Below are 72089 nucleotides of genomic sequence, written 5' to 3'. Positions count from 1 at the left end.
TTGCATCCGGCTTGTGCTCACAGTATGGAGCCTATTTGGGATTCTGTCTCCCTCTCTATCTGCCCTTCCCCTACTTGCTCTCTTTCTCTCCAAATAAATTTAAAAAATAAAATAAACTTTAAGGATAGTCTGAAAAAGGTGCATCCACTAAATGGATGCTGATAACCTAGTATATATAGTATCTAATGGTATGGATGTTGTCCTTCCAGAAATGTAGATTTCCTCTTTTCGGAAAATTTAGAAATCATTTGAAAGTCTTCATTGTGAATGAGAGTGCCTGATTGTCTGGGGCTTTTACCTTCGCACTTTCATTTCCTAAAGCATCATTTCCTTGCATCTTGATTTCTGCTGGCTCAAATTCCACTGGCATCAATCCATATATCAGAGACATTAAAAACTTTCACATGAATCCAACATTCACTACATACTTTTTAATTGGATCACTGCCATCCTCTACATAGACTTTGGATACTGGCTATTTGCTATTGAATTTCTTTGTAATTACATGTCCCTCTGCCACCCATCTGCAATCTAGCTTCTGTGTTGTAGTTAAATTAATCACAGAATTCTATCACCAAGACCTTCCTCAATATCATTACCATCTCCACTATCTTTTTTGGCTTAAAGACTGTTTCGGGTTGTAAGAGAAAGAAAGAAAGAAAGAAAGAAAGAAAGAAAGAAAGAAAGAAACCTTAATCTCTTTGCATCCTGTTTTTTCTTCCCAGGGAGAACAGTTGAATTAATTTTAAAACATCATTTCAGAAATAAAAAGTTGCATAGTACATCTCATTTCCAGCTCAAAACAATCAAAGCAACAGAATTTATCAACCAAATTTAAGACAGCAGAATATCTTATACTTCCTAAAGTCAGAAACTTTTTTTGTCTGAAACAGAAAATAGAGGTTTCCCATACTCTCTCCCACTTAATCTTTCAAAAATAAAAATAAAATGATTTCTTCTAAAGAGTCCTATGGAATATCTCTCTATAGCCTTTATGCATATGTGGTTATCCTTGGCAAAGAAAAACCAGAGTCTGGTAGTTAAAGCAGTAAAAGCAGATTTTGCTCAGGAACTATTGAACTAGGAGAATAGAGGGCTTGGTATAGAACTGGGCTCAAATTTGAATAAGAAAAATTGGGAATTTATAGTTAAGGATCAGGTGGGGTTCAGTGGATGGAAAAATTACTAAGAGGAAATAAGAATATCATATACAAAAATACATTCAAAATGGATGAAATACCTAAATATGAGACAGGAAACCATCAAAATCTTGCAGGAGATATCAGTCAGCAACCTCTTTGACCTTGGCCATAGCAACTTCTTACCAGATGTATCTCCAGGCAAGGAAAATAAAAGCAAAAATGAACTATTGGGACCTCATCAAGATAAACAGCTTCTGCATAATGATGGAAACAATCAACAAAACTAAGAAACTGACAGAATGGGAGAAAATATTTGAAAATGACATATCAGATAAAGGGTTAGTATCCAAAATCTATAAAGAACTTATCAAACTCAATACCCAAAAAACAAATAATCCAATAAAAAAATGGGCAGAAGACATGAATAGACACTTTTCTGAAGAAGACATCCAGATGGCTGGCTAACAGACATATGAAGAGATGCTCAACATCACTCACCATCAGGGAAATGCAAAACAAAATCACAATGAGATACCACCTCACACCTGTCACAATGGCTAAAATTAACAACGCAAAAAACAATAGATGTTGGCAAGGGTGTAGAGAAAAGAAAATTCTTTTGCACGGTTGGTGGGAATGCAAACTAGTGCAGCCACTCTGGAAAACAGTATGGAAGTTCCTCAGAAAATTAAAAATAGAATTACTCTATGACCTTGCAACTGCACTGCTAGGTATTTATCCAAAGGATATGAAAATGCTGATTCAAAGTGGCACGTGCACCCCAATGTTCATAGCAGCACTACCAACAATACCCAAATTATGGAAAGAGCCCAAATGTCCATTGACTGATGAATGGGTAAAGAAGATGTGGTATGCGCGCGCGCACACACACACACACACACACACACACAGTGGAATCCTACTTGGCGATTAAAATGCATGAAATCTTGCCATTTGCAACAACTTGAATGGAACTGGAGTGTATTTGGCTAAGTGAAATAATTCAATTATAGAAAGACAAATATATTACTTCACTCATGTGAAATTTAAGAAACCTAACAAATGAACATAGGGGAAGGAAAGGAAAAATAATAAAAACAGAGAGGGAGACAAACCATAAAAGACTCTTAACTACAGAGAACAAACTGAGGGTTGCTGGAGGAAAGGTGGGTGAGGTGATGGGCTAAATGGGTGATGGGCATTAAGGAGGGATGAGCACTGCATGTTATATGTATGTGATAAGTCACTGGTTCTACTCCTGAAACTAATACTATACTGTATGTTAACTACCTTGGATTTAAATAAGTAATTTTTTTTTAAAAAAGAAACAAATATTGGAAAACTATATATATATATATATATATATATATATATATATATATATATAAAGGTGGGGGTGGGGGATTCTAGCTAAACTGACATAACAGGATTCTTGCAGAAGGAAGCCTAGGATGCTTAGACCTCATCTGGGGTCTGCTGGGGAATGAAGAATTTGATCAGATATCAAAAGTGATCAGGTATCAGAAGGGTGGGATTCTGACTAAAATGACTTGCCAAGATTCTTGCTAAAACTGGGCTCTTAGAGGACACACCCAAGGACAGGGCCTGGTTTGGTTCAGAAGAAACTTATGAAGGAGAAGAAGAAGAAGAAGAAGAAGGAGAAGGAGAAGACAAAGAAGCAGCAGCAGCTTACTGAAGAAAGTTTGGTAAATTCAATGAATCTTTGTCATTGTCTTCCTCTTGTTCAAGAGACATTCTTCTTTCCTTTGAACAATGTAAGTCCATTTCTCATTTGATCTCCCTTTATTCATTAAGGGCCAACTGAAGCGTCTGTTGGAACCTGGTAGTAGACTATGTTTACTGGACGGTACTAGCAGTCAGTCACTAATGGAGGCAGTTTATGAAAATAAAAGAAAAACAAGGATTCATAATTGGAAACATGGTTTCTGGTCCAGAGTGCAGCCAGTGGAGGAGATTTCTAGATGCTGAGAGCAAGGATGGCAGTGGCAATCCGATGGATTTCGTGGCTTGCAGTTTGAATATCTTTGGTGATGGCATTGAGTGTTCCAGTGGACGTTCTAAGTTGCACACATAGCAGCAGGCATGAAGGCTGTTCATATGTGATCTTTTGTGGTGATTTCTTTGAAGTTTATGTCAAGTCTTCCAGCTTCAGCTTCCAGGGCTTCAGGAAAAGGGCAGTTTTCATTCTCACTGATTCCAAGACACAACAGTGAGAGAAGAATTAGAAACATTAGTTTGGAGAGCTGTAGCCAGATATCAGAGAACCTGGAAGTTGCACCATAGTTCTCCACTGAAACAAAATTTCTCTCCACAGTCATTCGCTTTTTTTTCTTATTTACAAAATAAGTCTAATCTCATTAGATTTGTCCTGACTTTTTACATAAGTGAAGTAAAAAAAGTGATGGGCACAGAAGCTTTTGTGAGCTTGCCTTGCTGTAATATTTTATGAGGAATGCCAGATTAGACTTTCTTTTTTTTTTTTTAATGTTTGTTTATTCCTGAGACAGAGAGAGACAAAGCATAAGCGGGGGAGGGGCAGAGAGAGAGGGAGACACAGAATCTGAAGCAGGCTCCAGGCTCTGAGCTGTCAGCACAGAACCCGATGCAGGGCTGACAGGCGGTGAGATCATGACCTGAGCCGAAGTCAGACGCTCAACCAACCGAGCCACCCAGGTGCCCCAGATTAGACTTTTTAAAAACCTCTCAAGGCTACAAAGCCATACCAAGGACTCTCACTTACCTAAGAAGAACATCACAAAATAGCCAATAGCTATTCACTGGAAAGCTTGAAGGACAAATTTAAGAACTAAAGCTTAAATTAGGAGAGGCCATGCCCTGCCCAGTTTTTGAGAGTGTTCAAGGCATCTACAGGAAGAGAAACGGAGGGAGGGGGCTGGAGCAGTGTAGATTCATGAACTCTCAGAACTGACCATCAGTTTCCTTCCTGAACAAGACTCTACCTTTAGATAAACCACTTGGAATAGCAATAAAAATTGATCAGGCAAGAGACAAAAGAAGAATGTGATGGTCTAAAGGCTTGGGTGGAAACACTGAGCAGTGTGTGGGTGTTTTGAACTTTACAGCATGACTGGGTGGATGAACCATAAGTGTTGGTGTCTTTAGCACTTCCCTTTTGAGCTGGTCAGATTCCCCAGAATATTCTCTTCAATCTCCTATCTGGTAGCTAACAGTCTGGCTGTGAGTTCCGGGAACTGAGAAGAGAAGGAAGGCTGGAGGTTTTAGCCCAACGTACAACATGCATCAGGTCACTGTATCTCCCACTCTCTGTGTGATACCAATGCTGTCATTTGTGCCACTTGACCCCTACTCCGAAGACCTTCAGTCTTAACTTTCTCAGGAAATAATTCCTTGTCTTCTGTCCAGTGGATTAGTTGGGGAGAGGAACCAGAGATTCACTAGTTTGTGAGCAGTTTTCCCCGGTTTCCCTCATTTTAGCTTTTCTCCCTTTACTCCTAGGCCCAGTGGCACATAGTGTTGCCTATTCCTGGCACTTTTGATAATTCTTTGCCTTTTTTTTTTAGTTTATTTATTTATTTTGATTAAGAGTGGGAGAGAGAGAGAGAGAGCGTGTGCGCATGTGCAAGTTGGTGGGCAGTAGAGAGAGAGGGAGAGAGACTCAAGCCAGCTCCTCACTGTCAGCGTGAAGCAGAATGCGGGGCTCCAACTCACAAACCATGAGATCATGACCTGGGCCAAAACCAAGAGTTGGACGCTTAACCAATTAAAGCCACCCAGGTGCCCCAAAGATTCTCTGCTTTAAATCAGGGAGCTTTTCAGATCGCTCAGATTATTGCTGCCTGAAGATTCCTCTTTCTCAGGACTGCTCAGTAAGTTACCACTGGCCCATCTGTTTCCCAGCCTGCCACACACATTGCTGTTAGCTTTGTAAATGTCACAGATTTCCAGGTCTATAAATTTCAGTTCTTTTATCCCAATTATACTGCTTAAGATCTGCATTTTCCCCTGAGACTCTCTGTTGGTCATTTGAGAATATGCTCCTAGGAGTATATCCCTGAGCTACTCATGGGATTAATTGCTACAAAAGGGTTATAGGTATGCCATGAGATACAGATCACTTAAGTCCTTAGGATGGCCAGGTAGGACCTGGAATGGTCTCCAGAGACCCAGCCCTGAGTTCTACAGATAATAGCCCCAACAGAAGAAACCTGAAAAGTATGCCCAAGGTCCATGCAAGCAGTGAACATCCAGCAATTACAGCTTTACAATCAGGAAGGAAATCCTTTACCATGTGGACATCTCATCGGCAGCCACTGTGGATGTGGGGTCAGTTGAACAGCTGCATGTTGAGTGCCCTAGGTGCCCAAAGAGCATGGTATGCAGGCCACGGTTAGGGGTTGGATCTAAAACGAAAACTGTTCTTACATCCATCAGAAGGTTCTGTTCATTTTGCAATCCAAGTGCATTTTTAGACGCATCCAAATGCATTTTTAGACCTGTGGCCGGGTCACAGCAATGTATATGTATTCTGCAAATGGGAGATTCACCATTATATTGAAAGTCTTGATTGGAAAAGTTTGAATGGATTTAAAATCTATTACAGTTATCCCAAGAATTTTTATCATTATATTATTAATAAAATAAAGAATATCTGCAAGATCATTTAAATACAATTTCAATAGTTGCAAATTTTCAAATCATTTTAAAATGTACTTAAGTGATTGTATTTTCATGTATCTACGTGAACAAAGATTTTCTTTGGTGGAGACTATGAAGAATTTGAAAAGATCACAAAAAAGTCTGATGAGAAGTTCTTTGTAACCCTTTCAAGCATAAGCCCTAATTTGTTTTTAAAAGATCTAAGCTCAAGTTTCTTCTTAAAAGTTTTCAACAATATTATTTTCAAGTTGCACATACATTCAATGTCTAAATATCCCCCAAACATGGTACTTTATTTCCTTTCATATAAAAACTGTATTGAATTTTCACCAAGCTCCATAGGGAAGCCCTTGGCTACCCTCAGTTTATCTATGTGTTTGCCTGGACCCCTGGAAACAGATTCTGAGACAGAGAACTCCAGGCAGATTTACCAGGAAATGCCTTCAGGAGATGTACCTGTATGGAAGTATGGCTGGTGGCAAAACTTCACAGAGAGAGCAGCGGACACACGTGGCAGTGACAAAGGAGGTCTCAGCTTACTCCAGTTGGAACTCTAGAGCAGTGATGACGCTGTAGAGTTGTCTCAAATTGATGTAAGGGGCTGGGCCTATAACTCCCCCACCATATCAGCCATTCATTACACCTGCTGGGTGGGTGTGTAATCTCATGTGAGACACAATATAACCACTGGGAAACTCATGTCTCCATCAGCTTGCAGATGGGTAAGTCAGCCCAGGACCAGGCACCAAAGAATTCACTGCACAGAGAGCTCAGGGAAGCACTGCTGAGTTATCATAGAAACTGACTTTACTTCTTAATTTCCTTAGGCTTCTACTGAGAAACATTCATTTGGACTATGGTTGACCCTTGGACAACATTGGAGGTTAGGGGTGCTGAGCCCCCAAGTTCATGTAATTGAAACTCTGCATATAATTTTGAATCCTCAAAAACTTAATTACTCATAGCCTACTGTTGGCCAGAAGCCTTACTGTTAACACAAACAGTTTGTTAACACATATTTTCTATGTTTTATGTATTATATGTTCTGCTTTTTTAAAGTAAGCTTGAGAAAAGAAAAATTTATTAAGAAAATCATAAGAGTAGATTATTTACAATACTGTACTTTATATATTTATATATAGATAAAAATTCTTATATAAGTAGACCTGGCGGTCCAAACCCATGTTGTTCAAGGGTCAACTTTATATTGGGCCTACTTTTTATGAACTACTCTACCTCTTGAGTTTTCATCAACACTGTAGATGATAGCTGTATATATTTTTCATAGCACTTACTATGATCTAATATTATAAATTAATTTATATGTTGTCACATCTTTGTTACTACCATTATAACATAAAAATGTGAGATGTTGACAGCTTCATTCACTACTATATTGCCAGCACCTAGCATACTGACATATAGCAAGCACTCAATAAATAGTCACTAAATGAGTGATAAACCAAATGAATGAGTAAATGTAATACCTCTTTTTTCTGATTATTCTTTTTTTAAGAGTTTTATACATTTATATTATTATTATTATTATTATTATTGAGAAAGTTCAAGAGTGAATGTGAACTGGAGAGAGGCGCAGAGGGAGAGAGAAAGAGAGAGTGGGAGAGAAAGATAGATCTTAAGCAGGCTCCACACTCAGCGCAGAGCCTGATGCAAGGGCTCAATCCCACCACCCTGGAATCATGACCTGAGCCAAAATCAAGGGTTGGACTCTCAACTCACTGATCCACCCAGATGGCCCATATTCTTTTTTCTAATTTACATACTGTTTCTCAGTTTCTCATTCTGGTATAAAATGTATTTGAATGGCAATGCCACAAAGCCAATCCTAGTAACTCCCTTGGACATCAAAAGAATTCAGATTCTTGAAAGATTACCTGATGATTTGTTCTGTCAAAAAATGTACTTTTTACATTTTAAGGAATATAATTTCCTTAATTTCAACCTATCCTTGCCTCAAATTTTAAAAGTGCTGCTTTTTTGTATTATAATTCATATTTAAGAATAGAATTCTTAGTTCTACAGAAAATGAAGTTCGCTGTGTCCATACACTTTTCAACTGTGCAATTACTACTTTGAGTATATTTAGAACTGAGGAACACAGGCTAAAGAATATTTTCCACCTCTTATCTCTTTCAGGATGTTGGCTTACTCTGATAATTCTCTAACTTTCTTTGTAGACTTATAAATTTCCCTTCTGTGTGTTGATAACTTATCTGGAAATGCTATAGTACAATTTATACCTTCTGAGTGAATTTTTTGCTATTAATTTGTTCAGAAACTATTTTATCTACTTCTGCTGTATAACTAGAGATAAATGGTCACAGTGGCTTTTTTTTCTGGTTTTTAATCACTCCATCAAAGCTAGCCCCTTTCTAAAGTTTTAAATTGTTTCCCTTTTTCCCTTTTTCTCCTCTAGTCATCTAATTAGTTACTAACTTGAGAAATCTCTGTTTCTTTTACAATCCACAATACGTCCAAAGCTACAGCAATGTTTTATGGGACTTGCAACACATTTTAGGGACAATCTTTTAGTCATACAACTCTAAGACATTCTTAATACAAACCAAACACACACACATTTCTTCAGATGGACTGATATTTCTGTTGACAAATCAATTACTCTGCTTTCTCAATTTTTCTTTAAGTCTTAATGTCCTTGGTTCTATGTCCAAAATTATCATTTACCTACAAATTTTATTGTCTCCCTTTCCCACAGTTGTTGACCTTTTATATATACTTCTTTTTGTTGCTCTTACTTTCAAAGCTTTCTTTCAAACCAATGTAATAAGTCACATTTCCACTATTTCAACTACTTAAAAGTATTTTTTATTTATTTATTCATTTTGAGAGAGACAGACCACACAGTGAGGGAGGGGCAGAGAGAGAGAGAGGCAGAGAGAGAATCCCAAGCAGGCTCCACACTGCCAGCACAGAGCTCAATGCGGAGCTCAAACCCACGAACCATGAGTTCATGACCTGAGCCGAAGCCAAGAGCTGGACACTTAACCAACTGAGCCACCCAGGCACCCCTTAAACACTTTAATTCAGTCAAGGTTCCAGATAATCAAGCACCATTTACAAGAGGTAGTATCCTTTATAGAACTCAATGTTTTAATGCTAATCTTTCTATGAATATATCAATAAAGTCCTTAGAAAAAATTGGCTAAGTTTGTCTCTGTCCTGATTCTATTTAGATCTTAAATTTTTTTGTCTACAAACTTTTATGCATATTTTTATATCCCATGGAAACAGTTTATTTATTTCCTAGTATCATGAAGAGTTTTCAGTCTCTTAAAAACTACTCATTAATTGCAATAAAGAATAGCTATTAACATTTATTCCTACTATGTTTCAAGCTTTGTTCTCAGTTTATAACTCATTCCATTATTTCTTTTAGTCTTTTTTGCATTCCTTAGAAGATATTATTATGTTCTATTTTAGGAATGAGAATACCAAGATCAGATCAGCTCACCGATTTTCCATCATCGAACCACCAGTACTTAGTGGAATCAGGTTTTAAATCTTAGCTTATCTGTGATACTTCACTGCCTCTATGTATGATCTATACAATAACAACTTCCCTCCTCCACTAAAGCCCCCGAGCCATAATTCCATTGGTCTTGTGATTCCTATGACTCTGAATCTATGAATCAGAACATGCAATAGAGTAGCTGGGAGAGATGTAAGTCTTTCTTGTAACTTCGTGCAGTGTGAATATTCTATGGGAGATAAGTGTGATTGGGGGCAGAAAGTGATTCTGGAGGGAATCTCCTGGAGGAGGAATGCTTTTTGCAAAATGCTCCTACCTTTCCCAGATCGCAAGCAAATCTCTTTAGGTAAAGAAATTACTTATTCTTGAGGCTAACATTACCTCAGCTGAGCAACATGAATTAACTTACCAGTTAATCATCCCACATCCTCTCTGTGTAAGCTATCAATTCTTTGCCACCACCGCCTCCACTTTCAAAAACTTCTGTTTTCTTTGTCCTTTTTCCAAGCTGCCATGTATTCCAGAGCAACTTCCCCATGTCTTTTTCTTAACTCCTGCCCAATGTTAACTCTTATTCATTCAAGGTGTCCTATACAGGCAAAGTTCTATAAACTCTGGTCTCAATATCCAACATTTCTGCAAAAGTAATGACTTCTTCCATGTTTGAAACAAACATTAAAAACAAATCAGAACAGGGGTGTCTGGGTGGCACGGGTAAGTGCCAAGCTCTTGATTTGAGCTCAGGTCATGACCTCATGGTTGGTGACATGGAGCCCCACACCAGGCTCTGTGCTGGTGGTACTACCTGGGACTCTCTCTCTTCCTGTCTTCTCTGCATCCCCCTCAAAATAAATACACATTACAAAAACTAAATAAAACCAAACAAAGAAATCAAACTAAATGAAACAGAAAAGAAAAAGCATTGGAATTTTTGGCTGGGGGTAGAGGACTTTTTCAGGTTTACCTGGGAAAATTAAATGAATGAGAATTGTAAATCATGTTAAAGAGTGAATTATGCTCTCAGATGTTAAAATTTATTTTATTTTTTTTATGTTTATTTATTTTTGAGAGAGAGAGAGAGAGAGAGAGACAGGCAGACTGACAGAGTGCAATCAGGGGAGGGGCAGAGAGAGAGGGAGACACAGAATCCAAAGCAGGCTCCAGGCTCTGAGCTGTCAGCACAGAGCCCAACTTGGGGGCTGGAACCCACAATCTGTGAGATCATGACCTGAGCTGAAGTTGGACACTCAACCAACTGAGCCACCCAGGCACCCCAAAATTTATTTTAAAGTTATAATAGTCATTACAGTGTGGTGACCGCATAAGAATCGAGGGACAGAAAAAAGCATAGCTCTAGAACCATTGTAGAATATCAATAGAAGATTTAAAATGTCATAAATCTGTAGGAAAAAGATATATTATGTTTAATGTTGTGTTGGGAAAATATACTATTGAAAATAAAAGTCCAATTCTCAGTTGACATTACCTCTAAAATATTTTTTAAGTTTATTTATTTATTGAGACAGAGAGAGAGAGAAAGAGAGAGAGAGAGAATGACAGGGAGAGTGAGAGACAGAGGGAAAGAAAGGGTCCCAAGCAGGCTCTGTGCTGTCCGTGCATGGCCCAACAAGGGGGCTCAAACTCACAAACCGTGAGATCATTACTTGAACAGAAACCAAGAACCGGACATTTAACAGACTGAGCCACCCAGGTGCCCCGCATCCAAAATATTTCTGTTGAAATCTATAGCAATTTTGAAGTTAATAACTGAAACTTTGAAATACAAATATTTAAAACATAGAAGAATAGAATTTTCTAAGAATAAAATCATTATAATACATGCAAAGATAATGATGATGGGTTTGCCTACAACATAAAAATTTAAGCCTTTCATATATCAAACACATTAATATATTCGATACTACTATTATATATATATGTATATATATATAATTAATGTAAAGCAGAAAGCAAAATGGGAAAATTCATGAATAAATATTTTATAGAAGTTGTATAATTAACTGATTGGCATATAACCACCCAACTCATTATGAATCAGAGAGATGAAAATGGTTGAGTACCAGTGTGTCATAATGGCCTAAAAATTGGCAGTCAGAAAATTATAATGCCGACTGTTACCCCTCAGCCACTACTGGCATCACAGGGTGGCAAGTCATATGACCAAAAAATGGGGTTAAATATATTCTCCAAAAAAAAGGGAATGTAAGAGAAAGTAAATATTTCTTCTGGTTCACATAATTTGTGGATCTATATCTCCATTACTTCTTAGTGTAGAACAAGGACAATTTCGAGACAGGTGAGTCCCACTTAGGACAGAGAGGTCCTGCATTTAAAACACCAGACGTTAAGCTTTGGAGTATAGGTGGTATCTCAGTCTGTAACAGAATACTGTAGACTGAGTGGCTTATAAACAACTGAAACTTATTTTCCATAATTGTGGAGGCTGGGAAGTCTAAGATCAAGGTGCCAGCATATTCTGTCTGGTGAGGTTCTGTTTCCTGGTTCATAGATGGCAGTCTTTGTTCTGTCTTCACACGGCAGAAGGGGTGAGTGGTCTCTTTGGGGTATATTCTTAAAAGGGCACTAATCCTATTTATGAGGGCTCCACCTTCGTGACCTAATCACCTCTAAAAGCCCCACCTTTTTTTTGACTGAAATTCTTCAAAGAACTGCTGGTGTCCCCTCTCTCGTAACAGCCATGACTTCATCAGAAAATCTCTTGAGATAGTCTTTAACTTCAGTCTTCAAGTCATTGTAATCACAAATAAGTTCCACTTGATGGACTCTGTCCATGCTGTTAAGAGTGTCCATTAAAGGGTCGCTCCTGTCAGCTGCCTGGTCGACCTTGCCCTTGTTTTAGTAAGCCAGAACTGTGTCCCAATCCCATAATTCCAAATATAATTAGGTTTCAACATATGAGTTTTGGGACACATACATTTAATCAACAGCAGGTAGCAACCATTTACAGATTGTATAATATATGAATATATGTAAGGTACACTTACATTTAATAGTGTATGTATAGAGATCCAAAAACAATGATTGCTCTTTTAAGATGTCTGTAAGTGCTACTATTTCATGAATGCATGGAAAATTTAAAAATTTATAGCTTTGGTCAAAATTCAGAGATACTAAATATCTTTATATATTCTTTAAAATGAAAAAATCATGCTTGAACTCATGTATTATTTTCCTTTACAATTATAACATAAACATGATCCCAACTCACAAGTTTAATTTTTCTTCCTTACTTAGCTTCTTTTCACATTTTAGTTGAGCCACAGAAATACAAAACAATTGCTATGTATATATTTTGAAACAGATTATTTTTCCAGGTTGCATTTTTACCAGAATCTTTTGTTTCAAGTCATTGAATGCATTTCATGAGAATGAGTCACTTGAAAATTAGATTTCTTGGATTATAAGCATAATGTGCATGTGTTTGGGGAAAAAAAAAGAAGAAAAAGGAAATAGTTTTCAAAAAAAAACACAGATAAGTTAGCATAGCCAAAGGGCAGCAACATCTGATGTGACAGGCTTTGCATGCCTCATGTATTAATGCAGTTTCCATAGCAGCCACCACCTCACATGATAGTTCAAAATAATTTGTAATTGCCAAGATCTCTTAAAGACAAACACGCACAACTCTGATATAATTTTAAAAATCAACTAAATATTTCTGAATCTGTGTCTTTTATTCAAAGTTGACAGTGAAACTTTGTAGAAGCCACAACCTTTAAATCTCTGTTTCCTCTTCCATAAAGGATAGAAAATACATAAAGTAAGGTCCTGCCTCGCAGGACCAATGAGTTGTATGTGCTTTGGCAAGTGAAGTGCGCTGTACAGATATGAGACACAATTTGTAGAATGATAGACTATTATAACTGGATGAAATGTTAGAGGGCACCTTGTCCCAGACCCTTGTGTCACAAATGTAGGAAACAGCACCAGCTTTGCCCAGGATCATATTGGGTGAGTAGCAAGGTCACTAACAGCCCTTGGTCACTTGTCTCCATGCTCACTGCTCTGGGGCTTTACCCCCCTCTGCCCCTTGGTCAGTCACACTCTATGAGAACCATCATGCCCTGCGTCTGACCCACACCAATTACTGACCCAGTCTTCAGACGACACGGTCTGATAGGGCTCGCTATCAGTTGGCCATACAGAACCTCAGTTTACCTTTTTTCACAGCTGAGAGTCTTACTATTAATCTCACATTGAATCCCAAGCATATATGTCTCCTAAGCTCTTCCAACCTTTATATTGTTTGAGAATGATTTCTGATGTAATTGAGATTTTTGATAGAAATTTCAAGAGTCTAAAATTGTCTGGGCAATAGATAATTCTAAAAAGGGGAGAAGGGCTGTCTCCTAAAATAGTATCTGAGTACTCTTAATTGTAATGAGGTTGCATTAGTAGTCAATTTTATTTGTGTATTGTACATTTTAGTTTGAGGGCAATTTCATGTACAGATCTAATTTAATTTTCAAATAAAACTCTTTTTGAGGGAGGTTCCCTCCTGCCCCATTTTGTTGATGAGAATGGTGATTTGCAGAGATATTAACTAACCTTTCTATTGTAACACTAATATTGGGGGCAAGATTTGCACCTAGGTTTTTTTGTTTTGTTTTACTTTGTTTTTTCTTAATTAGCTGCTTTTCCATTTCTCAATGTGTAACGTACATAATCAGAAATATTTTTGTTGGGTCTTGCCCACTGGCTCAGTGTCATATGTCTTTGAGGCCTAGAATGGAAGAATCCTAACACAGAAGCCAAATTCTTACACAGACTTCTGAGATTTCCTAACCGTTTCCTAATCCATTACCTAACCCATGGCTTCTCTGTCCATTCCTCTGTCTTTGGCTGCTAACCTCAGTTGCTGTCTTCATCTTGCCTTCTCAGTGTAATTCATGATGGCTCAACTCTTAGCTATAGTGCTGATTACTCATTATGACCTTCTTGATTTGACCCTAATGCCCCCATGAACAGACCTCACCTAACCTATCTGGCCACTAAACCTCTACCAATGGCAATTTACTCTTGATCAAGACCTAGGTAATCATAGTTAACAAATTTGCAAGAGGTATCAGAGATACTATAGAGTTTCTTTTATCTTTCTCTAGAGACATCAGGACTTGTTGAGGGAGAAACACTCATCAGATCTCTTTTTCTGGGGTTCTGTAGAGACAATGATAAAACAACAGGATAAATCCAGAAATATATCTGGATCATGAGGAGCAAGCACATCACTGACTTTGAAGAAGCCTGGGAGATAAGTGGGAGGGAAACTGAAATCCAAAGGTAAAGTTAAATAATAGAAGCTAAAATAAACTTTAAAAAGAAAGGGGGGGTCACCTGGGTGACTCAGTTAAGCGTCCCGACTATTTTGATTTCCGCTCAGATCATGATCTCATGGTTCATGGCATAGAACCCATGTTGGGCTCTGCACTAACAGCACAAAGCCTGCTTGGGATTCTCTGTCTCCCTCTCTCTCTGCTCCTCCCCTACTCCTTTTCTCTCTCTCTCAAAATAAATAGATAAACTTAAATTTTTTTTAAAAAATAGAGAAGCTAGTTGATTCACACACATATATAATTTTAAAGGCCTCTTTCCCTTATTGTGTGATCTCCAGGAATAATCTGATTTCCTGTTCACTAATGTGTATCTATCATCTAGCACAGTGACTAACACTTAGGAGACATTCAGTGATTTGTGTTCAGAATGAAAAAAACAAATGAATATAACCTTTGCAAGAAAATATATGATAGAAAATTAAAAGTAGACTTCCTTATTTATAAATATAACTTTAGTTATTTATACTCAATTCAGCTTATTTATTTGATGTTAATAATTCTCTTCTTCTCCCTATTTGGAATGTTTCAATTATTTGTTGGGGGGAAAAGAGGGAGGGGAGTTGTCCTGCTGACCTAGGAGAGAGAACCTATTACAGACAGGATACAAGAGAAATGTTGACACCAGATTTCTCAGTCTATTGGTTTTTCCATTGCAGAAATTTAGCAAATGTTCTTTTTTAAAATTTTTTTTAACGTTTATTTTTTAGAGAGGCAGAGATGGAGCACGGGCAGGGGAGGAGCAGAGAGAGAGGGAGACAGAGAATCTGAAGCAGGCTCCAGGCTCCAAGCTATCAGCACAGAGCCCGACGCAGGGCTCAAACCCACAAACCATGAGATCATGACCTGAGCCAAAGTCAGAAGCTCAACTGACTGAACCACCCAGGCACCCCTTATCAAATGATTCTATTTGCACAGTAATAGTTTCAACTTAGAAAGAACATTTGAAACCCAATAAATGCTTAAGGCTCTTAGCTTTAATACGGCTTTACAAAAGAATTCTTAACAAGCTTTTTTAAATCAGTAATTCAAAGAAATATTTTATTCTATTCTATTTTATTTTATTTTATTATTATTTTATTTTTCAGGTAAACTGACTGAATCCAGGTGCTTCAAAGTTTAAAAGTCTCACAAATTTTCAGATGAAGCTGAACAGCAGCAAGCAACTTTTGAAGATATTCTCCAGCCTTCTGATATGATTGCTGCGAAGTTAGTCTTTGAGAGGCTTCTTCTCTTCTATTAGATCTTTGGCTCAGAGGGGCTGCAGGCTTTCTAGGTTGTTAGTTTGTCTAAAGACTGTCTTGAAAATGACTGATAGATATTTATTCATTCCCATTGCAAAATAAGAATAGTTCACCTTATTTTATACTTAAAAGGCAAGCAGTGAGCTTTTATACTTAAAAGGCAAGCAGTGAGCATACATATGTATGCTATGTGTTAGTGTTTTACACATAGTAGAAGTCAATAAATAATTACAGATATATCCCCACAAGCATTTTCATTGCTTGCAATTTACTTATTTTCTAGGAATAGGTAATACCCTGGCATTTATAGAATACAGCACAAATATTGGCATCCCTAAACTATAATAGATTCTACTGACCTAGTTGACTTTGTAAATCCCTTTTTTCTTTGTACGTCTGTATCCAGGAACTATCACCACACCCTTCCCAACCTTCGCATACTTCATCCCTTCACAACCACTGCCAACCATTATTTGTCAGAAAAAAACTTATACTAAGGTGCTTTTATTAAAAAGTATGTAAATTTTAGAAATGGAAGGATTGTCTAAAGATTATCAACCCCAACCCCACCATTTTATAAATTAGGAATCTGAGTCACAGAAAATGTAAGGTCACCAGCTGGTGGGTGTCAAAGTCCCTGACAATCTATCTTCTTTCTAAAATACCAGTTTTGGGGGCATCTGGGTGGCTCAGTCGGTTAAGCATCCGACTTAGGCTCAGGTCATGATCTCGCGGTCTGTGAGTTCGAGTCCTCCATAGGGCTCTGTGCTGACAGCTCAGAGCCTGGAGCCTGCTTCGGATTCTGTCTCCCTCTCTTTTGGCCCCTCCCCTACTCACGCTCTGTCTCTCTCTCTGTCAAAAATAAACATTAGAAACAAATTTTAAAAATAAAATATAAATTTTTAATTTATTCACTTATGTTGTCAGCTTTTCCCCTTCTTCCAAAGAATACATCAAAAATACCATGTTCAACAAAGTACACAAATACATTTTACCTTATCTTGCTATCCTGATGCCTTCTTCTTGCCCAAGAGTGCAATCATTGAGAGAAATCACATCAACTCTGTAAATCCCCAAGACATGAATACTTATTCAAATAAGCTTGGCATATCTTGGGACATCACTCAAACATCAATGAGAAGTCCAAGAATGCTTTGGCAAAGAGTGCAGGATTTAAATCTGCAACCATTCGGAATATGTGGCAAAGAACCAGCCATCCTATATTCCAGCTCCTTGGACTTTAAATGATCCTAATTAATGCTGCTACCTGGACTCCATACTTCCTGCTAATCAGACCAACTATACTGTTTAGGTGACAACATATCCCGAGGAGAAAATATCTTTCAGCCTACTTCCAAACTTCATGACGCTTTAATAAATGTTGACGGTTAACTAATCCAATGAACATGTAGAGTGGTGGTAAGTGGTATGGACCCTGGCGTCCAACTATCTGAATCCTGTGTTCCACTCACTAGCTTTGCAACTGGAACAAGTGACTTACTCTTTGATCCTTAGTTTTCTTTTCTTTAAAATGGACCTAACAGTACCTCAGAGGATTATTGCAAGCAATAATGAGATATTTCAGAGAGAGTGTTTTGAAATTACCTGATATAGAGGAAGCACTCAATAAATGTTACCTATTGTTAACCATTCATTAAAAATTTATTTTTCACAGATTTGAAACCAATGCCAAATTCTGTTATTTTTCAGAAAAAAAAATAATTCATTTATTTTCATTAAAAAAATGGCAGTTTTACAACCACTCCCCTGTTGTATGATTATAGACAAGTAACACAAGCTTCCTGTTTTTGTTTCCTCCTGTTTAAAATAAGCATCATCACATTTGCTACTTTGTGGCACGTTATGAGGCTCAGATGAGTCACTACACATAAAGCACTAAGTTACTAAGTTGGACTGTAGTTAACACATTGTAAATATTTGCAATTATTCTGGATCTTATGTATAAAGAAGGATACAGTTAGAACTACTCCCATCCACAGAATCACTTGAATGTGAAATCAAAAGGTTTGCCAGCCATTTGCATTATTCTTGGAATCAATTTTTTTCTATTTCTATTATACCCAATAAAAATTCCTCTCTTTGATGGGAAATTGTGTGAGATGAGAATGCCTATAAATCATACCCCGCCCCCCCCCCACAGGTCTACTTTTGAATGACGATTTTGGCCTTTCCTGGATTGTGTTAGATTGGTTGAATAAAGCACCCTCTCTATCACCACCCAATTCCTCTCTGTATTTGTGAGATTGTAAGTAGTAAAGACTTAATTAAATTATAGAAGAGTACATGTCAGCAATTTTATTGTGCAAGCAAGAGTTCTGCTAGGTGGAATGTATCAGGCATCCTGATACATTACCTGGTTAAGGAATCTTCACAGCAAAGGTGGCAATACTCTGGGTCACTAAAAGCAACAGGGAACAGTTGGAGTAATACTGATGAGAATGCGAACCAGCAAAGAAACAGTCAAGTTCTATGCTCCCCTTAACCTTTTCTGCCAGGACACCTTGATTTTGGTTTTCTGGGTGTTTTGTTTTGTTTTGTTTTGTTTTTGCTGTGCTTTGCTTTTAGGCTGTGTCAGATATAATATGTGTGTGTGTGTGTGTGTGTGTGCATAGAACAAATAATTATACATATATCATAAAGAAAAGCTTGAAAGGAAAGTATGTAGCACACTATACATGACATTTTTTCTTTGTGTTCCTGTTTCTTTATGTCTCCTTTGTTATAGCAGCAAATTAATATACATGGTTTTGTATCATGATTTTTACTCTTTAAAATATGTTTCCACGGGGCGCCTGGGTGGCTCAGTCGGTTGAGCGCCCGACTTCAGCTCAGGTCATGATCTCGCGGTTTGTGAGTTCGAGCCCCACTTCGGGTTCTGTCCTGACAGCTCAGAGCCTGGAGCCTGTTTCAGATTCTGTGTCTCCCTCTCTCTCTGACCCTCCCCCCGTTCATTCTCTGTCTCTGTCTTTCAAAAATGAATAAACATAAAAAAATTTTAAAAAAGTTTCCACTTGATATCATCTAATAAATACTAGGAATGCTGCCCCCCTCACCTTTGAGTAAAGCATAGCCCTATCCAGTTATTTTATTCATTTTCTGATGCAACTATTCCTGAGAGGAAGAAAGAGCTATTTCATATATATTGAGTCCCTAACACCTTAGAGATTATTCAAAACCTTTCCTCCAGAAGTGAAAGGAAATCTGCAGTCTCATGTTCACATTATCTTACAGGTAGACAAGGGAGGGGGTGGGAATGAAAGGAAGAAACTAAGGGTAGCAAGCTGGCAATAGGAATTATAAGTATTTCCAACTTACATCGCTGACCAAGCTATACTCAACTCAAGATATTTCCCTGCTAGTCCTAAGAGGTAGGAACTTTATTTTCTCTTCCAAGTGGAGACAACATTCTCCCATGGTTTGGAGTAACTAACCATAAGTTACATATAGTCTATACCCATGGTATTCCACTGCCTATGCATTCATCTGTCATGGTGACCTAACACATCATTAGGGCCATTTCTTTTCATGCTCTCTCTCTCTCTCTCTCTCTCTCTCTTTTTCTAGAGCAATGTAACAAAGGAATAATTACTTCTATGACCAATTAAGAACCCACCTCTATATATGGTATTTCCACTGGCTACTCTTCCAAGAGAAAATCTGCTATGAAACTAACAACTTGTCTGTGTTTGGGAACACTGTGTTGCCTGTAGACAGAACTGAATTAGTGCTAATGGGAATGAGGTCATGAGTTTAATTCTTACGAGGATTCTCTTTGTTCCACAGATGTGCTAACCTTGCCTGTTTTGCTGCCTTGCAAAAAGAAAATGAGCCTCACAGGCTCCTGTTTGCCTCCATAATGGATAAAGAGTCACTGGAGCTGGACTATCAATGATGTCAAGATGAGAGGGATTCAGGGCACTTCTGTGGGATCCCCAGTAACAGACACATGCATTGACAAAGAGTAACCTAGCTTAATAGGTCAGAGCTGCCTAATCCGCAGACCAGGAGAAGCCTCCCCAGAGAAACTCCATCTCAGCCGCCATCCAAAAGGGACCCTCTCTGGGTCAGCTTTTCATTGGACCTGGAGTTTGGGCACCTTGAGGAGCCCACAGTCTGCTGCTTCCTCTTCTCTACGGGAAGATCGCAGGAGAATATGGGCCAACTCTGTGAAGACATCGGCTTCTGCTTGCTTCTCAGAGTCAAAGGGACCACAGACATTTTAAGATTCCCTTTCTCCTTCTGTTTCTTGGCATCAGTTTCAGAAGTTTCTGTAAGATGCAGATGGTCTTCTTCTCCCTGTAAGGTGAGACCCAAGGACTCTTTCTGGCATAAAGGAGAAATCAGAGCTCCCCTGGAGAGAGAGCACCAAATGTAGAGCTGCTCTGAGGATAAGCGGGTAGCGACTTCCTCTTGCAGGTGGCCTTTCCCTTCCAACACTCAGTGATATTTGACTCCCCTCCTGGGAGCCATAGTACAGGAAGCACAAAAAGTCCCCTTCCCTCCTCACTGTAGGGGCCCATTTTGACTTTATCATGGTGTGAAACTCTCTCCTCTTCCATTAGGAGATGGGAGGACACAGGAGCCACTTATATTTCACTGGATTGATAGAGAATTCAAAATTTATCTTAAAAGTCAAAATATAAACGCTGTGTATACTAGCAGTAATGACTAACACCAAAAAAAAAGTTATTGTAGGTAGCCAAACATATTCTGTGGGAGACTTTCCACTCTGCAAAAATAACTATGCCAAGATTGTATATCCATTCCTTTCTAAGTAAAGAGAGTAGTGAGTAACATGAAGCTTTGAAAAATGCAAAACCATAGCAACAGATTGTCATGCAATTACCATTAGACATTTTATTCCGTGTGATCCGGATATTGCCAAATATTCCAGTGTAGGTATATGTACTCACACACATGCTCATGAGAAGAATGAAAAACTCACACCCTCTGATCAACCCCTTGAAACGACCTGTGTAAGAGGCTTGCCTATGATACTGAGTTAAGCCACATGGTATATCACTTAGCCTCCTAATTCATATGTTTCCCGAGTGATCTTTGGGCCACTGTCACTCATACTGCTTACTATGGTTTTCTTTTCTTTAAAATAGAATAGGGTCCATGCACTCAAAATTACCCACCCTTTAATTCTGTTTATTCCAGGTAAAATAGCTTGAAGAAATAACTTTTAGATTTCCTAACCCTCACTTTTCAAGTTCATGACAGCGTTAGATGAAAATGAGAATGACTATATCTTGAAAAAGAAGTTCAGGCCATCTTCTTCTTCTTCTTTTAATGCTTATTTATTTTGAGATAGAGTGAGAGAGAGAGCATGCACACAAGTGGGAAAGGGGACAGAGAGAGAGGAAGACAGAGAGAATCCTAAGCAGGCTCTGTGCTGTTAGTGCAGAGCCCTGTTAGCACAGAGCCCAATGTGGGGCTCAATTTCACAAACCATGAATGAGATCATGACCTACATGGAAATTCAGTCAGTTACTTAACCAACTGAGCCACCCAGGGGCCCCTAGGACATGAGGTATCTAAAATGCACATTCAGTCTATCCATCTTTACCACTCCAAATCATAACCAATAAAGCAAAAGATCCCAAACCCAGGACATGTTGAATAAAATTGCTGAAAAAGAAATAAAAAGTTGGGTGCCTGGTGGCTCAGTTGTTTGAGAGTCTGACTCTTGATTTATGCTCAGGTCATGATCTCACGGTCATGGGGTCAAGCCCACCTGTGCTGCGCATGGAGCCTGCTTAAAATTCTCTCTCTTTCTCCTTCTGCCCTTTTCCCCCCGCTTGCCCTCTCTCTAAAAATAAAAAAAAGAAAATAAATAAGAAGTTTAAATTATTGTTAAAAAAAAAGTAACACTAAGTAGGGAGTGTGGTAGATAGAAGTATGATGGAGACTTATCAAAATTGTCACTCCTGCAGGAAAAAGTTAAATTGATAAATGAGAAGTTAACATAATTTTTAAAAGACAAACTGATAAAAGGACCATCTTCTATCACATTTCTTTAAGTTTTCAGAGCTGAAAATGACAATTCCAATCCCTCCAGATAATTTGACTAAGACAAATCCCAAAGAAGTGAAATGATTTGTCTAAGGTAAGTAACAGTGCAGTGTAGCTAAGTCCTAAACTCATCTCATTGGACTCCTACCCTAATACCCTTTCCATTGACCTCTACTAACAATAAAGTAAAGGAAGGACTTGGGGTACCTGGCTGACTCAGTTGGTTAAGCATCTGATTCTTGATTTCATCTCAGGTCATGATCTCATGGTTCGTGAGTTCAAGTCCAGCACTGGGCTCTGCAGTAGCCTGCTTGGGATTCTCTCTCTCTCTCTCTCTCTCTCTCTCTCTCTCTCTGTCCCTCCCCCACTTATGCTCTCTTTCTCTCTCAAAAATAAATAAACTTAAGAAAAAAAGAAAAGGAAGGACTTTATTATGACTTTTGTAAAGAGTCTTATGAATTCTCTGGTATAGTAAACCCACAATATATTTCCATATTAGTCTGCCTTGGTGCTTGGTTCCTATCACTAACAACCACCATGTGTTTTCCGAGGGCTCCAGAAAGTCCCTTCAGAAGATGATACACTTTTGAAGATGATATCATCACCAGACAATAGCAAAGACATAAGTAGGTTTTCCTTGCCAGAATTTTGCAACAGCCATGACTAAGTGACTAATCTAAACATGGATAAAATTCTCCAGCAGAAAATGATAATGCATAGTTTGCTAGTGCATGTTCCTTGAGGAGGGAAGTATGGGGAATTAAAAAGAGAATTAGGTTAGATGTTTAAGAGAGATGGTTTGAAATAAATGTTGTATTCACATTTTTGAGGAATTGTTTTCATATTTGTATATAACATGATTGATAATAGAGGAGAAACATTATGGTGCTTAGTGAATAGAGAGCCTGAAAAAACACACGTATTGTTCAAACTGGATTGGTATTTGTAATATCATCTAATTTGTTTTACCTCAGGGCATGGGGTAGGGCTAGAATCCTCACTAAAATTTGGTTCTATTACTAAGCAGGAAAATGCTCAAGTAACTTAAGATGAATGATGTTTATTTCTCGTTAAAAAATTAATGTGAATGTTGCACTTAAAACATTTATTTTTTATATTTTTTAGAATAGAATTTTATTACATTTACACTACAGACTTCCTACATTGTTCCCTGGCCCCACTTTCATCAAAAAGAGAAACTACCCACTTTATTCCTCTAGAGGGTCATTTCATAGGCTGGGAGATGTGGGATTCCAGAGATACTCTCTTTCACTCTGGCAGCTGTTTACTTGAATTCACCTGGAAAATATGAGCCATAACTTGTGGAGGTTTAAGAGTCAAGATCAAGAATGTATCAGGTTTCCACAATAAAGTCACAGCTGGAAATGAGAGATAAAACCAAGATGAGGTGCTTAGCAGAGTTTGGGGTGAAGAAAAAGCAGAAAAGCAAGATGAACAAATCAAGTATAGTTGCTTCTGCTGAGAGATTTATCTGATGGCCATTTTAGTGATGAATGACTTATGATGTATCAGGAGCTAAGATTGACATAATGGTCCACTGTGCTCTCCTCAAATCTCTCACTACTAGGCCCTGTTTTACCAGGAGCAATCTGAACTGGACCAAGTGACTCAGATATTGGGAATTAACGCTTTAGGTAAATCCCAAACTTCAATGACAGTGAGGAGACTGCAGAGAAGCCTGGAAAGTTCGAAAAACCTAAGAGCCCAGAAAAAGGGTCATCATACCCAAATTCCTCTCATAAAGTCAAGGAATCAAAGGTAAACAATGAGGATTCACATACTAAGAGCCCCAAGCCTGCTGAGAGCCCCCAGCCACCTGCTAAGCAGTCTGATCAGCCCATTGCTGCCTGTGAGTATTAGGATGTTACTTGAAGTATTTCAATCAGCAACTTCTCAAAATATACTGTGTTTTCTAGTGTATTCTAGACATAGGGAAGATGTTCTCAGAACTTGCATCTAAATACTATCTTTGCTTCATGAGTAGTTTGGGCTAGTTATTTTTACATTCTGAACCGTGTGTCTTAATCTGCAAGTTGGGGGCAATAATACTTATGCCACCTGGTTGTTTTGAACATTCATATGATAACATACATACCACTAATGTAAGGCTTGGCGTGGAGTAAGTGCCCAATAAATGATAGCTGCTACTGCAGTTATACTTGAGAGTAGAACTGAGATGTCAACATTCCAGCTCATTCTGTACCGTAAATGCTGGCTTCCTCTCTGGGATTTCTGGTAGAGCGGGCAAGGACATGGGTATAAAGCAGGGATTATACTCCCTAGAAATAACAGGAATATTGGAAATCTGGGTTCGTGGGTATTCATCATCCCCATGATTGTGAACAGGCAGAGAAAGTGGTTTCCAAGTTATCCAGGGAATTAAAAAAAACAGCCTATGTCTGGAAAAGAGCACACCCGACATTTCAAAGTGTACTGGTATAATCAACTTGTTTATCTTATGTTTACCACATTCTCTACCAAGAAACTCCAGTACTTGACATGTAGTGAATATTCAGGAAATATTTTCCAGAGAAGTAGAAATTCTCAAAGAAAATAAGGCTTGCTAATTTTCAGTAGTAAACTTCTGATGGCATCTCGGTTTCTGTGACCAACCTGACTCTTAAAATTACCCTTATTCCATTTTGTTCTCACTGTTTTTTTTAAGTTTATTTACTTACTTTGAGAGAGAGAGAGAGAGAGAGCACACAAGTGGGGGGCAGGCAGGAGAGAGAATCTCAAGCAGGCTCCACACTGTTAGCGTGGAGCCCAGCGCAGGTCTTGGGCTCACAATGATCTGAGCTGAAGTCGGACGCTTATCTAACTGAGCCACCCAGGCACCCCTGTTGTCACTATTTTGAATAATGAAGTAGAGCTTGGTATTCAAGAGCTCCTGGGGCTGTGTAGGTCTGGCCTGACAATATAGCACCACTGCTTAGTTATCTCTAAACAGCAATATCATTATCAAGAGCACGCATATTCTCCTAACCTAATCTCCATCTGTGTGTCTTTATTATTATGGAAAACCAGCACAGCCACTGAGTAGAGATCTGTATTTTAATAGCCTGCTATACCTTCCACTTGGGAAACTCTCTCATTGGTTGGGAAAGCATCTCTCATTGGTTGGGAAAGCATCCTTCCAAAGGTGTCTCAGCAATCATTTGGAATTCTGTGCATCCTACCATGTCCTTTGACCATAAACACATTTATATTATTTGTGGTATTTAACTGATAATGCCACATCTGATAGGATATAGAACTTCTCTATATTGTCATGGTCAGAACTTGTTTTAACAAAGTCACTTACTATAAATACCCTAATTTCTTTCCTAAGCCCTGATCAAAACTGTAAAGTCTTATGAGGCCTGACTTTATTTGCCTCTAGTTTCTGTTTTAAGAAATTATGACATTTCGTTTTTATGATGTTGATGTATACCAAGAAAACTAATTTATTTGCTATACTTGCTCCATGGTGCTTGAATACCACTATAGTTTAAATGTTCCACCACCACCACATGAAAAAAACTGGCAAGACTATGGGATTTTCATGCAATTTGTAGCCATGGTTACAGCTGTGGGATGTCCCACCTATCTCTGAATAACAGCTTGATTTGTCTCTAGTTTATCATAGGAGTTGCATAATGTGCTAGTAAAATCTTTTCCCAAACACAGGCGTATGTCTCTACAGTGATCAAAAGTTTCTGGGCCAACATTGATTTTCTAAAGTCACATTTATTTCAGAGGTAAATAAATCGAAAATTCTAACAAGAAGCAAATAAAATATATTTATCTCTAGCCAGACACAGACAAATACTGCATGATCTCATTTGTATGTGGAATATAAACAAGTGAGACTCATCATAAGAATGTAGAATGACAGTTATCAGGAGATGGGAGGTGGGGGGGGCAGGACGGAGATGTTGATCAGAGTATGAACTTACAGTTACCAGAGAAATAAGTTCAGGAGACCTAATACACAGCATGGTGATTACAGTTAATAATAGTGTCTTGTATACTTGGTATTTGCTAATAGAGCATCCCTCAAGTGTTCCTACCACACACACACAAAAATGGTAATTATGTCATGTGATAGATATGTTAATTAGCTTGATTGTTGCAACCATTACACATTGTGTGTGTATACACATCACATTATACACGTTAAATAAATACAAATTTTGTCAATCATACCGTAATAAAGCTGGATTAAAAGATATATTCACTTCTGCTGAAAGTATATTTTATTCTTCATAATACCCAAATAATGCAGAATAAACCAAATAAATCTATAAGTTTTATATTGACAAAGACCTTTCATATAAATTTCTACAAAACAACAAATATGATATATTTCAACGATTACAGTTCCTTTATGTAAAAGTATTGATTTTAAGACACTAAATGAAATGATTCATCCACTGCATTTAACTACCCATCATGATAGATACCTGTGAGACACCTCGACAGCTCGGCAATAAACTTGCTGCCGTCAACATCTACAAGCTTGACAGTGATGCACCTGTTAGACATTTTAGGATTCCAGCTGCCATTTACTTCAGGTGATACCCAGTTTCCCTTTCCCTCCAGGGCAAGAACTTAACTGATGACATCTGGCAGAGATGGTATCCTGGAACCACAGGGAAAGGAAGCAGGAAACAGGACACACGATCCTGAAAACTGTTTCAGTCGGTGGAAGGAAAGGAGGAAGGAAGGAAGACCGCTTGCCCCAGGTAAAAAGGGCATTGTGTTTCCACTTTACATAGATAAAAGCACAGTAAGAAAAGCTGTGTATTTGTTTGTTAGTGGTTTTTGGCTTTTTGATTGTAGAAACTGAAGGGCACAAACCCATAGGCCCCTGTGATGATCTTTCGGTAAACCACGTTTTTTCTTTGCCATCAACAGTAGTTGATATGAGTAAAATGGACAAGAATTAACTATCATTTGCTCTCGAAGAGGAGATCCACCTAGCCAGTGTCATCTAGGCCCCAGGAAAAGCTTCTGAGACCCAAACTCACACAAGACTGACTTGTGCTGAAAACTAATCATCTAAACTGATAAACCCATCATTTTAAACATAAAATTAAATAAAATTCCTGTTATGATAGCCAGTGAGAGCTTCAAATTTCTCCTCAAGCTTTGGCTTTCTGGATTGCTTCAAGTAGATGCTAATCTCTTTTGTGATACCTGCCACTTAAGAGCTTGACTTTATTTACCAAATGAGTCAGTTTAATATATCCTGTTACAAAGTATCCTCTGTCCCTCTCTTTTAAGTTAAAAATCTGGTTAATAGTGGTTTGAGCACTACTTCAACTTATAGCTTGGATAGTTGTCTTCCTAAATTTTACAAGTACAAAGTCATAGGTCAGATGTTGCAGTTTACTTTTCGGACTGAATATCTTTATATACACTTCTTAATTAATACTTAGCATATATTTAGTGCACATCTATTATGTATAAGAAGTTACATCTGGGGACACCTGGACGGCTCAGTCGGTTAAGCGTCCCACTCTTGATTTTGGCTCAGTTATGATCCTGGGGTGGTGGGATCAAGCCCTACCTCTGGCTCCTCGCTGAGTGTGGAGCCTGCTTGGGATTCTCTCTCCCCCTCTGCTCTTCTCCCCTGCTGGAACTCCCTCTGTTGCTCTCTCTAAAAAAAACAAAAAAGAAAAAAAGTTAAGTCTGTAAATTGTTTTGTCTCAGTGTGAGTAGGAAAACGAGTAAATTCACATTATTCTAATATTAATCCCAAATATCCTAATCAACCAAATAAATATGCTTCAAAATGAATAATTTTCAAGTCAATTTTTATTACTGATGACACACGTTTCTACAATTATTCCTCTTGATTTTTCCCAATGACTGAGTTGCTGGTTTTAGAACCCTTTTCTACTCATTTTGTTTTCCTTTACATAGATCCCATGGCAGTGACTTTGATTATAAAATTTTAACCTAAGAAAATGTAGGATCTTAAAATTTGAAAGACTTTCATTTTTGAATATTTTTTAAAAATGACGTGTTTTTATATTTTTTAAATGCAGATTTTGTTATGATTTTTAAAGTAATACAAGCTCGTGGTAAAACAAAAACAAAAGTACTTAATACACAGAAAAGGCCTCACTTGCACAACTTCTTTGTTTCTCAGCAGAGCTAACAGTCCACTGTTACCTGCTCCATAACTAGAAGTTTTTTTTTTAATTTTTTTTTTTTTAACGTTTATTTATTTTTGGAGACTGACTTGTGCTGAAAACTGAGACTGGAGAGAGAGAAAACTGGAGACTGACAGAGAGAGACAGAGCATGAACGGGGGAGGGGCAGAGAGAGAGGGAGACACAGAATCGGAAACAGGCTCCAGGCTCTGAGCCATCAGCCCAGAGCCCGACGTGGGGCTCGAACTCACGGACCGCGAGATCATGACCTGGCTGAAGTCGGACGCTTAACCGACTGCGCCACCCAGGCGCCCCTAGAAGTTTTTTTACACTCCAGGAGAGCCGTCATAAGGAAATGGAGACCCAGAGAAACAGAGCCAAGTATTTGTGCTAGGTCTGACAAAGAGCGCACAGTGGTGGAAGAATCTGATAGATTCAGGAGTAATAGTAGTAAACTGAGGGAAACAGCCAGGCCTTTTCCTTAGGGTTCTTCCCAGCATCCCACTCTTTTCAGGGGTAACGCTGCTCTTTTCCTCTGGGTATGGGAGGGCACCTCTCACACAAGGTTTTCATGGCCTGTTTCAGGGAAGAAGTGTGATGGAGAGGAGGTCAGAGTGACCTTTCTGCTTGTGTGGTTCATCAGAGTCCTTCATCTGAAGGGACTCAGGATGCCAATGTGTCATGTTTTGGGGCAGCTTGTCCAAGTGTACCTCCATCACGGTCATCTATCCTTACCAGCACATAGACAACCATTTTATTAACTGTCTTCTACAGAAATGATTTCCACTTAACCTGTCCCCTACCAATGAACTTTTAGGTTGGTTTCATTGTTTTGTAAATACCAACAATATTGCAGCAAACGGCCTTGTATCTTTAAATACTTGTGCAAATTCCTGGCAGGGATTTGTCTGGGCCAAATTTTATGTGCATTTTAAAATTTGATAGATATTGTTAAATTAGTATCTGAACAGGTTGAAACAATTTACATTTCTATCATGTCTGTATGAGAAGATCTGTTTACCCATATCTCATCAACACTGAGTATCATCAAACTAAGTTTGCCACTGCCATGGATTAAAAACGTAATAATAATTCTGCCCTGTTTTGACATTATTTTCCCTTCTGTACCCAATATTTCTGCAGCAAATGTTAGATAACTAAAATCAATGGTGAGATGCTTGACAAGTAAATTAAAATGGCTCTGATGCTTTCCTTGACTGTTAATCTTTAAGGAAGAGGGAAAATGCCAGAGGGAGGAAAAATACCCAATTGCATTTGACTATGCCCAGGTCAGAATATATTCAAGACACATAGAATGTGGAAACAGGCTCTAAAAAGTGAGCTTGTCTTTTGTTCCACAAATGTACTATAATATGCACTAGTCAAAGTAAACTCCATCCTGCAGAGCATTGAAGTTTTCAGCAGCAATAATTATCCCTGTGTATTTCATTTTCTACTTTGGGAAAAGCTTATGATGCATGCAGAGTGTACATCTGAGTTCCACAGATGTGGTCTAAATTACTCATATGCTAAGCCCTTTTATCTGGCTACTGCTGGGTCAATCGCCTGACATAGAAAAGAACAAAATGACATGAGTTTTCAAAGAATTTGAAATTGAATTGAGCTTATAGTCTGGTTTTGCCTTTGAAGATACTGTTTAATGCAATGAAGTTCTACTCAAATATGAGATATTGTTACTTTTTATTCTATATTCTAACCAAAGAAAGTAAAGTAAAAACAAAAAAACTCTCATAAATGTTAGGCCTAACTGATCAAAGTAATTTATTTAGTCTCTATTTAAAAATTAAAAAATAAAAGGTTACTAACAAAATATTTGTAGCTACATTATGAGAGAATAGCAACCATAAGAGAAACTTAAAAATTCATCATCAAAATAAAATTATTGCTATGTGTGAATATTCTATTGAAGAATGTTTAAATTATAAGAAAACATCAGGATTCAAATTTTGTTCAAATTGTTCAATGCAGTTGATGTGTAAATTATTCTATTATTTTGGCTACATAGCTATTGCATTAAGTTATTTACCAAATAACTATAAATTTGATCATTTTTACATTTTAAATTTTTTTATATATGTACTATTCTGATTCTGAAAATATAAAATTATTGGAATAGTATGGTGAAATTCAAGTAGTTTCCATATTTTGGTAAAAGTGAGAGCAGAAACGGAGAAACGTTTGTTTTCTTTTTATTTAATTTTTTTAACGTTTATTTATTTTTGAGACAGAGAGAGACAGAGTGGGGGAGGGGCAGAGAGAGAGGGAGACAGAATCTGAAACAGGCTCCAGGCTCTGAGCTGTCAGCACAGTCAGCACAGAGCACGAGGCAGGGCTCGAACTCGGGTACCAGGAGATCATGACTTGAGCCAAAGTCTGCCATTTAACCCACTGAGCCACCCGGGTGCCCCTACAGAGAAAATTTTTTGAGAACATATGCACAATTTAACAAAATCCCTAGTTAATTTGGTCAAATTATTGGTTGATTGAAGCAAAATTTGGTTGGTTTGTTTTGAAGATTCTTTTAATAAGTATAACTGAGCAGTTCATCCAAAATGAAATCAATTAAAATTATACAGATCTGCAGTCTCCTTTCTATAACTGAGTCATGAAGTTAATTGGTGCTTCATTTTACATAATTAGGTTTTAACATTTGTTTGGTGATCAGCTTCTCCTTCCTCAGCTTGATTCTGTCGTCTCATGTTTAGACTCTCACTACTTTCCTATATGTCTCTCTGATCTTTGTCTTTCTTACAAATTATATCCTGCATACTAATGCAAGATTAATATTCATTTTTTTAAAGACTTCATGTTTTAGAGCAGTTTCAGGTTCACAACAAAATTTAGAAGAAGATAGAGATTTCCCATCCACTCCCTGGACCACGCATGCATGCTCTCCTCTGCTACCAACATCACTCAGCAGAATGGTGCATTTGTTACTAAAGCTGGGACTGCAATTGACACATCATCATCACCCAAAGGCCATCAGGGCTCACTCTTGGTGCCATACATTCTTTGGGTTTGAACAAACATAAAACGACATGTATCCATCATTACAATATCATTCAGAGTTTCATTGCTCCATATCCTCTATGCTCTGCCTGTTCATTCCTCCCCTCCTCCTTTACCCCTGTCAACCACTGATCTTTTTACTGTTTCCATAGTTTCACCTTTCACAGAATGTCATAAAGTTGTAATCAGTCAGTACATAGCATGTTCAGATTGGCTACTTTTGCTTAGTAATATGTATTTAAGGTTCCTATGTGTCTTTTCATGGCTTAATAGCTCATTTCTTTTTAGCACTGAATCATGTTCCATTGTCTGGATAGTCCATTGTCTGAATAATATTCCACAGTTTATCCGTTCACCTACTAGAGGACACTTTGTGGCTTCCAAGTTTTGGCAATTATAAATAAAACTGCTCTGAACACCAGTGTACAGGTTTTTGTGTGGTTGTAAGTTTTCAACACCTTTGGGTAATGCTAAGGAACATGACTGCTGGATTTTAAATAGGCGTATGTTTAGTTTTGTAAGAGACCACCAAACTGTCTTCCAAAATGGCTATACCATTTTGCATTCCCACCACCAATGAATGAAAGTTCCCATGACTCCACATCCTCATCAGCCACCAAGATCTCTGGGTCAGTGGTTGGCAAGGAAGGAAGGAAGGAAGGAAGGAAGGAAGGGGAGGAAGGAAGGGAGGAAGGGAGGGAGGGAGGAAGGAAGGAAGGAAGAAAGGAAATGTCACTAAGGGATATACAAGAGGTTGAGCTGGAAGTGTTTTAGATTGAGAAGAAGAAGAAGGCAGGGAAGGAGAAAAGAAGAAGGAGGAGTAGAGCAATAAGGAGAAACAGGAGGACAAGAAGGGCAGAAAGAAAAGGAAGAAAAAGAGAAGGAGGAGAAATGCAGGATGGGAACACACCTCTAAAATAGTCTTGGTACGAATATTTAGGACAAAGTCTAAACATGAGAGCCCCTGGTCTTGTGCAGGTCTTTGATTTATGGTCTAGATGTGTTAATTCATAAGAATACACTTTTGTAGGATTAAGAAGCATACATTTTTTCAAGTTTATTTATTTTGAGAGAGAAGGAGTGAGCCTGTGCATATGCAAGTGGGGTTTGGGGCAGAGAGAGAGAAAAAGAGGGAATCCCAAGTAGGCTCTGTGCTGCCAGTGCAGAGCCAGATGCAGGGCTTGAATTCAAGAACCACAAGAGCAAGACCTGAGCCTAAGTCAGATGCTTAACCGACTGAGCTATCCAGGTGCCCCAAGAAGCATACGTTTTTTAAAGGTTTTATTAAGGTACAATTGACATGGAATAACTTGGACTGTTATAAGTATACAATTTAATGAGTTTTTATGTATATAATCACTCATGAGAGAATCAACAAAATCAATTTAATGAATATACACATCATCCCCAAAATGTTAGTGTCCCTTGGTAATCCCTTACTCCTGTCCCCAAGCAACCAATGATCTGCTTTATATAGATTTATTTGCATTTTCCAGAATTTTATATAAACAATACATACAGTGCACACTATTGAGTTTTTTCACTTGAAATAATCATTCTGAGATTAATCCAATTTATTGCACGTATCAATAATTTATTCCTTTTTATTGTTAAATAGTATTCTATTGTATGGAATACTACGATTTGCTTATGCATTCACCTGTTAATGGATCTTTAGTATATTTCCAGTTTGGGACTATTAAAAAATAAAGCTGCTACAAACATTCTTATGCAAGTATTTTTATAGACATAAGCTTTTATTTCTCTTGGGTTAAATAACTAGGAGTGGAATGACTGGATCACATAATAGATGTATGGGTAATATTTTTAACGAATATTTTGATGAACTATTTTGCAAAGTGGCCATACTATTTTACATTCCCACCAGCAGTGTATTTAGGCTCCATTTCATCCACATACTCACTAACACTGATCAATCTTTAAAATTTTAAAGATGCTAATAGATGCTAATGACAGCTCGTGGTTTTAATACGCTTTTCCCCAATGGCTAATATAGTGAGGATATTTTCATATAGTTATTTACCTTCTTTGGTAAAGTATCTTTTCACATCTTTTGACTGTTTTTATTGTTTGTTTTCTTATGATTGAATTGTTAGCACTCTCTATATATATTCTAGATACAAGTCGTTTATCAAATATGTAATTCTTAGTAGGGTATATTTAAACAAATACTTGTCTTCCTCAAGTGGAAAAAGAAGAATATTTAAGGTATTTTATATTTATTTAAAATAATACAAAACACAGGAAAAGAACAACAGTAAATCAGAACTGTTCATTAGAAATAACATATAAATATAAATGTATACACATATGCACACATATGTGTATGTGTATAAACAAACCAGAAGTCATCAAACCAGTAAGTTATGTCTACTGTAGGAATAACATATGAGGCAAGAATGAGCAGGTATAGCAGTAAAAGCTGCCACATACCCTCACCTTGATCAGGCCTTTCTCTCCTCTTCTTCCTATAACTGATCATGGATGGTTGCCTACAGTTCACATCATTAGCTATTAATGGCTTGGTTAAAATTTCCTGTTGCTCAATCCACACGTCCTTCTAAAGATCCATTTTAAGCTCCTATTAAAGACCATACAGGAAAAAGATTGACTATTTATGGAACAACCTTGAACATATTTTCTGGCAGGCATCTGCAGAGGCAAGAATTACATCCGCTGTGGTTCCACACTTTCAGTGTTTAATCTCACTAACTAGTCTAGACGATAACTCCTCAACATGCAATTGATCAGTGTGCTTTGTTGAAGGCAAATCTAATCATTTAATGGGAAAACAGGAAGAAATATCTGAGATAGTAGTTTGTTTCCTCTTAAACAACAAAACAATATTTAAGAGACGTAAGGAATATAGTTACCAAAGGGCAACGTATTAATTCGCATGATTTTATAATCATTTCTTTCTTAAGATAAAAATAATGAAGTCAAACGTTTTTATTAGAAATGAAATTCAAATTGGCACCATACTGCACCACCTAATGAAGTCTGTAAAATGACATGTCTGCATAAGAGCATTTAAAATTTCATAAATTTATCTGAGTAAAATGTGGATAAAGAGATCCAATCAGTCCAGAGTTCCCATTACTACGATTAAGAGGTTTGAGATTTGAATTCTATGATTTTATGACTGCTTTATGCTCCATTTTCACATTTATGCAAAATACTGGACATATGTCAAATAAACAAATGAAAGGGACATACACAATTTTACAGTGCTGTTCACTCCAGTGTAAGAGTTACTAGTGCTGTTTGGTGTCTATAGTTCTGAATGGCATGTCACTAACCAAGCTTATTTTGTAGTTCCCTTTTTTTAAGTTTTGACTTTGTAAACCGAAGAAAGATTAACCTGACTTCTGAAGTATCTCTGTATCCTCTTTATTAAAATCTTGACCTTTTACAGGTCACTCAAATATTATCTGACCAAGTAGATAAGTAAACAAACCAAATGCACACTTCTAAAAACACATTCATTAAAACCTGAAATCACATTGTTTGGGTGTTCTCAGCAATAGTCATACATCATGACTACAATAGCATGTTTGGTCACTTCCCTGTAAGTTTACCCTTCAGAGAAGGACAGTATTTAATTTCAGAGAAACATTTAACCTGTCTTTTGTTTTCATTGTTGTTTGAATTAAAAAATTGTGTGTCCACTTTGACATCAGAAGCATCAAGTACAAAAGCTGGAAGCAAACCTAAGAGTTGGTTAATCTAGCTATTAAATTATGAAAGCTAAAATATGGAGCTCAGATAAGAAATTAAGACTAATAGAAGCTAAAGAATATTGTTCAATATTAAAAAATCATATTTCCTAACCTGGAAAGACTGAAGTGAATATGAATCCATTTTTTAAAGGCAGTGTATCAGACTTTAAGCCCAAGCTCTGACCCTCTGCTTTATAAATGAGAGCTTTGTATAATAAATAAGTTTGCTTAATTAATAATTAAGCCTTTCCGTAATGTGAACCAAAAACAACTGATCTCATAGCAGAAGTTAATTTTACAGAAATCAATGTGTTCTAGAAAGAGGTCAGTGTGCTGCTCCTTTTCAATAAAGTACCCTTTTTACATAGCAATTATTTCTTTGAAGTTCAAAACGGTTATGCGTAACCATTTGTGGTATGTATAGCTACACATTTATAGTTTCACCCTAAGATAAAAGTTTTACAACTGTGTCTTGTTAAGGGAAGAAGAGCAAGTATGCTGTTTATAGTAACACTCTGTAAATAGTCCGTAAATATTTGTTGAAAGAATGACTCATTAAGAAACAAATTCAAGTGACAAGGCGAAAATCTAAATTAGCCTTTAAGTTATTTGTGTCAGGATCAGACAAGAACATAAACTAAAGAGAAGTTTGAATGTACTTTGAAGGTCTAGTCTTGAGTAATATGGAGTGACTTGAAAGAGTGAATAAATATGATCAAAAATGACCTGATAAAACAGAATAGCATAGGAACAATTCCATGGGTTCTAGGACACTCAGTTCCTGGTGAAGTTGTTTGAAGGAGTTTGCCCCTTGAGTGATCAAGCCTTGGCATACAATGAAATGCGTACCTCAAACTTCTACAAGAAAACAATTTTTGTTCTCACCTTTATTGTCCCATGACTATACATATATAAAATAAAAATAGATAACTTACTATCTTACAGTTATCCAAAGTCCCCCCTTAATTTAAGCTTTGGCTATAAGTGAGAGCTATTTATTTCTATTTGTTGGGTAAGAAAAAAAACATTCATTTTTGACAAGGCTACTCTCTTGGTCCCCAAACTATTCATTCTTTCATTTCTTGAGAAAACTCATTTTCCTGTGCTCAGTGAACATGAACTTAGAGCTTCTTGGGCTCTGCCTGCAGAATTACACTGTACTCTACTCTTCAGAGTCAGAGTTCCAAAGTTACCTATACTCAACTTCCTCATGTTATTAAATCTTCATCTCATGGGCCCTCATAATTTCTATAAAAGCATATAAGTATTGTTTCCCCCAATTTTTCTTTCCAGCCTTGTGAGTCTCCTTAATTGACCTGAGTCTCATGTACATTCGTCATTGTTATCACTAGACCAGTGGAAATGGAAATGTTTATTACTCTATCTAAAACATGTTTGTACACTATTTTGAACCTAGCTAGGGAGAGTTTACTCTAAAAGCTCACAAGATTCAAGGGAAGGCTTTTTTTTTTTTAAACTGGATTGTGCTGCTCTGAATTTCGAACTCTGTAACCAAACACAGCAGCTCTCCAACTGCAGTCTAAGGATCCTTGGTCTTTTGGGATATCTACAAGATCAAAAGCATTCAGAGGTAAAAGATCCATTCAGTGTTCTAAATAGACCAATGGATTTTATGTTAAAAAGAAATGCTTATTGAATTTTTTTAGATTCTACATTGCATCTAACCTTTAAGAAAATACACTTATTAGCTTTTTAAAAAAATTAATGTTTTTTTTTAATTTTGAGAGAGAGAGAGAGAGAGAGAGAGAGAGAGAGAGACTGTGAGTGGGGGAGGGGCAAAGAGAGAGAGGAGGACAGAGGATCCAAAGCCAGCTTCGTGCTGACAGGCTGACAGCAGCAAGCCCAATGTGGGGCTCCAACTCCCAAACCATGAGATCACAACCTAAGCCAAAGTCAGACCTCAATCAACTGAGCCACCCAGGCAACCTGTTAGCTTTTTTGTAAAAACTTTTATTCACAGTTACAATTCATACCATACAATTCAAACATTTAAGGTGTATGGTTCAATGGCTTTTAGCACTTTCACAGATATGGAAAATCACCTTCACATTAATTTTAGAATATTTTAATGACCACAAAAAGAAATTTCATACCCTACGGCTATCACCCCCCTATTTTTCCATCAACCCAGACCTAAGCAATCATGAATGTACTTTCTGTCTCAAAGGACTTACTTGTGTAGACATTTCATATAAATGAAACCAGACAAAATTTGACCTTTTTTATCTGGCTTTTTTTTTTTACCTAGTACAATGTTTTCAAAATTCATCCATGTTCTGGCATACTTCAGTACTTCATTCCCTTTTATGGCTAATTAATATTTTCTTATATAAATATACTACATTTTGTTTATCCATTCATATAATGATGGACATTTGGATTCTTTCTACTTTTTACATATTAGGAATAATGCTGGTATAAACATTCATATGCAGGTTGTTATATGGGTATGATGTTTCTATTTCTCTTAGGTATGTCACCAGGAGCAGAATTGCTAGATCATGTGGTAACTCTATGTATAATTATTTGAGGAATTGCAGGATATTATCTAAAGTTGCTGCATCATTTTAGATTGCCACAAGCAGCATATGAGGGTTCCAATTTCTCCACATTGTCTTCAACACTTGTTATGTGTCTTCTTAATTATAGCTATCTGATTGGATGTGAAGAGGTTTCTCATCGTAATTTTGATTTTAATTTCCCTGATGACTAATGACATCAATAATGATTTTAAGTGTTTATTAGCCATTTCTATATCTTCTTTGGAGACATGCATATTCAAATCATTTGCCCATTTAATATATATATGTATATACATATTTATTATATATCTACAGAGAGAGGAGAGAGAGAGAAATACCTCTTGCTGTTCTCCTGTTTTCTCTGTTTTTGGCTATTCAGAAGCTGATCAGTCAGCTCTCAGTTCTTCCTCAGGTGGGATTTTCCTATTACTAGGTGTATTTTGATGTGTTTCATGGAGGAGGCTAGTCCAGGGTCTTCCTACAGTGCCATCTTTCACTAGACCCACCTAATTTGCCCATTTTTAAATTGTGTTAGTTTTTCTTTTATTATTTAGTTTTAAGAGTGCTTTATAGATTCTAGATTCAAGTCCCTTATTAGATACATAATTTGCAAAAAAATTTTCCCACTCTGCACATAGTCATTTTACTGTCTTGGTAGTGTCCTTTGAAGCACAAAAGTTTTAAATCTTTTTTTTTATTTTTTTTTTAACGTTTATTTATTTTTGAGACAGAGAGAGACAGAGCATGAACGGGGGAGGGGCAGAGAGAGAGGGAGACACAGAATCAGAAGCAGGCTCCAGGCTCTGAGCCATCAGCCCAGAGCCCGGCACGGGGCTCGAACTCATGGACCGCGAGATCATGACCCAGGCTGAAGTCGGATGCTTAACCGACTGAGCCACCCAGGTGCCCCAAAAGTTTTAAATCTTGATAGTCTGATATTTCCAGGTTTTCTGATGTTGCTTGTGCTTTTGATGTAATACCTAAGAATCCAATGGCAAAACCAAAGCCATGAAAATTCACCCTTATTTTTTCTTATAAGACTTTTTAGGTTAGGTCTTATATTTAGGTCTTTGATACATTTTGAGTTATTTGAGTTAATTATGTGTATATGGTATGACATAAGAGTCCAGTTTCATTCTTTTATATGTGGTTATCTACTCTTCCCAGCACTATTGTTGAAAAGACCATTCTTTCTCTCACAGAACGATCTTGGCACTCTGGTTGGAAATCAGTTGACCATAGACACATGAGTTTTTGTCTGGACTCTCAAATCCATTTCATTGATTTATACACCTACATTATGCCGGTACCTCATTATCTATATTACTGTTACTTTGTTGTAAGTTTTGAACTCAAGTAGTGTGAGTCTTCAAGATTAGGTTGGCTACTTGGGTCCCTTGCAATTCCATATGAATCTTAGAATCGGCTTGTCAATTTTAACAAAGAAGCCAGCTGTGATTCTGACAGGAATTGAGTTGAATCTGTAGATTGATTTGGGGAATATTGTCATCTTAGCAATATTAAGTTTTCCCATCCACTCCTTAAGTTTTGATGTAGTGCCAAAAACAAATATCCATAATCATCTAAAAAGGCTATGAAGAGACTCTTCTCTTTTCCAAATATTTATCTTGTGGGGTTAGATTTTCTTCATTATTTTAGCCAAAATAAGATGGTGAATGTAGAAACATATATGAGAATCCAGCTGTCTTCTATTTAAGCCACATATTAAAGAGATTTGCAAAAAAATGTAAAATTATCCCACTGCTATTTGGTTTTGGTTTTTGGAAATATAATTATTTTTCATAAAAATGTTACTATTGTAAAAATAACTGGGTTTCTTCTTATTTTCTAATAGATTAATAAATATTTTTATAATCCCCTAGCTTAAATTCCAGCATGGTAAAAATATCAATGGATCTATAACCCATTTAACCAAAATCTCTTTGGAATCTTCAATAAAGGGATTCTAAGACCAAAATGTGGAACAGCTGATCTAATTTCTATTGTTAGGTCTTCTCTATGTTCTTGTATGTATCCTTTAACAATGACTATCACACAACATATTCTTCAAGTCAATCATTAAAAAATGACTTGTAGTTCTTACAATGGATCAAGCTCTTCCAAATCTCTAAGCTTTCTCATCAATCAGTACTTCTGGGATGAATCCCAAGTACTACTTGGGATGAATGCTTCCATTGCTTTCCCCCATCTTGATATGTCAAAACTCCTTCAAAACTTGACTCAAACTCCAAACTGTCCAGATCTGTCCTCTTTCCATGTGACCAATCTGCTCTGCTCCTTAGATTTTTGTTTTACTCTCTATGGATATTGTAAATTCCTGAGAGTAGGAAACTCCATCATATTCATTTTCATATGTACATAATAAGTGATTTCATTGGTACATAATAAGTGATCAATTAATGTTTGCTAATATATAGTCCTATAATACTACAGAAAACCATCATACTTACTAGAAATTAGTTCTATAGTCTATGTATTGTTGAATTTTTTTTTATAAAAAGAATAAACAATTTGAAGTATAATTATTTAGAATAAAATTTTCCATAAAAAAAGGACTACATGAAAACAGAGAGGATTTTCTAATTTATGAAAAATAACCTCCTGATGTTTGCTAACTTTCTGGGTTTTCAGACTCATTATCATTCACATATAGATGCTAACAGCTTAAATAAAGGTAAATTAGTTTAAAGGTAAAATAGTTCTTCTGAAAAATAAAATTAAAAATACTATCTTAATTAATTTAATGGCATTGAATTATTTGCTTAACATATGAGGATATAGGGCACTGGTAAAACTTCCCGTTAACAAAACATATATGATTATTTTGTCATACTGATTTTTCAGGAAAATTATATCTCTGTATAGTCAGTCATAAAGTGTCCTTTTTACATAGAACTTTTCAATTTCTCAATATTCAGTTACAATAAAGCTGTAAAAACGTTGTTCAGCTACATGATATTTTGTGAACAATTTCAGTGAGATTAAATAAATACCAAAGGTAGTATTTTACTGTGACTTGTGATTATATAGATTTAGATGTCTTAGACTTGAATTTATGATGGTAAAATTACAACAGGCAATAATGTATATTATGCTATAATTAGCCTATGGCATGGGTGTTATATCTCTCTTTGGCATAATAATGAGATTCAGTGCATTTCCTCCTTTACAGATTTCTGAGAAGTCATTAGGTAGAGTACAGTTTGAATTTTGATGATGAGAAAATAGCTTCATAAGATGGTCTTTGGAAAGTCAAAGTCTTCTAAGGTATCATCATGCTATGTGGAGACTGGGAGCAATAAAGCATTTTGATTGGTGAAAATTGATATCATGTTTCCAGAAAATAGTAGAAAATGCATGTATGATTATGAGCTGTAGGAAAAGAAAGATAAATATTGATGAACTAAAGTTCAGAAGAACTCTTATAATAAAATATAGGTAAATGGAATGAATAGCAGATCAAACTAGCAAAAAAATAAGTAAAATGAGGGAGAGGAAAGAAGAAATCTCAAACTAAAATAAATAACATGAGGTAACAGATTAGGAATAAAATCACCTACATAAATTTCACACTAAAATGTGAAAGAGATGAATTATCCCCTTCTAATAATACACAGACTGTCATTTTGGGATATCAAACAACAAACATACTTAAAGCAAGTGATATGCAAAGATTGAAAACATTGGAATAAACCAAAAGATACCCTTCAATTTCAAACAAAAAGAAATCGTTTTGACTAACGATAATTTACTCAAAACTTATCTAAGAAGTAAAAGAGTTAAATTCCATGGAGGAAATCAAAGCGGGTCAAAGGGTACACACTTCCAGTTATAAAATAGATAAGCCATGAGGATGTAATGTACACCATGGTGACTATAGTTAATAATACTATATTGCATATTTGAAAGTTGCTAAGAGAGTAGATCTGAAAAAATCTCATCACAAAAGATCTTTTTGTAACCGTGTGTGGTGACAGATGTGAACTAGACATTGTGGTGATCATTTCAGAATATAGACAGACATTGAATCATTACATTGTACACCTAAAACAAATATAATGTTGTATGTCCATTATACCTCAATTAATGTTAATGATGATAATTATAATAATCATAATAATCTGGATCAGCTGGATTCAAAGCTAAGTGTAACATAACTTCTAAAAAAATATAATTGCAGTATCCTTTAAATTAACTAGATCATTTAATGAATGGACAGATTCCAAATTTAACTTTATTATAATATCCTAACAACAAAAGGAATAAAAACAGAAAAACCTACTGGCTAATTTTATCATTTACCATAAATGCAAACATTCCAAATTAAATTTCAGTAAATTTAGGGGAAATTATTCAATTCACAGTAATGACAAAAAAGTACAATAATTCATTTCATCTAGGTTGCCACTGATACGTCTTGACTTTGGAGATACTAAAATGTGAAAATAACAGGCATGACATCCTGGAATCAATGAAATATAATGTAAAAACCTAGAAATAAGGCTTGAGAAGAACACAAATCTTCAGTGTAAAAACCAAAATCTTACTGATGACCTGGACACATCCTTGGATCCAATACATCAGCTTACATTTTTAAAGTTCCCCAATAGATTCCAGCAAACAGCCAGCCAAGTTGGAGAAGTACTCCCATTAAAGGTGAAACAAAAGGAAGGGGGTAATTAGCTTCATCCTTGTATATTTTTATAGTTAAATGTGTTACTTACTAAAACAAGCATTATTATATTGAACTAGAAAATAGAATATTTTTTTCATTTTAATATTAGGTGAAACAAACCAACTTGGGGCTATTAGTAACATTGGATCAGTGATTGGACCATCTAAAGTAACAGAAAATGTTGGGGTGCCTGGGTGGCTCAGTCAGTTAAGCATCTGACTTTAGTTCAGGTCATGATCTCATGGTTGGTGACTTTGAGCCCTGCCTTGGGCTCTGTGCTGACAGCTCGGAGCCGAGAGCCTGCTTTAGATTCTGTGTCTTCTCTCTCTACCCCTCCCCTGCTCATGCTCTCTCTCTCTTTAAATAAACATTTAAAATTAAAAAAAAAAAAAGTAACAGGTAAGGGAAAGAACAAGAAGGCAAATGAATAAATGAAGGTTTAGAAAAGAAAATAGGCTTCTGTGCCTTAGTTCTTGTGCATAAAATGGCCTTCCTTCCTCTATCCATTTCTTAATTTGCATGTGAAGAACAGGGGTTACTCTAAATCATTTTCATCAAAATTGAAAATAAAAGAATGGGGGCGCCTGGGTGGCGCAGTTGGTTAAGCGTCCGACTTCAGCCAGGTCACGATCTCATGGTCCGTGAGTTTGAGCCCCACGTCAGGCTCTGGGCTGATGCCTCAGAGCCTGGAGCCTGTTTCAGATTCTGTGTCTCCCTCTCTCTCTGCCCCTCCCCCATTCATGCTCTGTCTCTCTCTGTCCCAAAAATAAATAAACGTTGAAAAAAAAAATTAAAAAAAAAAAAAAGAAAAGAATGGAGTTGCCTACAGTTTAGAACCTAACTCTCCACTGATTGGAATAAGTTGTGAATTATAGGATCCTTTTTCAAAAGAGTATGAAAGAGGATGTTATGCTAAAAATTTCAAATAAAGGATTCCAGAAGAATAAAACAAAGGTAAGAGAGCAACTTGAGGAAGACAGAGGAAAGGAAAATGTGCTGTTTTATCCTTTAATTATTTGTTGCTTTTAGACTGTCAGCTAGATAAGGAAGTAATTCTTGAAAGCAAGCTTGGAATTACACTTATGCACAGTAGAGAATAAAGAGTAGTCTACATGAAATTATTTTGAGGATGCTACCAGATCTCCCCTAAAATATTTTCTTAAATATTTCATGTCTGAAATGTTTTTCACAGAAAAATAAAGCACTCTTGACTTCATAATTAATTAGGGGCAAATAGTATAAAGCACATATCCTTTGGAAAGATTAAATATTACATAAAATTTATGTAAATTATAATAATGTAATATGAGATCTTTTGATAATGATAGGGAAGAGGTTTCTGTGATGAAGGGCGGAAAGAGGGATCACAGCAGAGTATCATAAGGCCGAAGGAGGAAATTTATGAAAAAAAAAACCCTCATGATTTTGTACAGGGCAGGCCCCGCATGAAATCCTCGAGTTCTACAACATGCTGAGTAAGTCAAAAGTCTCTTTCTCTTTTAATTCTCTTATACTTGTATGGAGTATTTGAAAATAATATAATGAATGTAAAGGTCAGTAGTGGATATAATGTACTCAGGGTCTCACCGTGTACATCAGTATCTTTTCCCTGACTCACAGAACTCACACATTTTGGCGTCTTGTCATGGAATACACTCAACTACCTTAGTGGGGAGCTGAAAAGCACACAGAACATAGGAAATGGAAGCCCTTGGGTTCTTTATTGACTGTCAATTTGCATCCAGATCCTCACTAGAAACAACAGCAGGTGATGTATTTTATCACTGGCTTTCAGGAGGGACACTGCTGAGAAAAGAACATAATATATGTGCTTCAACCTAGTGACATTAATATGGAAGGAACTTGCTGGCCTCAGATACAGGAGATGTGTTTTAAAGCCATGTTTCTTTGCCTTTTTTAAAAAATGTTGATTTATTTTTGAGAGAGAGAGAGAGAGAGAGAGAGAGAGAGAGAGAGAGAGAATGAGAGGGGGAGGGGCAGAGAAAAAGGGAGACAGGGGATCTGAAGCTTGAACCCACAAACCATAAGATCATGACCTGAGCTGAAGTCAGACACTTAACTGACTGAGCCACCCAAGTGCCCTTTCTTTACCTTTTCCAAATTATTATTATTACCTTTTAGACATTTCTTCCCTAACCATTTCCCATGAAATTTTAATACCAGAGCTGCACTGTATATTTGTTGACATACTGTATGCATATCTGTGATTTATACACAGAAAGAGTAGTTGGTTTTTCCTCCCCAAGAACCAATTTTTGCCCCATTGAGGAAGATACTGCTCCCATCGAGAATGTTTATTTTAAAGTAATATCATTGAATGTTATTATTGCACCAAACAGCTTACATCCCCTTTATCCTAATTTGTAAAATTAGAATAGGCCATTAAAATTTGTTTTTATCCTGAAAAAAAAAGACTCAACACCATATTTATGAAACTACTGCGGAGAAATCATTTAAATTAAGCAATTAAGGAGAATGACTCAATTGGAGTTTTTCTGGCATGAAGTCAATTGCTGGGATGCTTTCACATCCTTCCCACTACTAGAACTTGAAACAAAATGTCTCATGCCTTTAAAAATAATCTACATATAATAAGTAAGATTTGTATTGAAAATACTTCATACTCTTATCATCTACCTTGTTTAGAATAAAAAATTGGAATCTCACAGAATGATAGGAAACCAGAGACAATTCTACACCAAGGCTGGGATTGCATGGTGTTTGCCTGTTTAACCAAATATACTTAACTGTTATCCATAGTTATGTTTATTCTACTATACATTTTTAAAAATAACCTCAAGAAAAACACTTTATTCCACTTCTTGCATATATGTGCAAACACACACACACACACACACACACACACACACAGAAATTTTCTGTCCTCTCTTAGTATATCATTTTATTCTTCTCTGAAATAACAAGTCTTGCTTCCAATACCATAAAATGACCTGTGCCCTTTACGATGTAGAGAAACAGGTTCTTATCCACAGTTTTGGTTGAGAAGGGAAGAAGTGGGAAGCCTGCCTCTTCTGGCCAGTGCTGCTCACCCTGTTCATTTACAATGTGTCTTTCACCTGCCCCGAGGTGAAAATACACAGCCTTCTGCCTTCATAATGTATTCCCTCTGGCTTTTCAAAAAGACTAGAAATAAGTTGGGTATGCAGCACCCATACTGATGAAAAATTCTCAAGTTACCTGAATTCTAAAGTTACCCTTGAAAGAAAGGGAAGGAATCTGAAATGTGAATGGATGAGTTCATCAATTTTTCAAACTGCCATCTACTAATAGAGTCAAAGCAGGTACTCAAAGGTACCTGCTAGGTAGTAAAGGTAGTAAAGCTAGGAACTCAGGGAAGCATGGTGGAAATTCCAGCCACCACTCGTTAGCTGTGTGACCCGAAAAGTTCGCTTCATTTTCCTAGGCTTTGATGCTAATTTTATACAACTGGGATAATAATAGTACCAACCTCAAAGGATGTATGTGAGGACTGCAGAGCAGAAGCGACCAGGAAAATATCCTACACATTTCAAGTATTTAAAAAGTAGTTGCTATTAGTAGCAATAATACTTTCCAAGCACCTAGCACAGCACCTTGTACATAAATACACAGTAAATACATGTGCTAATGAATTAATAGGTATAATTATAATACAAATATATACAATTCCTAAACTAAATAACTTCTTTCTTCCTCTTATTTTCTTCTTTAAAGACAAAAAGTCATGGCTGTCACTACATCTGACAATACAGAGATTATGTTCATAATTATTTCTTTGACTATAAATCAACTCTTCTATATGGTGCTGAAAGTCTCAGTTTAATGATGACTATCAATAAAGAGAATTATCCATAGCTCAGATGCCAAGTCATGTGTCCAACTCTTTAAAATTAATATCTTGAGATGAGAGTGGAAAAAACAATATAGATTTTTGTTTTGACATTGTACAAACTTCAATTTTTATCATCTAGGAAATTGATAAATTAATTAAGTGTTATGCCTCCCTGAAAATAGACTACAGGACCTAAAATGATGATTCTTAATAATGGACAAATGAATTATGAGGGGACCATGTTAAAATGGGGATCCTAATCTCATGTGTCTAGAATGAGGCCTGAGAATCTACAAGCATGTATGCGATGCTGCTGCTGCTGCTGTCTGCTAACCATAGTTTGAAAAACAAAGACCTAAGGGACACCTGGATAGCTCAGTCGGTTCAGCATCCAAATCTTAATTTCAGCTCAGGTCATAATCTGACGGTTGGTGAGTTCAAGTTCTGTGTCACGCACCACACTGACAGTGCAGAGCTTGCTTGGGACTCTCTCTCCCCCTGTCTCTCTCTCTCCCCATCTCTCTCTGCCCCTTCCCCATGCTCACTCTCTCAAAAATAATAAATAAGTAGACTTAAAAACAAATACCTAAGGTGTTAAAGCATCCCATGTTACTCAAGGCAAGGAATAAATACAATTGTTTTAAGCCACTAAAAGGAGATAAGTTTCAGTTTTTTTTTTTAATTTTTTTTTTTTCTACATTTTTTATTTTATTTTTGGGACAGAGAGAGACAGAGCATGAACGGGGGAGGGGCAGAGAGAGAGGGAGACACAGAATCGGAAACAGGCTCCAGGCTCTGAGCCATCAGCCCATAGCCTGACGCGGGGCTCGAGCTCACGGACCGCGAGATCGTGACCTGGCTGAAGTCGGACGCCCAACCGACTGCGCCACCCAGGCGCCCCAAGTTTCAGTTTTAAAAATATAATTTATTATCTACTTCCTCCACAGAGAAAATTTTAAGCTTCTTCCACATATACAATTAACTATAAAAACTTTAAAAATGATGCTATACAAAAGATTATAACAGGTAAGTAGAAACAAGTGAAAACTAACTGTGACTGGCAGACTTTTTGTTTGTTAGTTTTCAATAACAAGCCTGACAAAAACCAAAAGGCTGTACTTGAAAAAGATTAGTCAAATCAGTTTTTAACAACAACAATAGCAGCAACAACAAAAATCAGGGGAAAATACAAGAAAAATAGAGAGGAGCTAAATGTTGAAAATCATGATTAATATATAGAAGGCAAAGAAAAAGTGGGAAATTATTTGCAATGTATACAATGGGCAAAAGGTTAGTGTTCTTTATACATAAAGAGTTCTTAGATATAAAGAGGAGCAACTTCCTCATCAGGGAAACACAAATCAAAACCACAGTGAGATACCACCTCACGCCAGTCAGAGTGGCTAAAATGAACAAATCAGGAGACTATCGATACTGGAGAGGATGTGGAGAAACGGGAACCCTCTTGCCCTGTTGGTGGGAGTGCAAACTGGTGCAGCCGCTCTGGAAAACAGTGTGGAGGTTCCTCAAAAAATTAAAAATAGATCTACCCTATGACTCAGCAATAGCACTGCTAGGAATTTACCCAAGGGATAGGGAGTGCTGATGCATAGGGGCACTTGTACCCCAATGTTTATAGCAGCACTTTCAACAATAGACAAATTATGGAAAGAGCCTAAATGTCCATCAACTGATGAATGGATAAAGAAATTGTGGTTTATATACACAATGGAATTCTATGTGGCAATGAGAAAGAATGAAATATGGCCTTTTGTAGCACTGTGGATGGAACTGGAGAGTGTAATGCTAAGTGAAATAAGCCATACAGAGAAAGACAGATACCATATGTTTTCACTCTTATGTGGATCCTGAGAAACTTAACAGAAACCCATGGGGGAGGGGAAGGGGAAAAAAAAAAGGTTAGAGAGGGAGGGAGCCAAACCATAAGAGACTCTTAAAAACTGAGAACAGGGGAGCCTGGGTGGCTCAGTCAGTTAAGCGGCTGACTTCGGCTCAGGTCATGATCTCGCGGTCCGTGAGTTCGAGCCCCACGTCAGGCTCTGTGCTGACAGCTCAGAGCCTGGAGCCTGTTTCAGATTCTGTGTCTCCCTCTCTCTCTCTGACCCTCCCCCATTCATGCTTTGTCTCTCTCTGTCTCAAAAGTAAATAAACGTGAAAAATAATTAAAAAAAAAAAACAAAAAACTGAGAACAAACTGAGGGTTGATGGGGGGAGGGAGGGAGGGGAGGGTGGGTGATGGATATTGAGGAGGGCACCTTTTGGGATGAGCACTGGGTGTTGTATGGAAACCAATTTGACAATAAATTTCATATTAAAAAAATAAAGAGGAGCAACTTAAAAATGTGCAAATGATTTGAATAGGTCACTCAGAGAAGAATAAGTTTATATATATTTAAAAAATATAACCATACTAATAATCAAAGAACTGCAGATTTTTACAAATATAATGCTATTTTCAAACTGTTACATTGTGATATTAAAAAGTTTCATTCCATTGTTATTAAAGATACAGTGAAATGGATATTCTCACACAATACATTTTGGTAACGTGTTTGTTGTTGTTGTTTTATATTTTTAAATTTTAATTCCAGTATAGTGAACACACAGTGTGGTATTAGTTTCAGATATACAATATAGCAATTCAACAGTTCCATACAATACCCGGTGTTCATCACAGACAAGTGCACTTTTTAATTCCCATCACCTATTTTATCCATCCCCCCAACCCCCCCCCCCCCCCCCCCCCCCCCGGCAACCATCAGTGTGTTCTCTATAGCTAAGAGTCTATTTCTTGGTTTGGCTCTCTCTCTCTTTTAAAATTTTTTTTCCCTTTGCTTGTTTGTTTTGTTTCTTAAATTCCACATATGAGTGAAATCATATGGTATTTGTCTTTCTCTGACTGACTTATTTTGCTTAGCATTATACTCTCTAGCTGTAATGTTTTAAAACCATTCAGTGGTCTGTATCAAAGACCTTAAAATATTCGTACACAGATTCATCCACTAAAATATTCATCCCTGATGTTTATTCAGGAGCATAAAATATTTGCCATTCAAAAATGGAGGCTTTCTCTCCTTAGTCCTGCCTAGATGTGAAAAAGAGACTAATTCCTAGTCTTGGTATTTGAAGTCTTCTTCTACATGCATGCTGTATTTGACTTTACTGAAAGCAAAAAATCATCCCCAAATACTAGTCTGCTGAAAAGATCCCAGGATCAGACGACTTGCTTGCCCTGCTTCATATTCTCTCAGTCCAACTTTATGCCATGGCCATGGCTGCAGCAACAAGTTGCATGCAGATGTAACTCGAAAATATCTTGCTCCCTCTCCACTCAGTTTGTCTCTTTTCTGACCTGGAGCTTCCCTTTCACCACCATGTGGGACACCTCCACAGACCCACCCATTCAGTCTTTCTGTTGCCTGTGCAAGCCTGGATATATGAGGGAGTTAATCTCCCCTGGGATAGCGTTAGGCCAATGGCAAGCAAAAGTACATAATTTCCATCAAAAATGCTGATCTACCCACTGCAACTGTGGGAACTCCCAATCTACAAGCAGATACCAATGCCAAACCTTATATATGGCAACACCCCTAATGGAGCCCAGCCATTCACTTTATGGCAGGTTGATCACACTGTACCACCTTTACCCTAGAGGGGCAGCAATTTTCTCTTTCCAGAATTGAAATAATCTCTGGATATGAGTTGACCCTTCCTGCCTGCAGTGCTTCTACTGGGAATACAACTCAAAAAACTTAGAAAGTACCTGATTTACTTACATACGATCCTCCATAACATAACCTCAGACCAAGCGGACTATTGTAAGAGAGAAGGTATGACCCTGAGGGTCTGACTGTGGGATTCACTGGTCCACCAAACAATGTGCCAGCTTGGAAGTAGCTAGCCAAATATAATTTTGAGATACCTATTAAAATATCTAAAGGGGCACCTGGGTGGTTCAGTTGGTTAAGCACCTAACTTCGGCTCAGGTCATGATCTCATGGTTCATTACTTAGAGCCCCATGTCAGGCTCTGTGCTCACAGCTTGGAGCCTGGAGCCTGCTTTGGATTCTGTGTCTCCCTCTCTCTCTTCCCCTCCCCTGCTCACACTCTCTCTGTCTCTCTCTCAAAAATAAATAAACATTAAAAATTTTTAAATAAAATAAACTATGTAAAGCAACAGCTTAGTGCATCCTCTAGAGGAGACATATATTCTGGACTAATACTTGATATGCAGTGCTATGGCCCTAATACCTAGACTACCTGAGTCTAAGAAACAAGGAAGGTGAGTAGTACTGGCTCCCTGCATCACCTCACTCAGTGGCCATTTTGCAGAATTTCTACTCCCTGACCTTACAAATTTAGATTCTGCTGTATTAGAAGACATAGTGGCAAATGGGATTGGGGAAGGGAACAAGGCAACAAGGGGAAGATTCTACCTGTGAACACAGTAAGAGTTCCATTAAAACAAAAGCTTTTCAGGTCATCTCATATGAGTGAACAGCAGGCCAAGAAGAACATTATCATAGCATTGGACATGATCCTGAATATCTTAAGGAGTAGTTGCTGCCACACAGTGTGGGAAGACAGGAATCTATCTAGAACCCAGGAGTTCACTGAAACATCTCTTGGTGTTTTCATGCCTACTGATGAGTCTAATAGGAAATTGCAACAAACCCAAACTGGCAATGTTAAAGCAATGAGAGCTCCAAACCCTTAGAAAGCAAAGCAAGCCATCTAGACTGAAATTCTAGTCAATGGTATGAAAAGTACAAAACCAGAGAAAAGCAAAAATAAATATCACTTGTACTTTTTCAATCAGTTGTAGCAGTGGAGATAGCACATTATTCTGTTAACGTGTATGAGCCTACACTGCTCATGCTCTCTCTCTCTCTCTCTCTTTCTCAAAATTAAATAAACATTAAAAAAATTTTGTTAATTAGTTAGGTAATTACAGATAAGGGATATTCACACAGGTTAATGAATAGAATAGAGGCCCCAGAAATATACTTAACATTATGTCAATTTATTGTATGAGAAAGACATTTCATGTTGTTGGGGAAATGATAGCTTTTTTCAACAACTAATGTTCAGATAACTAAAGAAGATCCCTCACTCTGCCTTTATTATTTTTAAAATATTAAAGTGATCAAAGATGTAAATGTAACATATGAAATGTTAACAGCACTAGAAAAAATCTGAAATAATTTATGTGATACTAGAAAAAAGATTGATCAATTCAACCATGCAAAAATAAAACATAACTACAGAGCAAAAATATCATAATATGGTCAGGATAAAAGACAAAATTATAAAATTAAAAATGTAATACGGACAATATGAGGAAATATTTATGCACCCAATATGGAAGCATCCAAATATATAAAACAATAACAAACATAAAGGAATTAATTGTTAATAACAGAATACTAGTAGGGAACTTTAACACCCCTACTTATATCAACGGACAGGTCATCTAAACAGAAAATAAGGAAACAATGGTTTTGAATGACACAGTGGACCATATGGATTTAACAGATACATTCAGAACATTCCATCCTAAAGCAGCAGAGAACATATTCTTTTCAAGTGCACATAGAATATTCTTCAGAATGGATTGCATATTAGGTCAGAAAACAGGCCTCAACAGCTATAAAAAAAAAAGATTGAAATCATACCACGCATCTTTTTTGACCACAACACTATGAAACTAGAAGTTAACCACAAGAAAAACAGTTAGAAAGACCACAAATACATGGAGGTTAAACGATATTCTACTAAACAATGAATAGGTCAGCCAGGAAATCAAAGAAGAAATAAAAAAAAATACATGGAAAGAAATGAAAATGAAAACACAACAGTCTAAAACCTTTAGGATGCAACAAAAATTGTCCTAAGAGGAAAGTATATAGAAATATAGGCCTCCCTTAAGAAGCAAGAAAAATCTCAAATAGACAACCAAAACTTATACTTAAAGGAGCTAGAAAAATAACAACAAACAAAGCTGAAAGCCATCAGAAGGAAGGAAATAATAAGTATTAGAGCAGAAATAAATGATATAGAAACTAAAACAATTGAACAGATTGATGAAACCAGGAGTTGGTTCTTTGAAAAAAAAATAAAATTGATAAGCCTCTAGTCAGACTTATCAAAAAGAAAAATATTCCATGATCATGGATTGGAAGAACAAATATTGTTAAAATGTCTATACTACCCAAAGCTATCTAGACATGTAATGCAACCCCTATCAAAATATCAACAGCATTTTCACATTAGTAAAAGCAATCCTAAAATTTGTATGGAACCACAAAGACCCTGAGCAGCCAAAGCAACTTTGACAAAGAAAAGCAAAGCTGGAGGCATCACAATTCTGGACTTCAAGTTATATTAAAAAGCTGTAGTTATCAACACGGTATGGTACCAGCACAAAAATAGACACCCAGATCTATAGACCAGAAAAGAAAACTCAGAAATGAATCCACAGCTACATGTTCAATTACTCTTCAACAAAGCAGGAAAGAATATGCAATGGGAAAAAGTCTCTTCAACAAACGGTGTTGGGAAAACTGGACAGCAACATGCAAAAGAATGAAACTGGACCACTTTCTTACATGAAACTCAAAAATAAATTCAAAATGGATTGAAGACCTAAATGTGAGACTTGAAACCATAAAAATCCTAGAGGAGAACATAGGCAGGAACCTCTTTGACATTGGCCATAACAATTTCTTTCTAGATAGATATTCTGAGGCAAGGAAATCAAAAGCAAAAATAAACTATTGGGACTACCTCAAAATAAAAAGCTTCTGCACAGAGAAGGAAGCAATCAAAAAACTAAAAAACAACCTACAGAATTTGAAAATATGCAAATTACATAACTGATAAAGGGTTAGTATAAAACCCAACACCCCAAAAATGAATAATCCAATTAAAAATGGGCAGAAAACATGAATAGAATTTTTTTCAAAGACATACACATGAAAAGATGCTCAACATCACTCATCATCAGGGAAATACAAGTCAAAACTATAATGAAATATCACCCACACCTGTCAGAATGTCAGAAATCAACAAAACAAGAAATAACAGGTGTTTGGGAGAATGTGGAGAAAAAAGGAACACGGGTGCACTGTTGGTGGGAATGCAAACTGGTACGGCCACTCTGGAAAACAGTATGGAGTTTCCTCAGAAAGTTAGAAATACCCTATGATCCAGCAATTACAATGCTAGGTATTTACCTAAAGAATACAAATATACTAATTCAAAGAGATACATGCACCCCAATATTTATAACATCACTATCTATAATAGTCAAATTATGGAAACAGCCCATGTCCTTAAAAAAAAAAAAGGAATCTTGCCATTTGCAATGAGATGGATAGAGCTAGAGAGTATTATGCCAAGCAAAATAAGTCAGTCAGAGAAAGAGAAATAACATATGATTTTATTCATATGTGGAATTTAAGGAACAAAACAAATGAGCAAGGGGAAAAAAAAAGAAAGAGGGAGGCAAACCAAGAAATAGACTCAACTATAGAGAACAAACTGATGGTTACTAGAGGGAAGGAGTGTGGGGGGATGGGTAAAACAAGTGATAGGGATTAAGGAGTGCACTTGTGATGAGCACTGTGTGTTATGGAGGTGTTGAATCATTATATTGTACATCTGAAATGAATATTACACTGTATGTCAATTAACTGGAATTTAAATTAATACTTAAAAAGGAATAACTAACTTTAGAAGAGCTTCTAACATTAACAGAAAAAAAAATCAATGAGCCAGTTAAAATAAGTAAGGACATTAACCAACCATTCATCAAAGAAGAAAATATAAAATATCTTTTAAATATGAAAAGGTCTTTATCCTCATTAATAAATTATAATGCATATATACAATGGTAGCTCTATATAATTGATGAAACCAATTTCTAAGATTAATTGTTATTTTTTGGACGTTTCAAGTTTTTATTTAAATTCCAGCTAGTTGACATATAGTGTAATATTAGTTTCACATGTAGAATTTAGTGACTTGTCACTCACAACACCCAGTGCTCATCACAACCAGTACCCTCCTTAATACTCATACTCATCTATTGTTATATTAAAAAAAACAAGTTTAAGAAGTAGGTATAATATCTAGATAAAACAGATATATATGTATACTACATATGTGTACATTTGCTTGTATATGCATAGATTATCTAGAGAGATATGTAAGTTATATAATCATGTTGCCTCTAGTGGGGATTGGAATGGATACTGAGAGGAGATGATTACTTTTCACTGTAAACTCATATTTTCTGGATCTTGTACCATATGCATTTATGAGATTTTTTAAATGGTTATATAAAGCCAACTATTTTCAGCATTATTATGACTTTATATATTCATTTACATCATTTTTAATACTTCTTAGAATTCCATCATAAGTACACAATAAATTATATAATCATTTCTCTATTGATGAAACTTTTTCTGATGTTTGATATAGAAGATTTCATATGCATATAAATACTATTTTTCTTCCATATGCATGTTCTAGCTAAGCTGGTATGCTCATGATATGCTTTGCATATTTCTAATATTTTCCATTCCATTGACCCCACATACCTGTCCCAACCTCTTCTCTCAATGATGTTAAGTCCAATTTGTCTTCTATAGCCTATGTTCCTTTTCATCCCTGACTTTTTTCTTTTATTTATTCTTATGTATTTATTGCCTCTCTGTACCTATTTTGCTTCATCAATATAATAGGAGTACTAGTATCAAACTCAAAGTATTTGAGAGCACTAAGTGAAATTAATGTGAAGAAATGTTACATAAGTGATTAAGCACTAAAAATATTAATTATACTATTCATATTTTGTTATTTTGTCATTTTGTTGTAGTTATTTCCTGTTATTATTTGTTGTATTAGTGTCCATATTATATTAGCTATCATTTTGTGTACCTCTTGCCTGCATAAACATTGCCGTTTTACTAGATTGTCAGGGCTCTAAAGAAGGATTCACTGATCATCTTTGTCTCCTCTACCGGCACATAGAGCACACACCTTACACATAAGAGATCAACATCAGAGATGTTGATAGGGCAATAAATGCTGTTACACGATTGAGTCTAATATTAAGATTTAAATTATTAACTTTTCTTTAAATAATTTTAAAATTCTTTAAAATTGTAAGAGATAAGAGTATAAATGATAATGCATAACTTCTATACACGCTACATTAAGAGAAAAGCTCCACCAAAGGGGATATCCCTCTTGCCTTGGTACTCCCCAGTCCACGACCAACTCCTATAAATATACCTCTTGAAAGAGGCTGTTGAATCTACTATAAAACACACAACTCAGATCATTTCTCTAATAGACCTATAAACCTCTCAGACACGGTTCGTTATACTCTTTCTGACTTTATATGATCTATTTCATCTACAGACTTTGCTTCACCTTCTGTCCTGCATGTAACTATTCACTTACAAGGCTTTTCTTCTATCATATGATGACTCTCTGAGGGCAGTGAACATGATTTTTTATCCTCCTATTCCTAGTTCATACTACAGTACCTGGTAAATGGTATGTCTATAAATGTTCATTAAATTGGATTAATTTATATTAATTTGAGGACATTGATCATTTATATTGTTTTGTAGTTGCAAAAATTAACAGACTTGTGAGGCAAATTTTATATACACAGTACACACACATATGTATGTTTTAGGTCATTTTTGACATAATAATATTTGTGGTAAAATTAGTGATAACAAGAATACCCAAAGATGATATGTTGCCATCAAGTATAGAGTTGAAAAGAAAGAGAATTCATTGTATTTACTAAATATATTTCACTCAATATCTGTTTGTGGTGCCATTAGTTACTACCTGCTGGCTGGTTTTCAACCATGATCAGCAAATTTGTAGATTGTATTCCTGATGCTACGTTTATTTTCTGCATAATGGTATGTTAACTTAGCTGACATTGGCTATCCTGGTCAGAACCAACCAGCACATCAGAACATTGTTGAGCATGGCAAATGTTTTTAACTCCTTTGCTTTCTTGTCTCTAAAAAAAATAAAAGAACCATTGTGTGAAGAAGATTTGGTAAGAAATAAAATAAAATAATTCTTTTCAGTAATCCCAGCCCCAATCTCTTGATTTTCGATCACTAATTGATCTTAATGTATATAAAACTTAGATAAGACACAAAGAAACAGATAAAATGGTTGTGTCTGCAATATAATTTATTGAAGTTTACTTACTAATATAATATTTATATGTATAATTTATATATTTATGTATTCTGGATTATAGGTGTTGAAATTAGTGAAAAAATTTTAGCTAAAGAAAAAGAATAATTATAAGGTATAGATTATTTGAACAGATATGTTAATTTTGGTTAACATAAGAGGTGGATTCTCAGTTATATGGTCATAATCAATTAAACACTGACCTGTATGTATTAAGGTAGGATGTCGACAAATTATCTCTTAAAAGTATTTTTGATGTGTTGGATTTTCTCCATGTAACTCTTCTTCTAGGCTCTGTGCTAAAAATTTCAATAAATTGCATTCCTGGGCTCATCAACTCTCTGGCTTGTGTTTAGATCTGGTTCAAAAAAAAAGGCCCTGGAAAGAAATGAGAGGAAAAAAAGGAGATAGATTTTTTTTTTATTCTGAGATTGTTTCATTATGCCTGTACTTTCTTTGTTTAATGGTATAACTTTTTTCAGGGACCTTTATTTCTGTGGCTACATCTCCTATCAAGTTTTGACAACTCCATTGGGCTTCTAGTTTCAAGATGGTAACCTGAGCATGTACACCAAAATTCTTGGCTTCTATTCAAGACTGGCATTGTAGTTTATCAGTTTAAAACACATATTTTGTAAAAAGTTTATAAAAATATTATTTCCAGACATTTCTATATTGAGAGACAGATATATCTTCTTATGTTGGTGACTACACACAAGGCCATGGTGTCAGCAGCTGGTCCTAACTGGGGGCACAGGATCAACATGTGACTAAGAATCATCAACCATTGAGAAAGGCCAGAAAAGGAAGCGACACATTCATGAATCAAAGAATTAATACCTAATGCCATAGAGATAATATAGAAATAGAAAAAAAAAGAGTTGGAATAATTATAGCTACTATTTATGTAAAGATAAATAAGAGAAATATATACATGACACAAAAGTAAATTGTTATAAAAAATTTACATTTTGTGGTAAATGAACTCAGAGATCAGAGGAATGAAAATTTGTTTGAAATTAATGAAAAAGAGACTCCTTATAGTCAGGTTAAATAACAAATTGAACCTAGCTAAAGAACAATATAGTTCTTATGCTTACAGAGACTTTATAAAATATAACTACCAGGAACAGCAAGAGTTAACTCTGGAAAGTGTCAAAGAGAAGTTAAGGTGCATGAAGAATAAATCCAGAAGTTCAAAATTTTATTTAAATGGAATTCCAGAATAAAGTAATAGAGAAAGTAAAAGAAAGCCAATATTTGAGAAAATAATAGGAAAGAATTTCTCAGAATTGTAGAAGTGTGATTTCCCATATTGCCAAAGCTTATGTAGTACAAAGCAAAATCAAAACAAATAAACAATCAGGGAACAAATTAAACTTCACATCTGAACACACTTACATACAGTAGCTTCGGTATGTTAAAGATAAAGAGAAACTTCTACAGCCACCAGAAAGGAAATCAGCACAACAAAGTATAAAAATTGGTTTTTATCAGCTATTTTATCAGGTTCATTAGATGCATGACATCAATAAAGCAATACTTTCAAAATACTGAGCAGTTCTGCTTCTTCAACAGCATACTCAGATCAACCTTCCTACCAAGGGGAAAAAAATGGATAAAATTTTGAATGGAAAGAAACTGCATATTTGAAAATGTTCAGTAAAGGGTTAATCAGTAGGCCTGGGGTGTCCAAATCTTTCGCATTCCAGAGAAAGAACTGGCTCATTACTGGTTCTTGAGAGGTAACCCTAAGCCCTTAGAATATTCTGTTAGGAATTTCTTTGCATACATGAGGCCTTGGAGCATGCCAGAGAGTTTATGCTAACGATGTGATGTGTGGTTGGAACATGGGCAATACTGCATCAAATTGACCTCTGGAGTTGCTAGAAACTGGGTAACTGTATTTAATAATAAAACCTGACATCCCATCTTACTATAGCACTTTTGACCTGCTTATATTACTCTATTCTTTGTTTCACAACTCTTATTCCATTCTACTTTTTCTGTTGGTTATTATTTACCACCTGTCTACACTGTTACAATGCAAATTACATGAAAGCAGGGATTTTTGTTTGTTTTATTCACTAATATAAACAACCAGAACAATGCCTGGCACATGAGAAGTACTCAATAAACATTTTGAATAAATAAATGCTTACTAAAACATTCTTCATAATATCAAAATGTGCCAACAATTAGCACCTATAAATAGAACAGATTGGGGCGCCTGGGTGGCGCAGTCGGTTAAGCGTCCGACTTCAGCCAGGTCACGATCTCGCGGTCCGTGAGCTCGAGCCCCGTGTCGGGCTCTGGGCTGATGGCTCAGAGCCTGGAGCCTGTTTCCGATTCTGTGTCTCCCTCTCTCTCTGCCCCTCCCCCGTTCATGCTCTGTCTCTCTCTGTCCCAAAAATAAATAAACGTTGAAAAAAAAAATTTAAATAGAACAGATAGGTAAAATGTGGTATGCTCAAGAAATAGAATATTAAAAAGCAGTTAAAATGAATGAGCAATACCTACATATGTAGACATTGAGAGATCTCAAAAACAAAACATTGAGTGAAAAAAAGGCAGGTTGACAGTAACATGTAGCATCAGATTTCTTTTATGTAAAACCATACATCCTAGACAAATTAATGTAATATGTTTTATGAGTGTGAATATACACATAGCCTGCTACATACATAATTTCTTTCTGATAATAAACTTTGAGATACCAAACTCAGAATGGTATAGTCAGCTCTGAAGTTAATGATCAAATGGGACTGCAGCTTTATCTGCAAATTTCTTGGTGCTATTTTTAAGTATACACATGTGTTATGGACTACATAATGTGATTTCAAATTAAAACTTATCTAGGAAATAAAAAGACACCTCTGCCTTATGTGTGGAAAACAAATTTGAGTACTACTATGACAGTTTGCTAAAACACTGTAGGGTTTACCCCTCACCTTATAGTGTGCATGTGTTTACTTGGATACTGACATAGTGTTTACAGCTTGTTCACCCCATCAGGTTAAAATAACATCTCTTGAAATGTTCTAATAGTTCAGGTTTCTTCAGTTTATGTTATGACACACAGCAGGAGAGTGAATATTGCCTGGGGGCAAGACCAGAAATCTGTACTGTTGCCTATCACACATGACTACTCATTTCTCCTGATCCTTCTTTCTTGTGTGAATAGGAAGGAAGGCATTTGCCAGATTAATGGCTGCATAGCATACACCAGAGGCTGTTAGTCTTCCCAGCAAACATCATACTTCTGATAGCAGGCACAGCAGCTGCAGTTGAGACTACTATTTGTTTAAATTTGTGGCAAGTCCACTAATAACCACCACAATCTATCTAAATTTTGCAAAGTAAATGGTGATATTATGGGGACAACCACCCCTGCCTTCTTAAAATCTCTGACACTTGCAGTCCTACAAAGAAAACACATTGTTTTTTATTTACTCTCATGGTTGGAGAGAGGGGATGAGGGCAATTCATTGTAACCTATCAGGATAGTTCTTACCTCACAGGTCGAGGAAGCAATTACCAAGTATGTCTGCTACAAATATACATTAAGAGATCAGGGAAATAGCCACCAGGTGGGTACATGTACCCAGGAAACCAAATGTGAGCCACACCTGTGCAGGACTTCATTTATTATTTTCCCCCATATCGGCATCCACTCTAACTGGGAGAAGGTAAGATTCTTGGTGCTTTATGTCCCATGTCCTGTGTCCAACAACCTTAAAAACCTTGATAATCTTCATTTCACAATGCAATCATTACCCAAAAAATGGTGATAGAGCCCTTTAGGGAGGTTCTAAAGGAATCACAGTTTTGCAGGTTCTTTCCTAATGGGACATGGCTTCTAATTCAGTCAGTGGTTTCTAGGTTGGAAAACTGGCTCAGGTTTTGAAATTAAATTTCTATCGAGGTGATAGCCCTCATCTTCCTGATTATCAATTCTTGATTAATTGATATTTTTTATATAAGTTAGGCAGTACCCTAGATGTTGCCCATCTATGTTGTCTTCAGATCATGGTACTGTATTAACTATTTGCATAGATCTTCACAGGTTGGGACTGTTTGGCTCCCATTATGATCTTAACACTCACTGTGATAAATTGGATCCACTTTATTTAGACATTTAAACACAATCACCTTGATCTCATCATTCTCATTGATTTCTTCCTTCCCTATCTGCCCTGATAGTTCTAACATTTTCTTCAAGCTTCTAGGAGCCATCTTAGCAACATGTTAACATAATTTCTTAGAGCACTTGTTAGAATTTAAATCTTGTGTCATACAAGATTGCACCATATTGGTAAACTCTCCCAATCCAACTTTATGTTAGATTTCCCCTTGTTCTAGCACCCTCAGGCTCCAGTCTTATACACACCATTGTGCCTTTTGCCGGCACATATTGTTCCCATCTTGCATCTCCATCAGTGTATAGTTTTTCTCTCCCCTTAGCAGACCTAGCATATACCACTGAGCTGTGTTTGAATTTGGCCCTTTAGATGGTAGCCAAAGGGGAAAGTACAAGGAGGGGCTAAGGAGGGAAAGCATTGTATTGTGAGACACCTGCCTCATCTGAGGCCTCAGCATGATCTTCAAAGGGAGCAGCCACTGTCTTTTAATAACAGGGAATGAGCCATTACTTCAGGCTCAGTGGTTTCATGGAACTCAGGGTGTTCAAGGCTCTCGACAGCATCTACTCTTTTCCTCTTAGGGTTCCACCACGGTACAGAAGAACTTTCAGAGCTGGGAATTCAATGTCTTTGAAGTTTTTCTACTGCTATAAATAAATTGTGAGTCTGGTACTCTCCTCTCTCTGACCTCTGGCTACAGGAGGTTAGAATTTTCATAAGGATGTCAAGGATGCTCTCTGACTCTCACATTTTGTCTCTAATTGGCAATTTATCACCTTTAGACCATCTTTTATCTCTCTTTAGTGATCGGCAATAGCCACTTATTTTAAGAATGTATTTTACCTCATTCCTTGCAAATGCCTGAGACATTTTGTCAGTCAGTTCATCCTTGTCCACTGGTATTTCATCTCCATTAGCTGTCGGTGAAGCTTTCGGCTCTTGGGCTATCACATCATGCCAGGGGCTAGCCGTACTTCAACCATTCCCGGTGATGGTGTCCTTACTGCCAGCTGGCCAGTGAGGGACCCACCTCCAAAATCCAACTTACAGTCCACTTTACAGGACCACTTCTGGTATGCACTATATTGGATTGGATTTTCTGAAATGGACTCTGATAGGCAGACTAGCAAGCATAAAATCTGTTGATCTCAGCCGAAACTGAGAGCTATGAAATTGAGATGGTCATTCAGAATTATCCCAAATTGAACAAGAGATCTTTGCATTCTCACATGAGGAAGTACTGGTCATGGGCCACCCTTCAGGGAGGGTAATCCCTTTGGCAGGTGCAGTTTCCACTGTGGGGTGCAATTGAGAGCTAATAACCACAAATATTTGGAGCAGCTGGGGATGGATGTTTAGGCCTAGAAGCAGAGATCTGGGCAGAGAACTTCACTCTTCCTTGTTGCTCCACTGTTACTATTCCTGTCTTCTTGTCAAAACCAATGAACACTTACTTGACTTTATCCTACCATTAGATTCTGTAGTCTTCACTCTCTTCTTGAAACACTCTTTTTCAGGCTTCCTTACAATAGTCCCTTGACTCTAGAATCTTTTGGTTTTTCTATCTGGCTATTGCTAAGTCTCTACTATAGGTTCTCTTTCTCTCTGTATCCTTTAGAAGTTGGTTTTTCTCAGGATTTGTCCAAAGCCTTTCTCATTCCCAGTTGGTGTCACACAATTATGTAGGGTCACTTATAGTGCATGTAGTGATGGCTCCTGCATCTGGCTCATATCTTTACATTGATCTTATCCTAAATAGATATATTGTTTTCTGGGCATTTGGAACGGCCACATCCAAGCTCAGCATGTCAACAATGGAAATTACCTTCTCTTCTTAAAGATAGCCTCCTCCTCCCCGGTTTTCTATTTTAGAGAAAGATGACATCTTCCAACAATTAATTTAGCCAGAAAGTGGGAGACTCTTTTGCTCACTCTCTTCATACTCAGTATTCAAGGTCACCCATGGCTGGTAATTTTATCTAAAATCCATATATGTTTCTCTATCTGCTTTGCCCCATTTTTGACAAAACCATATCAATAGCTTCCTAACTGGGTGCCCATTGCTATCACGCTGAAATCCAAAATTCTTGTAGGGTTTACAGTCTCCTTATTATCTGCCCACCCTTACTTTTGAAAACTCATTTCTCACCACTCATCAAGTTCTATTTTGGTTCACTCTGGTCTTTAAGTAGACAATGATTTCTCAGCTACAAAGTCTCTTCTAATACTCACTGTTGAGGAAGTGTTATGAAACATAAGTGAACTAGTATAGTATGTTAGTTAATAGACTACATCCTGAAGTCAGGCTTCCTTATGTCAAAGGTTTCACAATGTATTGGTGGTGAGTCCTTGGACAAGTTACAAATCTCTTTGTATTCAGTTTTCTTTCCTATAAGTCGGTACAGGTGCTCTTCATAGTTTTGTGGTGAGAATTAAATGAGATGACACACATAAAATATTTGTAATATGTGAAATATAAAAGGCTGAATACATGTTAACTATTCAAAAATTTTCTCTAAGTTCTAGAATTACTTCTGCTAAACTTCACATACAGTATTGCAATTGCCTATTTTTTCCTTTACATTCTCCCCAGGATTCTAAGTTCCTGGGGAGCCTAACATATTTTCTTCTAATCACAGAACCTGGTAATAATTAAACGAAGTCTGGACAGAATGCAATGGTGATGCTATGAGGATGTCTAATTCACGCTGAGGGGTTAGAAAGGGCAAGGAAGAAATGAAAACCTGAGCTCAGTTTTGAGGAATAAACAGGAGAAATCCAAGGGAGGAAGAGAGAAAAGGGCAATCTCTGTATGGAAGACAGGATCGGTGAGGGCATGGATGCAGTAAAGGATATTATAAAAGTCACTGATAAGACAGGGGCAAAGGCCGAGCACAGAAGTGGTGGGAGATGAGGCCAGTGACCAGTAGTCAGCAGATAATTACAGGAGTAAACACATTGTTTTCCAGGCACCCCAGAAACCTCTCAATTCATGGCGAACCCGAGTAGTAGAGGGTTCTTTCGAAGCAAAGATTGGGTTTCTCAACATTCTGGCTGGAGGGAGACTTAGAAGTGTATTTAATCCAACTGAAAGAAAGTAAGAAATGTTTCTTATTTCTGTGTGTTTGTCTTATGAAGTCACATCTGTTGCAGCTTCTGATGAAGCATTATTACCTACATTGCCTTGGATTTTAGATCAAACTGGAGCTGAGGTCATGATGATAATAGTCAACACCACTTCTTCAAGAAGGAGTAAAATATAGGAGAGAGATAAAAGTTAACTAAGAGTGCAATACGGGACAAAGGCAAGCTTTTTTTTGTTCCAGATGGGTGAGATTGTCAGTGTTTGCATGTTGTACACAGAAGAAACCAGCAATGGATGATGAGTCACAGTTTCTGAGGAAGACAAAGCAGCAAAATCTAAAGAACAGGAGGAAGAATTACCCTGAATGAGGGAAGAGAGAGTGAAGAGACACTTCCTCTACTATGAAAAGAAGAAGACACAAGAAAAAGGTCCAAATTAAAGTTCTTTTTACATGGGGGAATAGGAAGCTTAAGTACCTGGGAGAATGAGGTGCAGTAGTGGAGGGACGGTATTCATGAAGAAGGTGAAAACTTAGAAAATCTCCTGAAGGGGAAAGAGAAACGAGTTTGAGGGGGGACACTTAAAATTAGATATGGGTAGCACTGAGGGTAGACATAATATATTGGTAGAGCATACCTCTTAAAGAGATTTTGTTGGAGGGTGGAAGAATGATGATCTGAAATAGGGATGGAAGGCAAGAAAATCATGGTGTCATCTATCATTGATTTTAACCATATCTCATTAACATTAACCACTTCTCTACCCAATAGCCAGGCTACAAAATTTACAAGGCCGATGACCATGTCCTTTTCTACTTTTGTATCCCCAGTACTAGAACAGTGTCTTCCACATAGTAAGTGCTCAAGGGAACTGACCTTTTGGGAGATCTACTTGCAAAGAGAACATTCTGTTAAAAAAAAAAAGACTGAGGGTATACTTCCAGTGAAATAGGGGTTTCTGGGGACAAAATGGAAAAAGGTGTAATAAGAAAAGTGAGTTTTGGGGGCTTAGGAGAGGAGGAAGGAGGACAGAGGAAACCTGCAACAAAAATACAGAGTAGGAGAGAGGGGAAGCGAGGTCTGCATCGAGGACAGTTGTTAAGTAGGAGGACAGTGAGACACAAAGTGGAATGAAGTGACCTAAAGCTGGAATTCTGGGCTCACATTGTTTTCACACTAAAGCAGCTAAAGACTCTTTTGAGCTGTTTAATGCTATATCATATGTTTTGTTTGGGGCTTAGTCAGCAATGCGCAGGCTTTTCTTAGAAATGCAAAAACAGGTGTGCCTGGGTGGATCAGTCAGTTGAGCATCTGGCTCATGATCCCAAGATCCTGGGATCAAGCCTAGCATCAGGCTGCACACTGAGCATGGAACCTATTTGAGATCTTTCTCTCTCTCTCTCTGTCTCTCTCTCTCTCTCTCCCCTTCTTCCCTACCTCCCCTGCTCCCACTCTCTCTCTCAAAAGCAAAACAAAATTAAAAAAGAATAGTAGGTAAAAATTTTAACTAATCTCTCAGTGTATAAACCATTATACCAGATTACAAGTATATTTAATTCTGGGTACTTTAGTGTCATTTTGTTTTTTAACATGTTTATTTATTTATTTGAGAGAGAGAGAGAGAGAGAGAGAGAGAGAGAAGAAGCAGGGGAGGGGCAGAGAGAGAGGGAGACAGAGCATCCAAAGCAGGCTCTGAGCTGTCAGCGTGGAGCCGGATGCAGGGCTCAAACATACTAACTGTGAGATTGTGACCTGAGCCAAAGTCAGCCTGCTTAACTGACTAAGCCACCCAAGCACCCCTTACTAAAGGGGTCATTTCTGCCTTTTCTCTCTTTTTCCTTTTTGTGACTTTTTCTTTTCCCTTCTTCCTATTTCCCTCTCTTTCTTTCCTTTTTGTACCTCTTCCTCTTATATTTCTTTCTTTTTTTTGATTTGCCTTTAATTATTTTCTCCCCAACCATTTCCCATTAGTTAGGAAGCAGGAACATTTGTGACACAGGAGCACAATCAGAAAAACCAAGATGAAGGGAAGAGGGGTTTTGAAGTACAATGACCATGTCTTTCTCTTTTCTGCTATACAGAAAAATGTCCCCCACAAGCTGTGTTTCATTAGAAATAAATTGCATCATTTGTCCAAGGTGAACAGTGGGCAAGAATGGGGGCATTTCATGTTCAAGGGAAGCACTGAGCCTGAACACAAGCATACTTGGTGTTTCATTCTAGCTTTGCCACTTACTATCTGTGACTTATGGCAAATTCTTTATCCTTTCTAAATCTCAACGTTCTTACTTCACAAATGGAAATGTTATTATCTAACTGTGGCAAGCAGAAACTTGGCCCTCATGATTTTTGCTCTCTATGGACGTGTTATTTTATATGGCAAAAGGAATTTTGTAGGTGTAATCAAGGTTACTAATATGTTGAGTTTAAGATCAGGAGACTATCCCGAATTACCTAGGTTGGTCCAGTGTACTTGTGTGAAGCCTGAAAAGCCAAAGAGAGAGCCACAACAGCAAGTCAGAGAGATTCAAAGCATGAGAAGAGTTTGAATGGCTGTTGCTGGCTGGAAGATGGAGGGGGTCACATGGCAAGTGACCAGGTATCTGTCGCAAAGTAGTTCCAGCCAATACTTTGATCTGAGCCCACCGAGACACTGGGCAGAATTTAGCCACACTGTGCAATGCGTCGGACCTACAGTAACTGAGAAAATAAATCTGTGTTGTTTAAAGGTGCTGCATTTCTGGTAATTTGTTTAGGTAGCAATGAAAACGAATACTAATAATATTCCAAGATTTAAGGAATTGACATATGGATTGGGGCTTTAGTGGGGGTCAGTGTATCACAGCCCTTTTGTTTCTCAAATATAAGACTGAGAAATAAGACACAAAGGACAAATGGAAACATTAATGCTAATGATATTACTGCTGAAGGCTGAATTCGATGATGTGACTTCAGTGTGTGGCCACCGTGTGGCCACCATGTGGCCACTAATAGTTCACTCAGAAAATAAATTCACACTTTTAGTCACTGACAGAGTTGAACGACCTTAGTCCCTCTTTGTAGGGGGAGACCACTTATCACGTGGTTGAGAAGAGACCAGATAGCAGCTCTCTCCAAAAATAGGAGCATCTGAAAGGGAGAGATGCCATGCATTTAGAGCTAAGCATGATTATTTCCTTTTGACAAACTCACTAATCATATGAGTCATACTTGTCCAATGGGTAGAAGGAGATGAGGAAAACTATTCCAAATGAAATGCTTCCACATTGAAAGATAGCTCAGGAGAATGAGATCCTTAATGAAGAAGCTAGCACAAAATCATTGCTCATATATGATTACAAAACAGTGGCAATCACTTGGCTTTTCTAACATATTCCATTCTAGTGTTGTTCTTTTTCCAGAATCCAAGTGTACTCACTCACGGTGACCTCCCTACATTGAATCTAGGCCAGAGGTCTTCATTTTGGTGCCCAGCGGAGGCTAACATCTCTTGCTTGTATACCCTCATGAAACTGCCCAGCCCCCTTCATCTTTTTTTCAGCTACTCTTTTTCACTGGCCTGTTGAATCTCATGATCTTGGGGCCAGATTCCCCATGCTTCTGTGAGTATAAACTTATAAAAATGTAAAGCAATCACTGCTAATGGTTTTCAGTGAAGAGAGACATAACAGGACCCTCTTCTCATCCCATTCCAGATACCCTACATCCACCTCACAACCCAGAATATCTCCCACCAAACCTGAGTATTCTTTGCAATTAATCCAATAGTGGCAACCTTTTTCTAATTTAACAAGCAAATGAAAGTGGGAAATCAAATTTTACACATTTACCTCTCTTAAAACTCTGCCCAGTATACGTCATAGTCTAGTGAGCAATGGTATCTGATTTGGCACAAAATCATTGATGTTGTAATTTCACGGTTAACATTCATCAATAATTCACAGTGCGGGGGGCACCTGGTTGGCTCAGCCAATTAAGTGTCTGACTCTTGATTTTGGCTCAGGCCATGATCTCAGGGTTTGTGGGTGTGAGCCCCACTTAGGGCTCTGTGCGAATGGTGTGGAGCCAGCTTCGGATTCTCTGTCTCCTTTTCTCTCTGCCCCCCTCTCTCTCTCTCTTAAAAATAAAGAAATGAACATTAAAAAAATAATAATTCATGGTACACCACAATGAGCATAATGACTTCTATGCCTTTTACCAGAACAAATGTGATAAAAAATGATATAACATAGAAATGATGGTAGTGGTCGGAGTTTTAGCTTAGGTAAGGAAAGATGTAGGACTCTAGTTCTCTGATGAAGGATTCGGAGGAAGCAGCACACATTGCAGAAGAGCCTCATAAATCACGAACTTAGTCACTAACTTTAAATCTAGGCTAGTTATGACTGTAAAACTATTTTGTGCTCTTCTTTCCCAGCCAATTAAAATTCCTGCAATTACATGGCATTCCAGTTGGCTATTTTTGTTATCTGCGTAAAGGCAGGCAATCATCTTAGAGTCATAGGATTTGGAAGGGAAGTGAGAATAACACAAACTCCTTTTAGTTAAATAGAATGCATTTATTTTGTTGAGCTTCATAAGGACAAAGGTGTATATTTATGTCATGGTACTATCAAGACACCGGGGTCAATTCCCAAATATTTGTGCATACTGAGATGTTCATTGAAAAATTTTTTGTTCTTGCCGCGTTTATGCAAAACACCTGTGAAATATCTGTGGCGTCTTTGTCGGAGTATTTAACGCCTCTGTGTCTCAGCTTTCTCATCCAAAAATGTGGACAATAATAATAATGCCAATTTTTTATGGTGTGTTTGGGTATTAAGTGAGTGTCTCTCTCTCTCTCTCTCTCTCTCTCCCCCCCCCCCACACACACACACAGATTAGAGAAGTGCCAAACACATAAAACTATATAGACTACTATTGTTACTATTTTAAACACTATTTAAATTGAATGACATATTCTATGATGATATTTATATAGTGTTTATAAGTATTTTCTGTTTGTAAAGGGCTTTTATAGTTTATAAAGCTTAATTCTGTCTTAAAGTCATATAATCAGGCATGTAGAATTATATTCATTCACAGATGAAAAAATTGGAACTGCAAATTATAAGATTTTTAAAAAGTTAGACTGGGGATTAAAACTTTTTCAACCTCCAACCAGGATCATTTTTATTATATAGCTATAATGAAAACTATATGAAATTTAGAAAAAAAATGTTTTGAGTTTTTCATTTCTTACAGAGAAATTCTATTCAGAATAGTACATATACAATTATTTTTCAAAGAAAAAAAATTGGGGCACCTGGGTGGCTCAGTTGGTTAAGCGTCCAACTTTGGCTCAGGTCGTAATCTCACGGTTTGCAGGTTTGAGCCCTGCATCAGGCTCTGTGCTGACAGCTCAGAGCCTGAAGCTTGCTTCAGATTCTGTGTCTCCCTCTCTCTCTGCCCCTCCTCTGCTCTCTCCCTCCCTCTCTCTCAAAAATAAATAAACATTAAAAAATTTAAAAAAAGAAAAAATTTTAATTTTATTATCAGTAGTATTTTTGATAGAGTAGAAGAAAACACATATTTATGTGTTCTATGATATCCTAAAGCAGTGAATGTATTTTTACAGTTTTATTAAAGGACTCCTCAGCAAGTGGCTGCTAATGACAAATGTTTACCATTCTCCAAGCTTAGGGGAAGGATTCCTTTGAGAAGCAGATTTTAAGTTGTCTCAGTAAAGCAATGACTACACTGACCTTTGCAAAATGCTCTATAATTGATTTTAAGAAGTTAGATACTTCGTTTAGCAAAATAAATAAATAAGCTTTAAATGGTAATAACAAATTCACAAGAAAGCACAAATTAGAGCAAACTGTGCACTGAAGGCCAAAGAAATTACATATTGCTTATGAAATCAGTGGGTGAGGTAAATATGAATGAGATATGACATACATAATGAAATATGGAACCATCCAAATGTGACTCTTTTCCTTCAAAGCCAAATGAAAACAGATAGATTCATTAGATAGAACTGTAGTTCTTTGACTCTGTTTAGTAGGATTCTATTTACTTTATAAAAAAGGCAAATTCCGGGGCTTCTCCCGTGTTTTCCTTTGTGGAAGTGTGGTCTCTGAGGCCACACTTTTAACACCTACCGTATCAGATTCTAAGGATACTAAGTTTACAAAAAGCTACTCTAGCTTTGGCTTTAATCTTCTCCTAATAATTTTTATAACATAAGAGTAGATTCTGAGTTGGAAGAAAAAGAAACAAAAGGCATCTTGGTCATTGGGGCTCTGGTTGGGGAAACAGTGCACACTGGAAACATAGAAGACACTTACACCAAAGGGGAAAATAGGACTGGGTAGGGTTGGCTTGGAGGGGGTATGAAGGGACACTGAGGACAAAGAGATGAAATATTGTCTGGGTCAGTATTAATCCCATTTCTTGCTTTCAAGCATTAGAACCAAACTCTGTCTATCCTAAGCAAAAAAGGAATTTTATTGAAAGAATATTGGAGGCTCAAAAAATTCATGACAGCCTGAAGAATTTGATTTGGGAACTGGGCAAAGACCAAGGGGAGCTTTACAAGGTTAGGTAATGAAAATATGACAAGGTTCATGAAGCAGTAAGAGGCTGTTTCAGACTGCTACTTTAGAGAATATAAACTCTAGTGAATGAGACCTTCAAAATTCACAGTCTTAGGAGATCCAAAGCCAAGTTGCCTAATCTCAAAACATGTGCTATCTCTTGGCTGTGTCAGTATGGAGTGAGAAAAATCATCCCCCTTGGTATGTGTGGAGCTGGGCACTCCCTTCTATCAAGGCTACACGACATGGAGGCTTTGACAACAGGGAGATAAGGTGCTAATAAGAATTAGAAACTTCAATGGCAGACAACCAGAACAAAACAAAAATGTCAAATATCTACTATGAGTTCTATCAGGGGTGATTACTGGGTCTGCCTATATACCATTCAACTGAGCTTAAAGACCATTGATGGTAAACACACTTAACCCAGATCTTCCTAATTTGTTTCATTCACTTTAGGACACATATATTTCAGATATATTTTATTAATCAGAACTTTCTCCTTCTTTGTGCTCAATATCTTGAAAAATATAGCCATTTAATATTTCTTACTTGGGGCGCCTGGGTGGCGCAGTCGGTTAAGCGTCCGACTTCAGCCAGGTCGCGATCTTGCGGTCTGTGAGTTCGAGCCCCGCGTCAGGCTCTGGGCTGATAGCTCGGAGCCTGGAGCCTGTTTCCGATTCTGTGTCTCCCTCTCTCTCTGCCCCTCCCCCGTTCATGCTCTGTCTCTCTCTGTCCCAAAAATAAATAAATGTTGAAAAAAAAAAAAACAAAATGGTAGAATAGGAAGACATTGAACTCATTACCTCCAATGGACACACTAAATGTATAGCTACATATAAAACAATTTTCTTTGAATCTGAAAAAGACCTGAAAACTAGCTGAATAGCTTCTTCATAAATGTTAAATGTTGTTTAGATGGGTAGGAGAGGCAGAGATGTGGTTTCACCCAAAGCTCTACCCTTGAAGTGGTGACCCAAAACTAGGAGGGATTTCAGAAATCTGGAGCTTCTCCCTGAGGAATGAGTGGCTAATACCCACATCAGGTATGTCACCCTTAGGATCTGCAACAGAGATGAGCTGCTCAAATGTCTGGTTTTGAAATCCAAGGGGCCCCAAAGAGCTGTAGGGAACTGAGATACTTCTCTTAAAGGGCTTATGCACAGACTCACTCATCCCAGACACCAGCACAAAAGTAGAAGTTTGAAAAACACCTAGACTATTTGTAAGGGAGATTCATTTGCTTATCTTAAAGCATCTGCTGGTGGGACGGGAGCCTATTCAGATGTTCTCTAGGGATACAGGCACTGGTGGGTGCCATTTTTGGGGCTCTTCCTCTACCTTGTTAGCACTGGCAAGTGTGCCCTGGTCCTATACTCTCTGTCTCACTGAAGCTGGCAGGCACATGCAGTCCACACAAGGGATGTTCTTTATTGCCTGGCTCTGGTTGCCAGGGGTACCTGTGTTCCTGGGTCCCTTTCACTAACAATCAGAGAGACAGCTCTTGGCAGGAGACCACTCCTAGGAACTATACAGTGAGCAGACTGAAGCACACATTAGTCTTTCTGTGAAAAAGGCCTATTAACTAGTCCTGGAGCTTCAGCCTCAGGGGCTGACTTCATGTTTCCCACATATCTGGAGGCTAGGGAAGTGCACTCAGGAAATGTGTGCCAGGAGACACCAACTTTGCACTCGAATTCCGCCTTAACTACAGTTCACCAATACCTCCCAGAAAGGAGCTTATGCTCTCACTTAAAGCCCTGATTCTTGCAACTGTTGCCCAGGGTACCTCTAGGTCTCCTGGTGTAGAGGCCAGCAAAGTTTACTATTGCAGACCCACAGAGCTGTATATATTTAGATACTTTAAAAGCTGCTGTGTAAGTTTCTGGCTTCCAATCAGCCTGAAACTAGGTGCTGACTGAGAATTCTCTCTTTGGAACACTGACAAATCTTGCACAGCCTCATTAACTGGGATCTACTGAGAATACATCAGGCTGCTCAGACAGTGACAGTTTCGAAAGAAAACCAA

Source organism: Prionailurus viverrinus, chromosome A2 (assembly GCF_022837055.1).
Source record: "Prionailurus viverrinus isolate Anna chromosome A2, UM_Priviv_1.0, whole genome shotgun sequence".
Lineage (NCBI taxonomy): Eukaryota > Metazoa > Chordata > Mammalia > Carnivora > Felidae > Prionailurus > Prionailurus viverrinus.
The sequence above is the reverse complement of the archived record's forward strand: the minus strand, read 5'-3'. Positions refer to the sequence as shown.